The sequence below is a fragment of the Euphorbia lathyris genome, chromosome 6, assembly GCF_963576675.1.
Source record: "Euphorbia lathyris chromosome 6, ddEupLath1.1, whole genome shotgun sequence".
NCBI lineage: Eukaryota > Viridiplantae > Streptophyta > Magnoliopsida > Malpighiales > Euphorbiaceae > Euphorbia > Euphorbia lathyris.
Genome location: NC_088915.1, coordinates 27805995 through 27878083, shown reverse-complemented (window position 1 = coordinate 27878083; position 72089 = coordinate 27805995). Strand labels below are relative to the sequence as shown.

General features: G+C 37.6%; 5 protein-coding genes and 1 non-coding gene across 10 annotated transcripts in view; 3 read left to right on the top strand and 3 right to left on the bottom strand.

Moving 5' to 3' along the window:
- Window positions 1-8565: 8565 nt before the first annotated feature.
- On the bottom strand, window positions 8566-12207 carry LOC136233572 (uncharacterized). Of its 5 annotated transcripts, XM_066023276.1 has the most exons (6): window positions 12069-12207; window positions 11184-11271; window positions 10509-10680; window positions 10135-10367; window positions 9498-9536; window positions 8566-9191 (listed from the first exon to the last, which is right to left on the bottom strand). In XM_066023276.1, exons 1-4 carry the CDS (start codon window positions 12168-12170, stop codon window positions 10337-10339), a joined length of 393 nt encoding a protein of 130 aa, XP_065879348.1. In that variant the 5' UTR covers window positions 12171-12207; the 3' UTR covers window positions 8566-9191; window positions 9498-9536; window positions 10135-10336. The 5 variants fall into 5 exon arrangements, with proteins under 5 accessions (XP_065879348.1, XP_065879349.1, XP_065879347.1 ...); XM_066023277.1 differs by having other exon boundaries at window positions 9498-10367; window positions 11184-11285; XM_066023275.1 differs by having other exon boundaries at window positions 9498-10367.
- Window positions 12208-21564: 9357 nt separating this feature from the next.
- Window positions 21565-28054, top strand: LOC136232227 (MND1-interacting protein 1-like). The gene is made up of 3 exons (XM_066021268.1): window positions 21565-21733; window positions 21847-23579; window positions 27320-28054. The coding sequence occupies exons 2-3, from the start codon at window positions 21888-21890 to the stop codon at window positions 27815-27817; spliced, it is 2190 nt and encodes a 729-aa protein (XP_065877340.1). The 5' UTR covers window positions 21565-21733; window positions 21847-21887; the 3' UTR covers window positions 27818-28054.
- An 18443-nt stretch (window positions 28055-46497) lies between these two features.
- LOC136233063 (aluminum-activated malate transporter 12-like) lies at window positions 46498-49852 on the top strand. Its single transcript, XM_066022607.1, has 5 exons — window positions 46498-46856; window positions 47009-47149; window positions 47240-47512; window positions 48650-48915; window positions 49049-49852. Exons 1-5 carry the CDS (start codon window positions 46598-46600, stop codon window positions 49685-49687), a joined length of 1578 nt encoding a protein of 525 aa, XP_065878679.1. The 5' UTR covers window positions 46498-46597; the 3' UTR covers window positions 49688-49852.
- Window positions 49853-68627: 18775 nt separating this feature from the next.
- TRNAC-GCA (transfer RNA cysteine (anticodon GCA)) lies at window positions 68628-68699 on the bottom strand. The gene has a single exon. It is a non-coding gene; the product is annotated as a tRNA-Cys (tRNA).
- An 87-nt stretch (window positions 68700-68786) lies between these two features.
- Window positions 68787-69708, top strand: LOC136233342 (uncharacterized). Its single transcript, XM_066022975.1, has 2 exons — window positions 68787-68982; window positions 69048-69708. Exons 1-2 carry the CDS (start codon window positions 68811-68813, stop codon window positions 69566-69568), a joined length of 693 nt encoding a protein of 230 aa, XP_065879047.1. The 5' UTR covers window positions 68787-68810; the 3' UTR covers window positions 69569-69708.
- Window positions 69709-70350: 642 nt separating this feature from the next.
- Window positions 70351-72089, bottom strand: part of LOC136233123 (NAC domain-containing protein 71-like) — a 2386-nt gene continuing 647 nt past the window's right edge. Inside the window, exons 1-5 of the mRNA XM_066022703.1 lie at window positions 72081-72089; window positions 71715-71989; window positions 71352-71642; window positions 70886-71066; window positions 70351-70760 (exon numbers count right to left, since the gene is read on the bottom strand). The exon at window positions 72081-72089 is cut by the window's right edge and continues 647 nt beyond it. Coding sequence (XP_065878775.1) covers window positions 70699-70760; window positions 70886-71066; window positions 71352-71642; window positions 71715-71989; window positions 72081-72089 — 818 coding nt within the window. The 3' untranslated portion in view covers window positions 70351-70698. The remainder of the gene's footprint in view (window positions 70761-70885; window positions 71067-71351; window positions 71643-71714; window positions 71990-72080) is intronic.

Below are 72089 nucleotides of genomic sequence, written 5' to 3'. Positions count from 1 at the left end.
GAGGAAGAGCAAGTTAAGAATATTTTTAGGAGTCTTCCTAAAAGCTGGCAAGCAAAGAAAACTGTTGTTGAGGAAGCTCAAGACTTAACCACCTACAAGTATGATGAACTCATTGGCTCGCTGCTGACCCACGAGATATCAATGAAGAACTTCGAGGTGAAGGAGAAGTCTGAAGACAAGAAGCAAAAGTCTCTTGTCATGAAAGTTGACTCCACTAATGGAAGCTCAACAAACGATGAAGAAATGGCTATGTTCACTAGAAAGATGAAGAGGCTGTTCAGAAAGAATGACAAATATTCTAAGAAGCCTTACAAGAAGTTTGATAAGTACAAAGCTGAGTCCAGCGACAGCAAGTACAAGAAGGACAGCTCAAAGCCTATTACATGCTTTGAATGTCATCAAACTGGCCATATCAAGTCAAGCTGTCCCACACTGAGGAAAGAAAGAAAGAAGGCAATGGTGGCAACTTGGAGCGACAGTGATGAGTCTTCATCATCAGAAGCTGATGCCACTGAGTCAGCAAAGATTTGTTTCATGGCTGACAAACTTGCTGAGCCATGTGTTTCTGAGCATGTTGATCCCTCCATTGCATCTGACGATGAGGAACACTCAACTGAGGTAATATCACTACCCTTGCTCAGAAATGAAATGGTTAATGCCCTGAGTGATCTCTATACACTTGTCAAAAAGTGTAATAAAAAGGTTAGAGCACTCAGCAGGCGATGTGACAAGGTTGAGGAGGTCAAACTGAGTGACCTTCGATATCTTCTCCAGGACAACTCAACTTTGCATAGTAATGTAGAAATTATGCAAAAGTTTGTCTCTGAGGTCCAATCAGATTCTAAGAAACTGAGAAAGGATGTCACATCAATTCAGAACCAACTTAAGGTTCCCAATAAAAGAAATATTCCTCTGAAAACTGAGTACCGAAGTACTAGTCAGCAGAGATGGAATCCTCAGCGAAATGTCCAGTGTGACTTCTGTGGGAAGAAAGGACACACCACAAAGGTGTGCTGGCACGCTCAGCACTGGGGTGCTGACCAGTCAGTGAGACATACTAAACGGAAGGTCAGCTGTGACTTCTGTGGAAAGAATGGACACACTATCCAAGTATGTCATCATAAAATGAAATATGATGTTTTACCTGTTGAACCTAACAAGCAAGGACCCAAAAAGAATTGGGTACCTAAAAGCAACTAGCTATATTGCAGGTAAGCCTGAGGTGTCCTGAGAAATCAAAGATGTGGTAGATTGACAGCGCATGCTCGAGGCATATGACTGGTGATGAAACTCAGTTCATCACGTTTGTGCGTAAACGAGGAGGAAGTGTAAGTTTTGGAGACAACAAGAAGGGTAAGATAGTAGGGTCAGGAACCATTGGTGGTAATCTTACTATTGAGTCAGTCTCCCTAGTCAGCGGACTCAAATATAACTTACTCAGCGTAGCTCAGCTATGTGACAATGGGAGAAAAGTTATATTTGATGACACTGGATGTAAAATATTCGAGGGTAAAACAAATGAGTTAATTTTAACTGCCCCTCGTATTGATAATGTCTTTATGCTGAACTTAGAAAAGAAGTTTTCAAAAACTGTATGCTTAGTGTCAAAGGAAGAAAATTCCTGGCTATGGCACAGGAGACTTGGTCATGTAAGCATGGACCTCCTGGCCAAATTAGCAAGAAAGCAATTGGTTGAGGGACTTCCAGAACTTAAATTTGAAAAAGATCAATTATGCCACGCTTGCCAAGCTGGAAAACAAACCAAACAATCTTTTCATAGTAAAAACATTGTCTCAACTAAGCGTCCATTAGAGTTACTACACTTGGATCTCTTCGGTCCAGTCCAGCCGCTGAGCTTGGGTGGAAGAAGATTTTTCTTGGTCATTATAGATGACTTTTCTCGGTACACTTGGATCATCTTGCTGAGTAGCAAGGATGAAACTTTTGAGACGTTTTCAAATTTAGTAAGAAAACTTGAAAATGATAAAGACCTTAAGTTAGCTCACATCCGAAGTGATAATGGTGGAGAATTCAAGAACCAACAGTTTGTTGAATTCTGTGAAACCAACGGCATTGACCATAATTTCTCTGCTCCTAGAACGCCTCAACAAAATGGGATTATTGAAAGGAAAAACAGAACCTTGGTTGAAATAGCCAGGACAATGCTGAGTGAGCATAGGCTTCCAAAGTACTTTTGGGGAGAAGCTGTTAACACAGCGTGCTATATTCTTAATAGGGCTCTAGTTAGACCTATACTAAAGAAAACCCCCTACGAACTTTGGAAAGGACGAAAGCCCAACATTGGATACTTTCGTGCCTTTGGGTGTAAATGTTTTATCTTAAATACCAAAGACAGCCTAGCTAAGTTTGACTCAAAAGCTGATGAAGCTATCTTTTTAAGCTACTTAACAAACATCAAAGCATACAGAGTTTTCAATAAACGAACTCAAGTCTGAGAAGAGTCAGTGCATGTTGAGTTCGATGAAACTAACCCTGCAGGAAGATACCAGCCGCTGACCGAGGATGATCCACACTCAGCACCCGCTAACCAAGAAACTTCCGCTGAGTCATTCCCTCAAGGGCTGACCAAAGGTAAAAGTGAAACTAAAATTACTTTCACTGACCAATCTACACCTGCGGAGATTGTTGAAACACAACCAGCGCAAGACATCAATCTACCAAAGGAGATTAAGGTACCAAGAGGTCACTCAAAGAGTGCCATTCTTGATGCCGCTGAGAATACCCTAATGATGAGGAATCAACTCAAGAGATACCTCAGCAACGTAGCATTCATCTCTATCCAGGAGCCAAAGAATTTCGCTGAAGCTGAGTATGATGAATTCTGGATGAATGCAATGCAAGAAGAACTTGATCAGTTCAGACGAAATGAAGTATGGGATCTAGTGCCAAAACCAAGAAGCCAGAAGACTATAGGAACAAGATGGGTCTCCGCAACAAGCTGGATGAATAAAGGAACGTGGTCAGAAACAAAGCAAGACTTGTAGCTCAGGGCTACAGTCAGCAAGAAGGTATTGACTACGGTGAGACCTTTTCCCCAGTGGCAAGGCTAGAGGCTATTAGAATTTTATGTGCATATGCAAGCTATATGAACTTTAAACTGTTTCAAATGGATGTTAAGAGTGCATTCCTTAATGGAGTTATAAACGAGGAAGTTTATGTTAATCAGCCTCCAGGGTTTGAGGATCCTAAATTCCCAAACCACGTTTATAAGCTCAAAAAGGCTCTGTATGGCCTCAAGCAAGCACCACATGCTTGGTATGAGAGGCTGACCAGTTTCTTGCTGACTAGAAATTATATCAGAGGTAAAGCTGATACAACCTTATGCATTAAGAGGAAGGGTAAAGATACCCTGCTGGCTCAAATATATGTTGATGACATTATTTTTGGTGCCACTAACGAGTCAATGTGCAAGGAATTTAGTAAGCAGATGCAGATTGAGTTTGAAATGCCAATGATGGGAGAACTCAATTTCTTCCTTGGACTTCAAATCAAACAAGGAAAAAATGGCATCTTCATCAGTCAAACTAAGTATGCCAAGGAGATATTGAAGAAGTATGAACTTGAGAATTGTAAGTCAATATCTACCCCAATGGGCACTGACACTGTCCTCTGCGCTGATGAGAATGGTAAGTCAGTAGACAGTAGATTGTACCGAGGTATGATTGGTTCTCTACTTACTTAACTGCCAGTAGGCCGGACATTCAGTTCTCGGTATGTTATTGTGCTAGATATCAATCTAACCCTAAGGAATCTCATTACATAGCTGTAAAAAGAATCCTTAGATATTTGCAAGGCTCGGTGAATGCAGGTTTGTGGTATCCCAATACTCATGATTTCACACTTATTGGATACACTGACGCTGACTACGGACGAGACAAGCTTGAACGAAAAAGCACCTCAGGAGGAGGTCACTTCCTTGGGAGCTGTCTTGTGTCCTGGTTCAGCAAGAAGCAGGCGTCGGTAGCCCTGTCAACCACTGAAGCTGAGTACATTGCTGCTGGAAGCTGTGTTGCTCAAGTCCTATGGATTAAGCAACAACTTGAAGATTATGGCGTTCAGACTAAAACAATTGAAGTCAAATGTGACAATAAAAGTGCAATTGATCTATCAAAGAACCCAATCCAGCACAGCAGGATGAAGCATGTCAGCATCAGACATCACTTCATTAGAGACCATGTACTCAAGGGTGAGATTAAGCTGACCTATGTCCCAACGAATGAGCAGCTTGCTGATATCTTCACAAAACCACTGGCTCGTGAGCAATTCAACATACTTAGAGAAGCCATTGGTATGTTTAATCCTCTTCAATAAATTTCAAGTATAGTATGCATGCTGAGTGAATTACCATGCTGAATGATTTATGCTAAATCAATTACTATCACATGCTGAGTAGATTTACATGCTGAGTGTTTATCTTAAGCTGAGCAACTAAGCATAAAAATTATTCCTTTGCATAACACTGACTACTCAGAATTTTAAACGCTTGAAATTCTTAACACTGAGTGAAGAGCCGTTGCAAATTTAATGCAAAGCACGTGAATTAAATAGCCACCTAGGATGATGTATAGGCTATAATTAGAAAATACATGCGCCGTATGTGTCATAAATGCCAGAATCTTTGTCGATTGAGAATCTCGAGGTAAAACGGACAACCCAACGCCTTGGATTAACTCAACATCTCTATAAATAGTGGATGAATTCCCACTTTTAATTCTTTACGCTTAGAAATCCTTGGCATTCATACTCTCTCTCTAAAAATTCCCAAACTTCCCAAAACTTCTCTGAGAATATGACGAACGGTTCTCTAAACATCTCCGATGCCGGTCTCTCCCATAACCGCTCCGATGAAAATCCCACTTCTCCTACTCAGCGTGACCACGCTGGAGTTACTACGCTGAGCAAGAAAGCTCAAGCTGCCCAAGCCACCTCTTCCAAGGGAAAACAACAGGCAAAGGATAAGGGCAAGAAAGTTGTCGAACGCACCTACTCTCAGGTTTTCGAGAGTGTGAAAGGGTGTAAAATTGACCACTCGAGATGGGTTTCAAAAGGATTCGTGGATGCCGAGCAACCTTTTTGTGAGTGGATCAAGAATAATGGTTGGACTGAGCTGTTTTCAGTTCGCGATGCTACTTACCCTGAGCTGGTAAGAGAATTCTATGCCAACCTAAAGGTCGTCGATGATGACCGGAACTACCTAGCTTCCCATGTTCGAGGAAAGGACATCTTCATCAACCCAGCATATCTTGCCTCACTGTTCAAACTGAAAAACGAAGGAGCTATACTTCGTAAATCAGGTGACCATGAGAAAACCGACTACGTTCAGACCTTCTGTAAACCTGAGGGTCATGTAGGTGAAATTTCGAGCACTTCCATGGGTCAGCATCAAAAGATGGCCCATTACATACTGACAAATTTCCTTTACCCTAAAATCAACTGCACCAACTCAGCAACCAATTTTGAGCAGTGTTTTATATGGCACATGCTGACCTACACACCGATAAACATGCCTGTCTTCATAATCGGTGGGTTTCTACGAAGTACAGGAACCCTTAGGCTGGGCTCCTTCATCACTCGAATCCTCCAGGATCACAAGGTGGACATGATTGCGTAAATCCAAGTTTGGGGAACCGAGATTACAGCTGCTGCCCTATTCGGTTTGGCTTATGATCTACCTATTTTGCCGAAGAAAGGAAAAGGAGAAGCTGTCCAGAACGCTGAGGGGACGAACGCTGAGGGGGTGGTGACTCGAAAGGGCAGAGCATAAAGAAAGAGGAAAGCTATGCAAAGCACCTCTAAAGGAGCTGCCTCTACCCCAAAGAAGCTCAAATTTGTATGTAAAGGAACAAAGCCTCAAACTCAGCAAAGTCAGGGTGGATCTAGGTCAGCTGTGAAAAGACCTAGGCAAGCTGAACCTGAGACAGAAGAAAGAGAGGTTGATGACCAACCATTAAGGAAGAGGAAGAAGCAGCTCAATTTTGAGTTGAGACCTATCAATGCAGTACCAACTGATGTCGTCGTTCCTCCTAACTCACACTATGTACAAAGTCAAGACGTTGACGCTGAGCAACAGTTAGATGCTCAGGAAGAACAAGACCAACTGGGTGGTCAGTTTGTCGAGGAAGAACTTGAGGAACAGTTTGAGGAAGAAGAACTGGATGATGAGTTTGAAAAAGAAGAAAGTGGTCAGGATGACACTGAAGAAACAGCCGATGATGAGCACCTTGAACCAATCAACACTGAGTTGGTTGTCGAAGAAGAAACTGAGCACATAGTAAGTGCTCCCGCTGTTCAAAGGGAAGCCTCACCCACTGACTCCATTGAGTCCATTCCCTGTGACACTACACCTCCAAAGCTTAAGAGACTGAGAAAGAAGAAAGCTTTTAGAGCACCCGTTATTGATCTCATGGGTGATTCACCGCTGAGAGATGAGATCACTGACCTTACCGAGGTACATCTTAAATACTTCTCCAACCCACCTGTGTCTCAACCAGAGCAACAAGAAAATCAAGCCTCTATTTCTCAGCCGAAGGAACATACCGACTTAAATGCTTCTGCCAACCAAAGCAATGTCGAGCAAGTGCTTGATGATTCCGCTCCTCAACACGTTGAGCAAGCCAAGGAATTATCTGCTCAGGTAAACAATGAACTTCCTCAACTTCCAACACCTAGTCAGCTTCTGCCTGACCCTGAGCAAGCAACACTTTCTGCTGATCCTCCACTTCCCCCACTCAATGAGCAGAATCAGATTCAATCCGTTTCTACTGACAATCCTAATTCCAGGCCAGCCGCTGATAATGCTTGGCCTTCTAATGTTGAGCAGAACCAAACAACGCCTCTATTCGGTTCTACTCCTCCTCCGGCATCTGGGTCAACAAATGATGGATCCTTAAGCTATTTGAATGCCTCTGAGTCTGGTCGAAGAATCGTTGACTCAGTCCAAGCTCTTATCCAGGACCTCCATCAAACCAGTACCAATGCCGCTGGGTCTACTACTGTTGAGACAACTCCACTTTCATCTGTCACTCAGCTTCTTACTGAGATCAAAGGTCTGAAGGATCTTTTGAGTGTCATGACATCCCTACAATCTCAACAGCCCAGGCAGGACTCTATAACAAAGTTGGCCGAACTCCAGCTGACCATAGTAAACCATATGAACTCACTGCAAGGGCAGATTCATCAATTGTCAGCTGCGAACTCAGCATATGCCACTTCTACCGAAGTACATCATCTCTTCAGCCAGCTTCATACTGAGCAAGAGAAAACAAATCACCAGCTTTCCACCTCCTCCCAATGCTCCATTGAGCAAATTAGCGAGGTTGTGCGTCTGCTGAACTTAAACAGGCAAGAGATGGCAACTGACGAGCTTAAAACCAACGAGATTCTAAAGTATTCTCGAGTGACTTTTAACCATGTGCGCCAAATCAACGGTCAGCGTGAGTATTTTGATTCATCGTTGCTAAAGATGTTTCATCAAGCTTTCGCAATGCTCACTGAAACCATGCACTGGGTTGGCAAGTCTCAAGTCGCTGTTTTGAGTATGCTGAGTGCTGCATCTATCGGTATTCCTCGAGCTATTGTGGATGACGGCGTTCCAATCTTTGACGGAATGAATGAAAGCACAAGAAAGCTAAAGGCATTCTCTAAACGCCTAACTCAAGCTGCCATTGAAGAAACCTTCATTCCCAAACGTGATGATGGCAAAACGGGGGAGAAAGAACAAGCCCCAAGAACTCAGCAAGCTCCAGCTAGTCAGCCGCAACACAAGGGCAAAGGCAAAAAGCTATAGATCATCCTGTTCAAATTAATTTAAGGATAGATGCATCAAGGTTTTGTATTCAGGTCAGCACAAAAATACACAAGGAAAGGACTACAAGTTTTAGCAGAAATTAATCTAGACAGTAAAGCTAAAGCTATTTCTTCTTGTAGTTTTAGCAGAAATTAGTCTAGTCAGTTGCTCAACCCTTATGGGGGAGTTATTTGATAAAATAAGGTCAACTATCATGGGGGAGCTCAACACTGAGTTCTTCGACTGAATATTTTTGCCAACATCAAAATGGGGGAGTTTGTTGAAACACCTTTCCACATGATTTTGATTTGACAAAATTATTTAAGTAATGATAAAAATATTCTAACACATTAAATTTAAATGCTTTGATTTATTACACTAATATGTTTGTTCAATGTTGAGCACTAATACAGAAATGCTTACTTGTGTCGCACTTTTTCATGTTGTTGTGTCGCACTTTTATGCGACACAACAGGGGTGAGACACAAGAACTTTGCATCGCTCTTGAGAGCGACACAAGCTACTCATCTGTTGTGTCGCACTTGTCAAGCGCGTGATACAATAGAGCAATAACTCTTGTGACGCGCTTCTAGAGTGTGTGACACAACATATGATATTCTTGTGACGCGCTCCAAGGGTGCGCGACACAAGCTCCCTGATTAATCTGGTACACTTTGTATCGCTCCTTCCTCACGCGCGACACAAAATATTGATATTTTTTAAAAAAAATATATATTTTTTTTGGATTGAATGGAGCTCTAATATTGAACTATAATCAAGCATAAATATCACTAGTAATTACACGTACATTGTATTAACAATCATGGCTAGCTAGCATTTTTACTTTATTAGTCTCTTTTATATTCATTGAAAATTATTTAACAGTAATTACACACTCATAAGGGATAAGGTACCAAAATAGGCCTATGGTTTTTGTAGAAATAAATTTAGACCCATGTACAAAATAGTACCAATATAGGCTTAACGTTTAAAAAAGTATCAATCTAGGCCTCAAGAACGGATTGGACACGTCATTCCTATTACTCCGTTAAGTTTTGACTTTCCCTCCACGTATAATTGACAAAACTTAACAGAGTAATATCAACATCGTGTCTCGTTCCGTTATCGAGGTCTAAATTGGTACCTTTTTTAAACGTTAAACCTATATGTGTGCTATTTTGTTTTCAATTAAATGGACCGTTAATACATTGTAGAGAAAAGGAAATGAACACTAATAAGATAACAGACAACCTGGTAAAATTACATCATGTTGATTCTTTGAGCTTAAGATATCAACTTCCGGAGCAATTGATTCTTGTTGAATCCTCCATGTCCTTTCAACACCTTCAGGCTCGAGATAGCCTCCAGGAATTGGCGGAAGCCACTGATTAGAATATCACATATTAGAAAAGGAAAGAAAAAAGAATTCTACTTTTTATTTTATGGGAAGGATCAACAGTGTGGAGAGAAAAAATCTAGCAGTTACAGTACAATAATATGCCAGGATCTAAGAACAGAAAAACTAACCATCCTTCAAGAAAGAAACTATTTTGATATATTAACTAACGTTAATGAAACAAATTGAGAATCACTTTACAACACTCACCCTTTATACCTTCCAAAACCAAAGATAAAAGAGAAGATACAAAATTAGAACAAACTATAAGATATAAAGTAGCAAGTAATTCACCTTCTCAGCCTTGGCAGCAGCTTGTGCAGATTCACCACCCTGAAATGAGGAAATATATATCAATCATAAGAATCAAAACATTAAAACCCAATACTGCAAAGGGGCAAGCCCCACAAGTAATTTAAAACTTGATGACCCCTTTTCGTTGCACACATCACCAGAGATGTTTGTTTTCTCGTACATTTGAGACTTGCAATAGAAATAACCACAATTTTCAATCTCATTCTGGTCATATATAAAAATTATTCCTCTGTATATATGCTTAACAATTCCTTGTAGATCCTGCAAAGGATAGAAACATGTAAGACCGACTCAGTCAATGATACAGCAATTTCACCACCATGTCCACAACACATAACCAAATAGATATACATACAAATAGCTGCCAAGAATTGAGGACTAAAAAATTGCAGCTCACAAAGACAATTACAATAAACACTGCCACACTGCTAGCAGTAATCCTGACATGATTAAGGACCTTATAATGCTTTTTAGCAGTTATGAATACACAAGTTAGAAATAAAACGAAAATGCTAGATGATACAAAGAAATTTTATACTAGAAGAGGAAGAGTATAATAAAAAATCAAACCCAACATTGGAAGCAGCAGTTTGAGGAAAAAGATATGATATTTTACACATACAGACAAGTCCAGCTGCATGGCTGAGACCGGAGAAATGAAGAGGCAACCCAGGAGAGAGCATCAGAGCAACGACGATCTTCCCTTTCCATGAGGATCTAGGATCTAGGATCTAGGGGTCTTCATCAAAGCTAAAGGAAGTATCCATTAATAGTCTGCTCCCTGGAACCACCATCGATTCTCAAAAGAACGAAGGAAACTAAAGGGCCATATCGCCTTTTCCTGTCAAACTGGTTCAAAAAACCCAAAAATCGAGTGGAACGGTGAGAACTGATGGTTCTCATCACAAAAACAGAGAAAATAGGAAGAACCATCCCCATTCTCCAAAATCAATACAACACTAAAAGAACCATCCCCATTCTCCAACTTACAAGTTTTGAAGCTCCATGATGACTTCCTCCATTACATCAGAGATGATCCCCAAGATCTCTTTTAAAAGCTTATGATAATGTTCCTTCATTGAGATGTCTGCAAGTTTACTCAAGACAATAAAGTTCCAATCAGCTTTTACCTCTATGATAAGGATGAATTCGCTCAAATTACCTGTCACGGGTAAAATTTGAAATTCAAAGATCACAAAGAAATCGTAAATGCCTTGGAACCATTGTACTGTATTTACATCAAAATCTATGCCCATATACATGACCCAAAAAGAAAATGGAAGTTAAAAAAAAGAACAAAATGGAAGCATGATGCTCTGTATCTCAAAGAAAAGTTATCCAAATAAGAGCATGATGCTCTGTATCAAAAATTTCTATATGATTGAAAAATTTCAAACAACTCAAGTTTTCACATAATCAATAAGAGAATTATTACATTTGAACTTCACAGCTTTCCCGTTTTCATCTCACCAACAAAATATCTCTTTCATGCTCAAGCTAGAAAAGTACGAATTTCCCTAATTAACTAAACGTGTTTAGCATTTTCATACTTTTAAGTTACCTTATAAACAAGAAACGACCAAAAAATGCATATATTAACCAAAGAATGCATTACATTGTCTGCTGAAACTCGGAAAATTTAAATTATATGATTTAGAAGTTTACCCTTTCTAATCTTTGGAGTAAGGATGTCTTGAACTGTTAATGAGTTGGGATAACTCCTTGATTGAATTGGATTTGATTCCCCAGTTTTCTGTTTCAATAACACTATAGAAATTAAGTGTAGAAGTAACTCTCTATTATAGAAATCATTCAAGAGAGTTCAAGAATGGGTCATGAAATTGGAAACAACAATTACAGATGAAACTAGAAATAACAATTACCAGTTAATACAAAAATCGGATACCTATACCATGAAACTACAGGGGAATATCCTCTAAGATATAAATAAATCTAAAAGATTATATTATACTTTGGAAAAATAAGGCAGAAATTCAATGTGGAAGCCTTTTGTGTTTGTTGAAGTTGAAATTACAAAACCTTATGCTTAGCTATAATTCTAAATAGAAAAATTAGTCAACCCAAACAACATAGGATCAATAGAATAATCATAAACACAGTTTTATACTCAAATGTCATAAATTGCCAAAAAATATAAGACGAAGAGAATAATCCCAAACAATAACCCTAATAATTAAGCCTGTAATCTTAATTGCTTTATTTTACTCTTCCACCTGTAGAAAAGTTAAATATAAAGCCATGAAAGAGCTAAACATGATGTTACTGAACCAGCAGTTGAAATTTTCTCTCCTTTGAACAAAACATGAGGAAGATAAATTCTTTTCTTAGGTTTAGTAGCAACAAAAACACATTCAAACTCATCATCTACCACAATATAAAATTTCATTCTCTCTTGAATTTACCTAATCTAAATGAAAAACATCGACACTAGGTTTCCACTCGGAACTTTACCATGTAATGTGAGATAAATACTTCCATAGTAAGCGGATGAAAATTTGACAGTCATAGATAAAAGCCATATTTCCTTACAATAGTTGTCGCAGACATAAAGGTGGATGTCCATTTGAATGACGGTGGAAACCGGATGTGGATAGGCGGTAATTGGAAAGTGGGGCGGCGATGCTGGTACATTTAGGAAACTAGGGATTCATCTCTTTTGTATTTTCTATTTTTCTCTATGTGATAAAAGAGTTCTGGTTTTATTAATTAGGTAAAATTCTTATATTTAAACGTTTTATATTTTTTATAATTAGTAAATGCTTGACAAGAAATACAAATATTTTAGATGGTTAAGACATTAGATAATAGTTTGATAGGTTAGAGGTTCGAACCTTTGTATTTACATTTTAGTTCATTTTATTTTTAATTAATTTATTGGGATAAGTTTATAATCAGTGAGTGGTTGACAAGAAATGCAATGGCTCAGATGGTTAAGATATTAGCTAATGTTTTGATAGGTTAGAGGTTCGAACCTTCGTATTTACATTTTAGTTCATTTTATTTTTAATTACGTTCGATCCTCCATTTGTACACTTTAAGTATATATTTTTCAGTTCATTTTATTTTTAATTAATTTATATGGGATAAGTTTTTAAGTTTATATATATATGTACATGATATTTAATTTTCATCATTTTTGTAATTTTTTAGTTTTTTAAGAAATATGTAGAAACTAAGAAAAAAAAATATGAAGAAAAAATATTTATATTCAAATAGTAGTTCGTATTAGTTGTGTCGTACTTTAGAAAGGAGCGACACAAAGATAACACACTACTTGTGTCGCTTTTATAAAAGCGTGTCACAAAGATAAAACTCTCCTTGTGTCGTTTTAGTAAAAGCGCGTCACAAGCTTACTCTTGTGTCGCACTAAAAGACAGACGATACAAGAAGTAACTCATTTGTGACGCACGCTCTTCAAGTGTGACACAAGTGATGACATAGAATACTTAGTTGTGTCGCGTTTAAAGAACGCGCGACACTAGTTGCTTTGTTGTGTCGCCTTCTCTTCAGGCGCGACACAAGAGGTGAGACACAAGTGAGCATTTCTGTACTAGTGGAGTTTAATTGTTTATAAGACATTAAGATTAAAAAGTCCAAAGGCCCATAAAGTGGAAGTCAAGCCCAAATCAACACATTAAGACCATTCGGCCCAAGAGTTCAAAACGAAGCCGTATCAACTAAAACGATGACTCAGCAAGAGAAGGATCGAGAAGCCTTCGTGGCAAAAGCTTCAAGTAGAAGCTGCTGAGTTGGACGACAAAGCAGTCTGGATAGCAACATACAATGTTTAACTTCTAGACAAAGTATTTCTACTTTGGGAAAAGTTCAGAAGGCGCAGAAAGCTGTCTCGTGGACTTTTTCTTAAATGTCGAAACATTCTGCCGAAGACTGACGAAGACAGAAGATGCGTGAATCCTATTGGCCAACGACGCTGAGCACGCCCAGAGTGACAATGACAGGAAGCTGTTTCCCTCCAACGGTTATTTCGAAATTCGAAATGACCAGGTGCCTCAAGTGTCACTATATAAAGGCCATCTATTTGCTTCAATCGATGCAGATCTTCAACTAGTCGAAACGCTGACCAAATTCATACTTGAAGTGTCTGTGAGAAAAGCAAAGCAAATACCTTACACCAATTCTTAATCTTTGTGTAAAAGTCTAGAGTGATTTCCAATCATCTAAAGTGTCTTAGCAATCGTTGTTTAGGACAAACACTTTATTATTTCTAGAAGAATAGAAAGGAGAGGCTGAGTACTCGGTTATAGTACTCAGCGTACACATAGGAGTGAGTAGAGGTATAGAGGAAGGTACTCTTGTTATACTCAGCTTCTATTTGTAAAAGGTTTCGTGCTCTACCTTTAAAGAGCTCAGTAGAGAATTCAAAAAGCTCGGAACGAGTTCCGCGGACTGGACGTAGGCGGAGAGGCCGAACCAGGATAAGTCTACTGAGTAACATCTTTCTAACCCTTAAACTCCTTTAATATATATTGCTTGCTATAAAACTGACTAAGTAAAGAACTCACGCTGAGTTAAGTTTACTAAGAAGCCGAGTTCAGGAATAGACTCTAAGTGCTATTTCCTGACTCAAGTAAAGAAGCAGACTTAGTCACGAGTTGACTAAGCTTGTGTCTTGAATCTACTTAGTGACGCTGTGTAAACCTTTTCATAAGAAAAGAAGTCAGCCTCAACGGACAAATTTTTTAAATAATTCCTATCCCCCCCTTGGAACTAACTTGTCACGTTATAAGGGACCAACATCTTAGACATCTCTAGATCCAAATTTCTAATTTTTTTGGCCTGTTAGGCCTCTATAAATCCAAATCATTAATTTTTTTGGTCTGATAGGTCATCTAAAATCAATTTTTTTAAATTTTTTTTTACATGTTCAGCCCTCCCTAAATCCAATTTTTTTATTACATATTAGGACTATAAACGAAATCTAGCTTAATTTTGAAAAATTGTACATTAATACTTAAAAGTGGTTCTTGACAATTCAAATTATAACACTCATATATATAAAAAATTAAGCAAATTCGATTTAGCAAAAAAAATATTTCCCGAACGCACGTGTAAAATCGCCCCCCCCCATCGAGTAATCCTGTATTCGCCACTGGCTAATTGTGAAGTAGATAAACAAGAATTATGCAACAAAAAATGATTATAGGGACAAGTATAAAGAAGAAGTTAATAAGTTGGTCTAGAAGCTATAAGAGCAAGCCACTCGACGAGAAATAGTGAATATTGGGAGAGACCAAAATGTAAAAGCAAATATATTGGCCAAATCTACGGTGCGGACATCATTTTGACGGATGGAAAATCCTAGCATGTGCCTTCAAGGTTCAAAACACTCCCATCATACATATCCAACTATTAGCCACTCAAGAAGTGGAAGAATATTAGTGAATCCATATCCGTGTGTACCTATCCAAAGGCGCCTTACCTAAGGATGCGACGAAGGTTGGCCAAATAATACGAAGGGCTTCCCAATATTCCATCCTGTCTAGGGAATTATATTAAAGACCATTTAGTCCCCTGTTTGAAATGCATCTCAGCTAAGTTGGAAGATACATGTCGAAGGATCTCCATGCGGAGATATGTAGATCACATGAAGGGGCTCAATCCTTAGTGTGGAAGGCTCACCTCTCCAAATATTACTCATATACACGAACACTGATGTTAAAGAACTCATATAATAGTGTCATAACTATCATATTCATGTTAGTATATCTTATTTCCCTGCTGTTCAAAAGCCCATCTACATCGGATAACCTTTCTTCACATGTGGAATAGATTTGGTAGGACCTACCTGTTGAAACACCTTTCCACATAATTTTGATTTGACAAAATTGTTTAAGTATAAATTAAAATACATATTCTAAACACACTAAGTTTAAATGCTTTGATTTATTCTACTAATGTGTTTGTTCAATGTTGAGTATAAATGTTATAAGTCATAAGGATTGGAAGGCCCAAGCCCAATACGGAAGCCAAGGCCCAAGTCAAACAACTCAGTACACTCGGCCCGCGTATGTCAAGACGTTGCCGTTTTGAACAAAACGCAACTCAGCAAACGGAAGGATCTAGAAGACCTTCGGGAACAACTTCACAATGAAGCTGCTGAGTAGTCTCGACAAAGCGTACAAGACAGCAGCTGGCAAAGGAAAACTTCCAGACAAAGTGTTTCCTCTTTTGGCAAAGTTCAGACGACACAGTATGCTGTCCAGTTGACTTTACCATAAAAGGAGAGACCATCTGCTGAGCTGACCGAGGACAGAAGATACACGATTGTGATTGGCCGAGAGCTCTGTACAAGTCAGGATGACAACGACACATAGCCGTTTCCCTCCAACGGTTATTTCGAAATTCGAAATGACCGATGACCCAGACGTCTCTATAAATAGTGTCATCACAAGCTTCACAACAGACAGAACTTGATCAAGCCATTACGCTGACCAAATCTCTACAAGTTCTGCAAGCAAGAAGCAAAGCAAAATTCTTACACTACATTTCTCATATCTGTGTACAAGTCTAGAGTGATTGTAAATCGTCTAAAGTGTCTTAGCACATCTTTGTATTAGGACAAAACACTTATCATTTCTAGAGATAGAAAGGAGAGGCTGAGTACTCGGTTTTAAGTACTCAGTGGAGAGATTAGGATTGAGTAGAAGTATAGAGGAAGGTACTCTTGTCATACTCAATTGCTGATATTGTAAAAGGTTTGAGGCTCTACCTTTAAAGAGCTCAGTAGAGTATTTGAAATCTCGGAACGTGTTCCGGGGATAGGACGTAGGCTTAGAAGAAGCCGAACCTGGATAAATCTGCTGAGTGAAGTATTTCTTACCTTAACTCCTTAGTTATATTGCTTGCTTTAAATAATCAAAACTGACCAAGTAAAGAGGTCAAGTTGAGTTGTGCGCGTTGAACGTCTGAGCTCAGGAATAGACTCTAAGTGCTATTTCCTGACTCAAGCTAAGAAACTGACCTAGTCACCTGTTGACTAAGCCAGTATCTTATTGTTTACTCAGTGCCGCTGTTCAAATCTTTTTCTTTAGAAAAAGAAGTCTGCCTAAATTGCAAAAAAGTTTAAATAGTTCCTAACCCCCCCCTTGGAACTATACTTGCAACTAAACAAGGGACCAACACTACCTATGGCCATAAGGTAGCATAAGTTCCTGATTATGGAAGTAGACGATTCCACTAAATGGGTAGAAGTCGAGCCGTTGACAAAAATAACTCCCGAAAGGGCAATAGAATTTGTGTGAAAAAACATCATCACTAGATTCAATGTTCCTAACATGATAATGATTCATAATGGCACACAATTCAACTATGTTGAATTCAAAGCTTATTATTAGGGTTTTAACATAACTAATAGGGTTCTATTTAGTAGCGCATCCTTAGAAAAATAACATGACAGAAGTTACTAATCGTACTATAGTCGTCGGGTTGAAAATGAGGTTGAAAAAACACAAGAAAAGTTGGGTGGAAGAGTTATACAATGTGTTATGGGCTTACAAAATCACTCTTAGACTTTCCACATCGAAACTCCTTTCACACGCGCATATGGTGTGGAAGTGGTAATCCTGGTCGAAATAAGGGCTTCAAGTGATAGAGCCACATATTACAATGAAGCACAAAATGTGCTTAATATATGACATCACATTGATAGTCCAGAGAGAATGAGGTGCAAATAATACATGGCAATGGAGGCATATAAGCAAAGAATAGCCACATACCTTATGCGCCTTGAGCTAACGCAACAGAAAATGGCTTGTACCTGATGTGCCTCGAGACAACGCAACAGAAAATTACTTGTACAAGTTTATAAAAGATGTTAAACAACAGAAAATGGCTTATATGCGACGTATTGAAATAAAAAATATGATATCATCAAATATGATATCAAATGAGTGTTAATGTAAAAAGAATGTCATCTTCAAACGTGTAGAACAATAATAATTTTTATGTAATAATGTCATGCAAATACGTTAGAATGACAGAATTATAAACAACATCTGCCATCCGATAATCTAAGTACTTATATTTGATTAATTGTTTTGACAACTTATTTAATAAAAGTGTCACGTGACATTCTCTCACATGACACATATCACTAAATTTATTGTCATCTCAGTATTCATACTTTGATAGAAATAAATAAATAAACTATTGTCGTACCTATATTATACATATTCAAACACAAAAATTGACATACCAGCTATATAAAAGCCAAATTTTCACTCAACATAGTGACATATTAAATAAAGGAACTGTCATTACAACATCTATGAAGTGGCGGGTCGTATTAAATGTTTCATCATTGTATCACAAGGAAGATGATAGAATGAAAATATGTGTGTGTCATGTGAGGCTATTAGAGATGATAGAATGCGACGGTCATTTGAAGTACCATTAGACGACAGCAAGCCCTATAACAGTTTTATTTTTTTTGGAACAACGATTTTGAACCATCGTTTGAAGGGGTTATTAGCGTAGTGAAGTACTATTACAACTCAATTAAGATTAATAATGATGTTTATAAATTCTGTTGGCAAAGATAATGTAAGCTCACCTATTCTCTTTACCAATAGTATTTATGATCTTAATGTAGTATTTATTATGACAGAGATAATTTAGTATTTATGATACTAATATAGTATTTATGATGATATAATGTAAACTCATATATTCTCTTTACTTATAGTATTTATGATAACAAAGATAATGTAAACTCATATACTCTATTTACTCTTGCGGTGCCAACTAAGCGAAAACACCTCTAAAACACTTCTTGTAAATTCTATATGCTTCCACAATTATATATAACTAGGCGCATCATAAATAATATTTTATCAAATACTCTAAATATGTTAATGAATTTGAAAATATGTATTAATTAACGTTTTGAAATTTTATTTATTTATGATAGAAGTATAAAAGTTAATTATATAAAAAATATTAAAAATTAAAATCCGTTCAAAATAATCTTACATTCAGATATGTGGTCTTAAATCTTAATGCATATTTAACTTCAATTCAACAATTGATATTAGCATATATATTTGGATTTAATATTAATATTTTGCAATTAAATTCACAAATTTATTCAGTTTTATAGTATATGACAAAAAAAATTAATTTGATTTGATTTTCGACGAAGTTCCTCTCTCGTATTTGATTTTTTACTTAAAAAATTGTCCCATATAAAATAAATAAAAAAACCCAAGTTCATTAATAACGTACTAACAGAAAGTAGTAATATTGTCATATATATTTCATTTGATTTTGATAGCTATAACATCTTTTTTTTTTTGTTAATATAATAGTAAATAATTTTATTTAATTTTTTTGCACTAAAATTTCATTTTCAATTTTAATAACCATAAAGTCAAAAACTTTGTTAGTCAAATCATTCAAAAAAGTTGATTTTTTTCTATAATTTTATATTATGAGTATCAAGATGGTCAATTTAGTGAAGGTGGTAGTTGAAACTTGAAAATAAACTCATAAAATTAAATAGCATTAAGTGAAGCACTGATATGATCTCTATTAATCTCTTATCTTGCTCTGTCGTCATTGTTAGTATTACTTGCAATGCTATTTTTAGTTTGCCATAAATCTTTTTGCTATTTCAAATTATTATATGAGTTCAAATTTGAAACAAGTTTTGCAAAGTAACTAATATGCATATAATCTAGCCATTTCGTTTTGCCAAATCATTTGGATTTGCATGCTTTTTTGAACCTCCAATCTAGCCATTTATTTATTTGTTTTTTTATTGTTTGTCTTTTTATCTGATTATCCACGTCATTTGTATGTCAATCCACACTTTCTCTTCTCTCATTTCAAAATATATTTAGTCTAACGTATTAATGATGAAGCAATGTATAATGTAAATTTACCCGCAAACATATTATCAAAAACTTTAAAATTGATGGATTGTACTTTCATAATAATTTTTATTAAACAATTATAGAAGAAAACAATAAATTAAATAAACAATAAAAATAAAGTTTGAAGCAAGAATAGAACAAAAAATTTAAAGAAAGCACAAAAAATCATCAGACAAAAAAAAGTTAGACGTTTAAGGTTTGAACACAAACTCCATAATTCCTATATGAGAATCGACTTCAATCAAAATGTAGCAGATAACTTATCCTGGCAAGATGAACACATGATATCATGGAGATTGATATTATAATTGTCAATGGTTTGAATAAAAAAGGACTTAACTATAGGTAACACCACTAAATAGAAAGGGAAGAAAGATATAAATCAAAATTGTTAAAGAAGAAAAAAAGAAGTACTAACCTTCAATTTATATTCGTAACAACTCTTTGTGTATGGATCAAATTGGAGATAAGAAGAAGCTGAATGGAAAATTAATGTCTTAGAGATAATGAAGCTTGTCATGTATTTCATGGGAAAAATGCATCTACCAAAATTAAATATCTAAGGAAAATATTTTATTCAATTGCTACTATGAAATGAATATAATTCAATTCAATAAAAAGTTGTAATATTTTGGTGAATGAAAATAATGAATGGATAATTACATCTGACTAATGATTTGTATGAATATATATCATTGTAATTCAATTTCAGCAAGATTTGATTTTGATTGCAAATAATTATCTAACACTTGTTTTCTCACAAATTTTCATTACAAACACATATTCCACCTAATCAACTCTCACTTTCGAAACCCACTCAATGTTACCTCTTAATCATTTCTTTCTCTTTCAGTATCCCATTTATAGTTGTTTGAAGGATGATATACCTTTTCAAAATCAGAAACTTTTAAATAAAATAAAAGGTTAGAAAAAAATATTGCATAAATTCTTAATTATAATGAAATAGGCCAGCATGAGAGAAGACAAATCTTAGAAAAAAAAAGGAATAACACATCAATTTATTCATGAAATCCAAAAGAACTAAAAGAACTTACCAAAATTAATAGGAAGACAATAGACAATGTTTTTTTTATGAATGAAAAGGATAATGGAAAGTAGAATATAAAATGTGAAGAAACTGGTACAGGGAGATTAAAGGTTATGTAGAAGGATTGTTACAACTCAATTAATGATTAATGATGACGTTTATAAAGTCTGTTGACAGAGATAATATAAACTCATTTATTATCTTTACTCCTAGTATTTATGATATTAATATAGTATTTATGGGGACAAATATAATGTAGTATTTATGATATTAATATAGTATTTATAATGACAAAAATGATGTAAACTTATCTATTCTCTTTACTTATAGTATTTATGATACTAATATGGTATTTATTATGATAGAGATAATATAAACTTATTTATTCTCTTTACTCATGAATCTATTAATGTAATAATTATAATGATATTGATAATGGAGACTCAACCATTATCTTTACTACTAGTATTTATGATATTAATATAATATTTATGGTAACAAATATAATGTAGTATTTATGATATTAATATAGTATTTATAATGACAAAGATAATGTAAACTCATCTATTATCTTTACTCCTATTATTTATGATATTAATATAGTATTTATATCATAAATATAGTATTTATAGTGATAAATATAATGTAGTATTCATGATATTAATATATTATTTATAACGACAGAGATAATATAAATTCAACTATTCTCTTTATTTGTAGTATTTATTATATAAATATACTAGTATTTATTATGATATTAGTTTAATATTTATGATAATGTAAATTCATTTATTATTTTTAGATTCATGGTTATAACTTCTATATGGTATAGATATAGATATTATTGCTTTTAAAAAAATATTGATATTATTGATAGATTGATTGGTATCAATTTAATTGGAAATAAATTTATTTTATATATATATTATGATGTTATCCGATTTCATTTATTAGAACATTGCTACATTAATTTCATTTTTTTGAAGGCATATGAAGGAATTACTTGTATTTGGGCCTTATAAAAGAAGGCGAGAAGAAGAGCTAAATTGTAGTTGTGGGTCCGACAGCAAAGAGAGAATTGCATTGTGTTTGGGATGGTGAGGCGTGTGCATGTGTGTCCCCTACTAGGCTTGGCTTGGCTTGGCTTGGGTAGCCAAATATTTATAAGGTTCATCATGTCTTCCTCTTGTCGCCATTCCCTCTTTCTCCTCTTCCACTGAACTCATCAGATACCCAATTTCTTCTCATGCCTTGTAAGTTTCTCTTCTCTCTAATCGCTTCTTCATCTTTATTTTTCGTTTGCTTTCAATTGTTCTCTATCTGTCTATATATCATAATATATATATAATTTCTCAATCTTAAAAAGGTTCTTGATCTTTTCCTCTTCCATTCCCGGAATATATTTGCATGGGCTGCACGATGAGAGAAAAGCATCTCCGCACTAATCGAAGGTCACGATCAGCCAAGACCGAATTCGATCCTTGCTGTTACGCTTCATCCATTTCCAAATCCTTACTCGAACCGGGTCTCAAACCCCTGGCTTACCATTTGGGCCTCAACGATCCAACCCACACCAATCCGATCCCTAACTCTAATGATGATAATGGCTGGGGTTATTGCACCGAAGAACAATTAGAAGAAATCTTGTTAAAAAACCTTGAATTCTTGTATAAAGAAGCCATTTCTAAGCTTGTTTCCTTGGGCTATGATGAGGATACTTCTTTAAAAGCGATCTTGCGCAATGGTCATTGCTATGGTGGTATGGATGTTTTAACTAATATTTTGCATAACTCCTTGGCTTATTTGAATAGCAATTGTGGGAGTAGTTGTAGTAGTAGTAATGGAAATTTAGATGAATCTGAGCCTGTTTTTACTGATTTGAGGCAGTTGGAGGAGTATTCTCTTGCTGGTATGGTTTGTTTGTTGCAGCAAGTTAGACCACATTTGAGTAAAGGTGATGCAATGTGGTGTTTGTTGATGAGTGATCTTCATGTTGGTAGAGCAAGTACCATTGAAATTCCTATTGCTAATTCATCTGCTAATGGAAATACTTCAGTGCAGAGCAATGTAGAGACAGTTACTAGCAATTGTGTTGACAATGGGGTTGGTGTGGTGGCTCCAGCTCTATGCAGGTTTCATGGAGGCTGGGGGTTTGGGAATGGGGTGGGATCAGATTTTGCAGTTAATGGGTTTTTCTCATATAGTGCAGAAATGACTTTGCAGAAGGATATTGATTGTCCTAAGAGATTTAACCTTTCACCGTGCATGAAGTCTTTGTTGAAGAGGAATGTCGCTATGTTTGCTGCTGGGTTTAGGGCTAATTCAAAACAGATGCAGCCACAGTCTCAGCCACAACCTTTGTCATGTATTGGTGTTGCATCTGGTGGGGATATGATCCCAGCTGCAACTGGGTGCGAGCTTCCAGTTGAAAAGGGTGGGGAGCCTCAGAAATTAAAGACCCAAGATGGGGTTAGTTCTATGACGAGTAAGCCTGAGGATGGGATCAGTTCTGTGTTGAGTAAGAAGTTCAGTGATTTGAATCTTGACGAGAATTTGGAGCTTGTTGGAGAAGATAAAAAGGATGAGATGATAGTGACTCTGCTTCATCAGATTAAGGATTTGGAGAAGAAACTAAAGGAAAGAAAGGAGTGGGCACATCAGAAGGCAATGCAAGCTGCAAGAAAGCTTAGTAGTGACTTAACTGAGCTTAAGCTGTTGAGAATGGAGAGAGAAGAGACACAAAGACTGAAGAAAGGGAAGCAGACTCTTGAGGATTCAACAATGAAGATGCTGTCAGAGATGGAGAATGCTCTGAGGAAGGCAAGTGGTCAAGTGGACAGGGCAAATGCAGCTGTGAGACGTCTTGAGAATGAGAATGCTGAAATCAGAGCAGAGATGGAGGCTTCTAAGTTGAGTGCATCAGAGTCGGTGACAACATGTTTGGAGGTTGCAAAAAGAGAAAAGAAGTGCCTGAAGAAACTTTTGGCTTGGGAAAAACAGAAAGCTAAGTTGCAGGATGAGATTGCAGATGAGAAAGAGAAGATCAAGGAGTTGCGAAGGTGTTTGGCTATGGTTGAGCAGGCTCAGAAGGAAGCTGAGGTGTGTAACATCTAACTCCTCTTTACTTGCATACAGGGACGGATCTAGTGAGCCCGCCGGCTCCACCCGTAGTAGTGGTTTCGGTACTTGACAACCCTTACGGTTTATGTTGGTGTATTTGTAGTAATATTTCAATATTTTAAGATGGTTGAGTTGGTTAATACGTATGTTTTAATGTAAAAGATCATGCGTTCATCCTGCACACAAAATCATTGATTTGTTATCTTTGATAGATGAGGTGTCATGTGTGTGCTATAGAAAAAATAAAAGTGCGTGAGTTCGTTCTTTATGCCTTATAAGAGTAAAAAAATCCGACTTTTATAAAGGTGTGTATGAGGTTCGAATGAGCCAACTATAAGTGTGTGATAGGTTTTTAAAACAAACTATATGTGTGTGGTGAGTTTTTAAAACCAACTATAGGTGTGTGATAGGTTTTTAAAGCCAACTATAGGTGTGTAATAGGTTATTTTAAAAATTCAGGGTGTCAATAGGTTAACTATGCATTAAGCCTAATTTTTGAGTTGAATTTTAATTTATGAAAATTATAAGAAATTCATTAACTAAAAGTAAAAAGATAAATGTTGTATACTTTTTAAGTAATTAGCTTTGGATTTATAAAACATTAAACAAGTCTAGTCCTTTTAAGCTGCGCACACCAAAATGACGAAATTTTAAGGTGCTAGAGGTAAAAAAAAAAAAAAAATTGCTCAGCCTTGACGGGCTAGACTTTAGAAAATTCCCCCACACTCCATAAAGCCGACTCTGACAATGGCCACAAGTTTATGATTAGCCCCCAAATATAAATTACTGCTTGCATGTGTGTAATTCTTGTAGCTTCTTGCCAATCCACCTATACATTAGAGCATCTCCAACAGCCTCTTAGTTGGGTTCTTAAGTTAAAATTTGAGGGGAGAGAGTTAAATACCAACTCTAACAGTCTCTTAATGACTCCTCAAATCACTAAGAGCCTCTCTCTCCACTCCTAGTCCCTCCTTATTTCATTTTTTATTAATAATTTATTATTGAAGTGTCTCTCTCCCATCACTATTAGTAAATATAACAATACGATAAACTAATAATACGATAAAATAATAAATAAGGAGTGAATATGAGGAGTATTGTTACAGATAATATGTATTAATCACTCCTCAAATAACTAATCACTAAGAGTCAATTATTTATATTATTTTTAGAGAGTGAACTAAGAGAGATGCTCTTATATATCTCCTTTGAAGGACACCATGTTCTGGACTTGTTTTAGGTCTATTAATTTGTCTTGGTTCATTTTGCACCATTCTATAAATCATTCTTCTAAGAAGAGAAGTTGGTTTTTACTATGGGCAAAGTAGCTAGTATGTAGAGTTAAAGAAGCAATAAGATGATGATTTAAATTTTATGACCAGTGTATAACTTATGATTATTTTCGTCTTGATACCAAGATTGTCAAACACTGATTTTGTATTAAGAAAATATGGTAAATATGCTGTTATGAACACGGGTTTGGGATCTTGTTATGGGACCTTGTACCCTAAAATCCTCTAGGAAAGAATACTTAAAAGTCTTCCTTCCCTTACCTATCTTGTTGAAAATGGTTAGGAGCTCGTTAAGAGAACCCCACGATCTCAAAATTGTTAGGAGCTTGTTAAGAGAGAACTCTGCGATCTCTTAAGGTTTTAATTGGATTTTCAACTGATGCTATTTTATTAACAATCTCCCCTTTAAATAGAAGACAGAATTACAAAATAGGAATGATGCTAGCTAGGGCTGCATAGGCAGCAATTGATTAGGAATAGGAAACAACAACTAATTAGGAGTAGAGAATAAACACTAATTGCGGAAATCAAGACCTATCCTATATGGTAACTAACTATTGCGGAAATCAAATTAATGCATGAATCCTAAATAGACAGAAACTACATAACTGAAACAAATCCTAGATGGAAAATAATTAATGCATGACTCCTAATTTAAATATTCCTAATACAAATAAAACTATTAAAGGAATAATTTAAAATAATCTATTAATTAGAACTTTATAACAGCAACAGCTCATTCATGACATATACATTGCTTTTTTGGATGAAAAACTTTGTTAGAGCATTGAACCATCATTATCATATTAAACATACCATTCACATATGGTTAGTTATACTGTTATAGAGGGTAGATTAATCTAACAAAATGAAGCGAATGTGAAATGCATAGTTAACATTGTATCCAATCCAAGTGAAATAATGCAATGTGGATTTTGGGTTCTCATTTCTCAAACATGTAGGTACAAGGTTAAGTATTGAACTTTTTTATTTTTTATTTTTAAGTTGGGGGTAGGGTTTATGTTTAATCTATAGAAAAGCACATTTGGGATGTTATGCCTTCTATTCTAAGACTGGTTTAAATCCATTTGATCTATATACAATTTGCATTAGTAGGCTTCAATATTTGTTTCTTAAATGGATGATGTGTCAGGAATCTTTTCATGCCTTTCAATGTAGGTCTTATTTAGAACAGTTAAATATGCAGATTAATTTACTCGACTTCATTCTAATATGAGGAGAAGTTGATTACACTATTTGCTGGTACCCTGCAAAGGAATTGATTGTTCGGTCGAAATTGTAGGTCAATTGATGGTCCTTTTGAAGTTTGGGGGTTGGTTAAAGTTTAAAGGAGTGAGTTATTCGTAGAAAGATTTGTTATCTGTCTTCACATTTGTTATTTGTAAGTATTACTGGCGGGAGAGGAAACAAACTGTTTAGGACTGAGGACAGATATAGGGAGATGATGGCAATTATTAGGATGTGAAAATAATGTTGTAAGAAAGGTAAGTTGTAGAACTTTTTAATTATTTTGAACTCTGAGATCACAAAAGTGAATCAAATTGTAAGTTTTGAATTCGAATAATGTATTTGTTAATGTTTTTGACCAATTTGAATCTTCTCACTTGTTTTAAATGATTTTAGACTTGATTTCATTCAGTTCAAATAAAATAGTTCAGTTTGTATGTTACCTTTTCTGTTCTCCTTAAATATGGTAGGGCTTCAATGTTACAAATGTGAGATAGCTTAATGCTCATTGAAGTGCAAAGTATGCTTGATGACGATTGAAGTTTGTTACCATTATGTAGAGTAGAGACTAGAAAAGGGAAAGGTAGGAGCTCTTTTAGCTCCTGTCACTTCTTAAATCAAGTAATTAGTTTTTCATTAGATTCCAGAAATTAGCTAATTATGTCTTCCCCATATGCATAGTTTGACTGTGTGATGTATTTGTAAAATATCACACTTTTTATTATTTTATGTTTTCTCTTTTCATTACATCAGTCTAATATTTGAAGTTGGTTTCCCTTGCAGTTAAGTCCTTTCCATCTTTATTATTCTCGAGTGCTATTGATATTATTGCACATTCTATCTTTACCTGAAACTTAATTTAGTTGTGATTTGAACTCGGTTAAAATTTAATCCAGTGTCTTCATATATTTGATGTTCAGCTCTCTTATTTGTTGTTTTAGATATAGCGATCTGAAAGCTGCAAGTTTATTATGACCTTAAATCGTAGATTTCCTTGAATTTATGTGGTTTCAGTTTGTTTCCTCTCCTGCCAATAATCCTTTTGATTGTCCTGTATGCCTTATTTGAACTTGCAAATAAAATACCTTTTGGGCAACTTCAAAATTTTTCAGGATTTCCATTCAGATGATAGTTGCCTATCCATCTCTAAGTTAGTAACCAGTTGTGCTGTTATTGTAGGGAAAGTGGAGGCAGGGAGTGAAGGCAAAGGAGCAGGCTCTTTTGGAGGTAGAGGAAGAGAGACGTAACAAGGATGCAGCTGAGGTTAGTAATAAAAGGAAACATGAGGCATTGCGGCTGAAAATAGAGATAGACTTCCAGCGGCACAAGGATGATCTCCAGAGACTGGAGCAGGAGCTTTCACGTCTGAAATCATCAGCTGAGATGGACCTAAACCAGCAGTTGAATAGTGGGCCCGTAGGAAAGGCTGAAAAGACAAAACCCCAAGGAGAAACAATTGCTAAGCTGCTTCATGAATTGGATAAACTGGAGGTATCATCTGATAGAGATTGCATAATTTGTATGAAGGACGAAGTGTCGGTTGTTTTTCTTCCATGCAGACACCAAGTTATGTGTTCGAGTTGCAGCGACAATTATGGGAAGAAGGGGAAAGTTACATGCCCTTGCTGTCGGGTTCCAGTTGAACAGAGAATTCGTCTTTTTGGTGCAAGTTCATAGACATGGTTTGATTTGACCAGAGAAAGATGCTGCTTGAATGGTTTATAGTATACATTCTATATTTGGCTGCCAGTGCCTGCTATTAGATATTACCTAATCGTTGAAATACAGATGGAAAAATGCTTGTACTTAAATAAGTAAGAAGTGAGCCTTGTGTTTTTTCTTGCATATACTTGCCTTCAAAACTTAATGCAAATAAGAGAGCCAATCTCCTTTCAAGGGCTCATCTTTCTTTTATCCTAAAACTGTTCTGTTCCCATTTGCTTGAAGTCGTATTAATGCTTTGCTACTAATTACAAAATGGGAAAGTTGCAGAGTGGAGTCTAATGAGGGCATGTTTTTATTCAACTTTGCTAATTGGTCGGATATCAATAATTTCTTTATTGAATAAATATGTACTTTTGCCAAATGTCTGAGAGTTCGTTTAGTTTGGGATTGACAAGCTACAAAAGAGAATCAATTAAAGTCAGAGACGAGTCCATTATATAATTCCTATGAAATGATTATATATTCGTTTTGAAATGTTCTTTTGTTCTGCAAACCTCCTCTTGATTTTTCTTTTGTTCTTTCCATCTCTACTCTACGTGGATTGTGATGTACCAATTATATCATTTAGCAATAGCACGAGTAGGATATTACCTGCAAGAAAATTTGCAAAACCAGCAAATTATGGGGCTTGGAAAAAAGTCAAACGCCATCGATTTTGTCTTGAAGGTACGACTCTTTTATTCACTCGAGATGTTGTAGAGTCCAAGAATGTCCAAGAGGCTCTCTCATATCCTACAGAAGATAAGTGGATTAAAACAAGGGTAAATTATATACGTGGTGTACAACATTTAACTGTTATCACATTTTGGTGTACAACCTTTAATTTTGCACACTAAAGTCATTTGCACACTAAAGTGTACAACCTTCTGGAATTACTAAAATACCTTCATCCCTTCTCTCTATCTTTCCCTTTCTCTCTCTAGATTTTCTCTCTCTCTAAAATTAAATCAAAATGGTCTGGCTAAGTTTGGTTATTGCTGTGGTTGGTTTGATATTAGTGAAGATGATGGTGCTACTAAGCCTGACTGGTAATAAAGAATCCATGTCTATGTCTATCTCTCCACCTGGAAATAGAGGACTACCTTTAATTGGAGAAACCTTCAGCTTTATGGCTGCCATCGGTAGTGCCCAAGGTTTCTACGATTTTGTCAGCTTTATGGCTGTCGAACTTTTATCTACCTACAAGACGATTCTGTTTATTATTTTTTTTATTTCGACGATTCTGTTTGTTTTGATTTTGATTGATTGAGTTTTTTTATCCTTTATTTTAGATTAGTGATTATTATTTTGGTATGGGTTAAATCCAGATATGGAAGTTGCTTCAAGACGAGAATATTTGGTGAAACACATGTATTTATATCTGAGTAAGGATTCAGCAAAGGCAATATTAAATAATGAATCTGGCATTTTTTATAAAGAGATACATCAAATCTATAGCACAATTTATAGGAGAACGAAGCCTTCTCTGCGCTTCACATCAACACCATTGTTGTAAAAATCAGATAGATAGAGAGAAAAATTAGTGAGAGAAATGGAAAGGAAGAGAGATTGAAAGCTTTTAGAGAGAAAGAACAGTTAGAGAGAGAAATGGAAAGAGAGAGATTGAAAGCTTTTAAAGAGAGAGAACATTTAGAGAGAGAAGGGAAAGATAGAGAGACTGAAAGCTTTTAGAGAGAGAGGAATGGAAGGGAGAGAGAGAGTGGGTTCTATTTTTTTCAATTTGGAAGGGATTAGGGTATTTTAGTAATTATATATTAGGGAGGTGAATTTTTTACTTTTAAAGTGGTCATAATGATGACGTGGCAACGTTGACTTGTGTTGACCGGTCACAAATACCGGCTGTACATTTTAGTGGGAGGTCACCAAAAGATTGTACATTTTAGTGTGCAAAATTAAAGGTTGTACACCAAAATGTGATAACAGGTAAAGGTTGTACACCACGTATGTAATTTACCCATTAAAACAATGAAGGAAGAAATATGATGAATATATGTAATACATCACGCTGCACTAAAAGGAAAAATGTCAAACACCGTCGATTTTGTATCGAAGGTACGTATGACTTTTTTACTCACTCAAGATGATGCAGAGTCCAAGAATGTCCAAGAGGCTCTATCATGTCCTACAAAAGATAAGTGGATTAAAATAATGAAGGAAGAAATTTCTTCTATAAAATCAAACTTTGTTTGACAGTTGGTTAGTCTAACAGAAGGACGTAGAACTATTGGGAACAAATTGATTCTCAAAGTTAAATGAAAGGCGTATGGAAGTATCAAAATATACAAAGCCCGTATGGCCGTTAAGAGCTATACTCAATAAGAAAGGATATACTTTGAGGAGACTTTCTCACTTTTTTTTGTAAGGTTTAAGCATAATGGATCTCAATTTTTCCTAGTGTGAGACTCAAATTATGAAACTATGACTTTCTTGATTAAATTATCCTCAAGACCCTTAACTTATTCTGGAAGTATGATCTAATTTAACTTATCTTGGAAGGAAGTTCCGAAGGACGTGAGATAATCCAGACCGTAAAAGAACCCAACCGTTTAAGTGGACTAGATCATGATACAAAAAAACAGCAGAAGGGAAATAATTCCATTTGATCACATTTAGATGTTTCTGTTTATCACTTTCTAGACATTCATGCATTTGTACATATTTGTGAAAATAGAAAATTGTAATTGAGATAAAAGTTTTACATATGGCCGTGAGATGGATTCTGGGATAAGGCATACCTCCTGTCATTATACATGTTAGAATCAAAAGACTATATATCTCCAACAAGTATATGACACTCGATTTGAAACATGCCCATCGAGACGATATATATCTCCAACGAGTATATAACATTAGTGCTTACAAGTGTATGCTGGTCGCACGAACTATTTGCAAGTATGAAATGAAATTGAGAAAGAACTTGGATTACGTTCCATTACGTGCGAGTAGGAGATGTTAGACTTATTCGGGTTTGGACCGAATAAATTGGCAGCCCGTAGATGGGATGGGCCTAACCCAAAAGAGTGAAAATGAGGATAGGTTTGCCCTAACCTCTCCCTATAAATAGACAATTAGTTGTCTAACCCTAATACAAAGAAATACGGCGAAAGATTGCCTCTCTCTCTCTCACAACTACAATCGCTCTTAGTTCGTGGATCGGTCGTTTCCTCTCTCGATTAATCGCAGCATAGTTGAACCGTAAAGATCGTGATGATACATACTTTCGTTGCAAATCACATTAGAAATTATATGCATTACAAGAGGTAATTCTATACAAAATATGTGATATTTTATACTTCATTTTGTTAGATCAGAAATTACCTAAACGAATCGAATTGTGTGGTTGGCATTCATTTTGAAAATGATAAAATCAAAACAAAGTGATGGGGAAATTACAAAGTTAAAAATGAAGAAAGTATAATTGAATTGAAGCTGCCCAAGTCTAAACCCTATATATTCCATGTGAACCACTACCCATCCATCCCTTTCTGTTCTGTTCTGCAACCTTTTCTTTTTGTAAGTAATAATAATACTAAGGGTTGAAATCTATTAGCTATACCTGGATTTCTCGTGACTACACCAACTCAATTTGGTCAAACAGACGGTGAATGGTTCACCCAACTCACAACTTATATTTTGCTGGGATTGCTGTCATTTTGCTACTATGACAAGGGTATATTTACCTTTAATAAAATGAAGTGTATATTTACTTTTAAGATATAAAATTATGTAAACTTTATTTCTAACCTTGTGAAACAAGAATCACTTTTACTAATGGAAAATTTAAACAGACTAATTTATTATTATTTGACTCGTTATTTTATTGTTACATCAATCTTTTTAAATATTAATTATGTCTAAAATATTTATTTTATATTATTAACACAATTACAAATAATACGTTGAAATGTCAATGGTTAAACATCTAAGATACAAGTTTCATACAAAAGCTGCCTAAAATGTTTGTTATGTATTAAAATATATATAAATTATCTACTAAAATATATATAATTACTTTAGTTTATTGACAAACTTATTTAGAAAATTTGATTTGACATTTGAATAACTATCAAATTAGACCATTTAAATTTTCTTTTGGCTAGAAGAAAATTGATATTATTGTATCATTATTTTATAATGGTAAATTATAATAATTTTTCCACATAATTTAATAAAATACAGTTGTCAACAAAGTCAATGGAAGATCAGTCAACTCTACGTCATATATAGAGGCAAATTTATCTACTGCGATCAATAAGAGATTCAATAGAATTCTTATTCAAAATTATCTTATATGTTATGTAATTTATCATGCTATACAAGAGAAGTAATTCTTCTGCTTTGTTTTCTTACTCAGTTTTTCCTTCTTCTGATCAGTGGCGGAGCCAGGACTCAAACCTCAGGGGGCTCCATTCTATGTAGAATTTTTTTTCCGTATAACGATCAAGCATTTGATTCCTACTAAAAATGTATTTATATATAAAAGTTGTTCTTGAATTTTTACCCCTAATGTCTAAAATGGTGCACTTTTATCCCTAATGTCTAAAATTGTGCAATTTTACCCCTAACATTGCCATCCAAGAACAATTTTACCCAAACGAAATATTTGATTTTTTTTTGTCCAACTCATACAAAATACGGTATATTTTTAAATTTTTTAATTTTACGTCTAATCATATGTTTGTGATTTGTTACTAAATAGTGATAAAATGACGCACATATGAAGTGTAAATGAGGAGATTCATGACCGAGAAGACAATTTAATGAATTATTTTTCAAATTGATCTAATTTATCAATGTTAGGAGTAAAATTGCTCTTAGCTGCCAACGTTATGAGTAAAATTGCACAATTTTAAACTTTAGGAGTAAAATTGCTGCTGACTGTGAAAGTTATTTTTGCACCTTATCCCTTAATTTTATATCATTTGGTTATAATATGATTTTATTTAGTTAAATTTAAAAACCTCTAAAATTAAAAATCCCTAAATTAAAAATTTCTAAATTAACCCCTGGATTAGAAATTCTTCAACATAATCCTAATTTTTTTTGGGAGAAAGGAAGGCTTAAAAGCCCAGGAAACAAAAGAAAAGAGAAAAAATAAACTAGTTAAATCTGAGCAAGGTTCGATTGAACCCTAACTATCCTCGGTGAAGCCCTGCCAGTCCGGTCTTCAAGAAGGATAAACTGGAGGCCTGCAGGAGGCACATCACACACGTGATGACCCAAGGCTAAATTGCCTATGAAATTTGCCATCCAGTCCGCTGCCTGGTTCCCTTCCCTGTAAACATGCTTGAAGAGAACCTCCCAACTTCTATCCCGTATTTTCCAACATTCCCGAATTAGCCAACACATCGGGTGTCGGATATTCACATCTTTCTGCATAAAAAGGAGAGTTGTGGTAGAGTCCATTTCCAAAATTATTTTCCTGTGACCACTTTCCCATGCTAAACAGAGTCCGAAGTAAAGTCCCCAAATCTCTGCTAAAAGTGCCGTGCAAACCCCTAAATTGACCGTGAAGCCCCTTATCCAAAGGCCATTTGAGTCCCTTAACAGTCCCCCAGCTGAAGCAAGGCCCGGGTTACCTTTGCTTGCCCCGTCGGTGTTGACCTTCAACCAGTCGGGCTCAGGCAGGATCCATCTGATCCATCTTTCAATTGTCTGATTGCTGTGCAACGAGGGAGATGCGCAGGCTGCAACATGACCGATTTCCTTAGCTCGTAATAAAATTCCCTCGGCTGTTATATTGAGGCTTTGACCATCATTGAAGACTCTGGTATTTCGATCCCGCCAAAGCCACCATATCCCCACGCTAAAAATAGTTGACCACGGACTGCCCCGTTTCAAAGAATCAACGTTGATGCTACTATCAATCCATGCCTCTCTATTCAGTAGGAAGAATTGTCGTCGAGCCTCCGTCCCGGGGATAAGCTGCTCCCAAATCCGACGGACCCGAGGGCAATCTCGTAGGGCGTGAGTAACATCTTCTATAAGGCCACATTCTCTACAGTTTGCATCAGTCGTCATGTGGCGTTTGAGCCTCCTTTCATTCACCAAAATTGCGTTCATACGAACAAGCCACACAAACATTCAGACTCTCTCTGGAACCTGCAGACACCAAATGTATGACCAGCAAGAAGGGTCAGTAGTTAGTGCAGAATTATTCATTGATTGACTCAGTTCGTAGCCGGTTCGCACAGGAATAAACTCTTGTCCTAGAAGATCTCCAAAACCAATCATCTTTACCATATTCAGTGAAGATTGAGTAAGAAGCAAGATCTAACACAACCGCTTTAGTGAGCACGGGCATCAATTTCGGCCAGTCCCACCCCCTATCCACTATCCAGTAATCCCGTACAGGTTGGTTCCTCCAATCGGGTGGTATGGATTGATTTGTCCGGAAGATTAGGGCCGACGAGCCGCACCAAACATCAAGCCAAAACAGCGTTGATCGACCATCGTCCAGCAGTCTGTTGATACCCTGTTTCATGATTTTAGCCCCTTTCACAATCCCTTTCCACACTAAGGATTGACCCGCCTTCTCACTGAAGAGGTTCAGACCACTACGGCTCCCACCATATTTAGCCGTTACCAACTATACCCACAAGGCCGAATTATCAGTGATAACACGCCAGGATAATTTACCTAGCATGGCTATATTAAAACCATGAGTGTTTCTAATGTCGAGGCCCCCCTCTGCTTTCTTCCTGCAGACTTTATCCCATTTTAAAAGATGAGGTTTCCGATTTCTGTCAGAGGACCCCCAAAGGAAGCTGCGGTTACAAGCATCAAGTTTTTTTACAGACACTCATGGGCAGCATCGCCGTTTGCAGCACATAGGTTAGGATCTAGGCGGTGATAGATTTGACAAGTGTGAGTCTACCTACAAGAGATAAACAGTTGGCTTTCCAACCTGCGAGCTTTGACTGAACCCGGTCTACCACATACTTGAAAGTGTCCTTGGAAACTCTTTCATGTAATAGTGGCATGCCAAGGTAAGTTCCCAAATTTTCAGTACTTTCAATCCCCAAAATATCACAGATACCGCTTCTAACCACAGTGGAAACATTGGCTGCGAAAAAAACCCGGGATTTGCACAAGCTCACCTTCTGACCCGAACATTCACAAAATTGATTAATTATGTTTTTGATCACCACCGCCTGGTTGATATCTGCCCTAGCCATCAGAACAATATCGTCGGCGAAAAATACGTGAGAGATGCGAGGTCCAGTTCTTGACAGTTTGATTGGACTCCAATTGTTACATATGATAGCATCGTTGATTAAGTGACTAAGGCGTTCCAGACATAGAACAAAGAGGTAAGGAGATAGGGGATCTCCCTGGCAGAGGCCTCTGGTAGGCGTGAATCCCTCAAGTTTCTCCCCATTCCAAAGCACCTGCATTGCAGAAGCCGCCACACAGTTCAGAATAAGTTCGATCCAGTGCTGATCCAGGCCAACATTCTGCAGGGTTTCTTTCAAAAACTGCCAGCTAACACGGTCATAAGCCTTTTCAAGGTCCAACTTTAGAATCATATCTCCAACACGACCCTTTCGACGCCTCATTGAGTGAATAGCTTCTTGGATAAGAATGACATTATTTGAAATACTTCTCCCCGGAATAAAACTGTTCTGAGCTGGGCTAATGAGGTCATTCAATAAAGGTTTCAACCGATTCACAATGCACTTTGTTGCAATTTTATAGATGACATTGCAGAGGCTTATAGGTCTGAATTGAGAGATATATTCCGGCCCCTGAACTTTAGGGATGACAGTAAGAAGTGTTTCCGAGAGCTGAGTAGGGCTAACCCCATTCTTTAAGATGTTTAGAATAAAAGAGCTAACATGCGGACCAATAACATTCCAGAGGTTCTGGAAGAAAAAAGCTTGAAACCCATCCGGACCCGGGGCTTTGAACGGCTTCATTTGAAACAAAGCCTTATGCACTTCCCTACTGTCAAAATCCTGACTGAGAGCCCTCTTTGTCGAGTCCTTCATGGTGGGAAACCCCATTAGAGTGAACATTTGTGCCCTGGATACGACCTCCTCAGTATACAGTTTCATGAAATAATCACGCACTAGGGAGCGAACTTGTGCTTTGTCCCATTGCCAAATGCCATTCTCATCCCCGAGCCCTTCAACCTGATTCACCCGCCGTCTGATTAGAGTGGAAAGATGAAAAAAGGATGTATTTCGGTCCCCCAAGTTGAGCCAGTTAACTCTAGATTTCTGAAACCACGTTAATTTTTCTTGTTCAAGGATCTCATTCAACTCAACATGGAGCTTTGATTCCAGACGCAGGAGGTCAGACGTAACCCGAGTCGCTAGATCACGCTGAACACCAGCAAGGCGGTTGTAAGTTCTCCTTTTCCTTTTCAGAAGGCTACCAAAAACATCCGTATTCCATTGATGCAGCATTGGGACTAAGTCGGTGAGGTTAGTCGTTACATTAATCTGCGGGCTCCAGTGCTCATTAAAAAAATGATGAAAATCCTTGTGCCTGAGCTAGGCTGCCTGAAACCGGAAGGGACGGGGGACCGTACTATGATCACAGCCATCAGAGTTGAGAAGTATCAGTGCATGATCAGAGCCATTCCTAGGCAAGTGACGGACCAGAGCATCCGGAAAAGCCATTCTCCAAGTCGTATTACAAAGGGCACGATCCAGCCTGCAGGCAATTCTAGTTCTTCTCGTCAGACCATGGTACCAAGTAAAAGCCGGTCCTTGGTAGCCAAGATCAACAAGACTCATATCATTTATCTAGTTGGCAAACTGAAAGCAACAATCTAGAGTTCGGTGTGAGACGCCTTGTTTTACCTCAGGAGACTTTATGCTATTGAAATCTCCAATTAGAAGCCATGGCGCATTAACAGCATCTTTAAGGGTCATTAACTCTCCCATAACAAGCCTTTTGAACCGCATCTGCGGTCTAACATAGAGAAAAGTTACATTCGTACATACATTATCATTACCAATACCCACAGCTCTCACCTTAGTGTGAAGAAATTGCGTGTTTGTGATCAAAACTTCTAATTGTACTCTATCCGGGTTCCAAAAAGCCCAAATGCCACCACTGAACCCTTCTGTTTCCATAATCTCAACTTTCTTGAATCCCCATTTACGACCCAGCTCAGTTGCCTTGGTTCCCTGGAGTCTTGGTTCTAGAAAAACAAAAATGTCTGGGTTCTGTACAGAGAGAAGATGTTTCGTAGCTCGAAAGAAAACAGCGCCGCACCAAAATAGTTCCATGAAATAATTCTCATCATAAAAAAGATTTAGAGGTAACCAAAGGCAAACACCCAAACAAGCTCAGAGATTTCCAACCTGTCCGGCAGCACCGGATCCACCGCTCCCAGAAAGAGCTCGATTAGTAATGTCAATCAAAACCAGACTCAAACTCGGACTGCTCTTTGCTGACCCACCCGTGCTAGTGATTTTAGGTGCAGTAGGATCTTCCTTAGCCGCACCATCAAGTCTGCTCCTCCTACTACGGGTTCGGATATTCTCCTGATCCCCTATGTCCACCAAGATGTCACTGTGCTCGTTACTGAGAATGTTGAACGCATTATTATTGCTCTTTCCCTTGAGTTTTGCTTTGCTTTGGTTGCCCCCTCCAGTTCTATTTGGGTTAGTTGCCGAGAAAATAATTCCCTTACTAGCAGCTGAGGTTGATGCTCCTGTAGTGAAAGCTTGGTTGTTTATCTTAGTGGCTGGTGGCTTGGGCTTTTGCTGCAAAAGGGGTTATCCCCCGGGAGTCTGGTCTGCTCCATGTGCAGAAATAACCTTATCCTTTGTTGGCCATCGCCTCCACGCCACCATCATCCAAAGGCCGTATTCTCTTGGGGCAGGTTCTTCAGTACTAGTCAGTGGCTGTTGCAAAGGGACCTCAGTGTTGTTCGCTTGGTTCTCCGCTGTATCCATTCTGGTTTCCCCTGTGTCCAGTCTTTGTTGGCCAATCATGATGCTTGGGCTAATACAGGTTAGTTTGGTGTGCCCGTATTTACCACAATTCGTACAAGCTACGTGTAAGCCTTCATACTCAATTCTATACTAGGTTCCGTTCACTTCAAACTCAGTAATTAACGGCTTTTGAAGATCAAGTTCCACACAAACCCTGGCAAATTTCCCACGAGATGCCTTGCTTGTATTTCTGTCAACTTTTGCAGCTTTCCCTAGTGAGCTAGCAATAGTCATTATGAAATCTTCATTGTAGAATTGGATAGGTAAGTCCGGGAACCTTACCCAAACCAGCGTGGAGGAGATGGTAGCCGAGGCTGCAACGAAGTCGTCTGACCATGTTCGAACAGTGAGGTAGTGCCCTTGTACACTCCAGGGACCATCATAAATCACCCTTGTCCTATCATCTGGATTGTCAAAAGTTACAATGAAGAACCCATGCCCAATGTCTATGATATCCACTTTCCCACAGGTTTCCAGATTTCAAGAGCCCGACGTTGAAGAGCTATGAAGCCGACACTCCTTCCCAAGAGTTTCACAATTATGGCATCTTCCCATGGTTTTCCCCATTCTTCCATTAAATCTGGTGCCACCGTGAAACACGGTTTTAGCGGGTTTTCCAGAGAGACGTTTACTCGTCCATCTGCAGTGAGATCAACGGGTTGTCGAGGCGCTGTTCTACGGTCTTCTCCAATCACTGAGTCTCGATAAGATTTGGGCTTCGATGATTCGGACATCCTGACTGAGATCACTGATCACAGGCGCTCTGGCAGATCCCCAAAACATCAGGCTCACGAAGGTTGTACCTAGGAGGGCGGATCCCCAGGACAAGCCAGCGGGGCGAATCTAGGAGTGCGCAAGGAGGCGTATCAACATCTACCTTGGACGGATCTCTCGGACTACTTGCTCCCGAAGTAATTCACCAACAACCCTGACAATCCGTACATGTACCATTGTACCGATTGTCGGGGCGTATCACCCATTTTACCCTTCAGTCGATAACCTGAATGTAACCCTAGTAGGGGTAATCTTTGTCTTTTGTCATTATTAGAGGGGAGTATTTAAACCCTCATTTTGTAAGAATGACGACAACTTTTATCAATCAAACATCATTTCTCTTTGAGAACTTAAGGTTTATACCTTGTTATTGGGATTCACTCCTTCTAGTTTAGCTAGAGAAGAACCTCTTTGTTGGTTTATGATTAAAACCTTCATTGATCGCTTTCAATCTGTATCGGTTGGTATAAGAGCCAATCGTTTCCTGACCCGAAACTTCTTTTGGCAATGGTTCAACCCCGACAGCCGTAAGATTCCATGGAAACCAGTGACCGGAGGTATGAGGAGCTGAGGGAGCACCTCGCGGAGCAGATCCAAGCCAGCCATGAGCGGTAGAGGCAAACCGACCAACGATTCCTGAAGCTAACCACCTCCTTCGAAAACTTCAAGCTAGAGGTTCTGGCGATAATCCGACCCACTGTGGGAGGACTGACCCATAGAAATGAAGGAGTCCGTGAACAACCGCTTCCACAAATGGATCCTAGGGATCCTGAGGTAAGAAGACCCAACTTTGTCATTGTGCATAACGCTGATAGTGATAGTGATGACTTTGAGGGTATCGGAAAAAATGATACCGTTAGAACTATGAGGGATGTTGGGCTCGTTGACAACCGACGTGTGGAGGTTGCTAGGGGATATCCAGGTCTAGGGAACTTTGATAGAGATGATGCTTTTAAGCTAAAAATAGACTTACCATCTTTTGGAGGCGAACTGGATATAGAGGTGTTCTTAGACTGGTTATCGGAAGTTGAACGTTTCTTTGAGTATGCTGGGATTCCTGATGAGAGGAAAGTAAGGCTGGTGGCGTATCGCATGAAGGGTGGCGCATCAGTTTGGTGGGATCAAATGAGGGAAGAAAGAAGAAGAGGGGGCAGAGATCCGATTCGATCTTGGCTACGGATGAAGGCGATGTTGAGGGAGCGGTTCTTACCGCCGGATTATGAGCAGTATATTTACAGCTCCTACAGGGGATGCTCTCAAGGGACCCGAAGTGTCCATGAGTATACCTCAGAGTTCTTGAGGCTATCAGCAAGGGCCAACTTGTCTGAAACTGAAAGCCAAAAGACCTCTAGGTATCTAGAAGGGTTGAGATACAACATCCAGGATCGTATTGGCACACAGATGGTGGTTCGAGTACAAGATGCTAGGAATTTAGCCCTAAAGGCTGAATCCCAACTGACCGGGAGATCCAGGAAATCCGCCACTACTGAGTATACGCCTGGAGGAAGAGATAACATGAGGTCTTATGACAAAGGCAAGCAGGTGGCGAGTGCCAGTGGGGCCAAGGTTAACAGTGTGGGAAGGGGATCTGTTGGAGATACTAGGCCATACAAGGAAGCACCTATACCACCTAAGAGCAACAATCCGTATGTGAGGCCAACACCTTTCAAATGTTTTCGGTGCAATGAGCCAGGCCATAGATCCAACGAATGTCCTAGGAGGAAGAGCGCCAACATGGTGGAGAGATATGAGGATGACTATGACGAAGCGGATGAAGTATTTTGCGAACCCTTAGGAGAAGATGACGATGAGGCGGATGAAGAGAGATACGCCATTCATGTGGTACGGCGTTTGTTAGTCTCCAGCAGGGTAGAGGGAGATCAGAGGCACCGCCTATTCAGGACCCGCTGTCTTGTGAAAGGTGGGCGATGCAATGTGATAATAGATAGTGGGAGCCAAGAGAACATTGTGAGCAGCAGCGCCGTTCAGAAGTTTGGGTTGTTGGCGGAGGCGCATCCCAACCCTTATAGAGTGGGATGGATAAAAAACGTGGGTGAGCTTAGGGTGACCCAGAGATGCAGGGTACCTATTGTTATTGGTGATTACAGTGATGAAGTCTGTTGTGATGTGGTCGATATGGATGCCTGCCACCTATTGTTGGGTCGACCCTGGCAGTTTGATAACGATGCCACCCATGCAGGAAGAGAGAACACTTACAGATTTGTGAAGAATGGGGTGAAGTTCATCCTTACGCCAATGATGAGAGAGCCAAAGGCCGACGAGAAATCTACTTTGGTAGTTTGTCCTACACACAAATCGTTTGTCAGCGAATGTGAAGAGAGCCAAATGGTGTATGTGGTAATGGTTAAGGCGAATCACGAATCCGCCCAAAGGGACGAAAGGGAGACGCCGAATGAAGTGACCCGCCTACTTGGCGAATATCAGGATCTGTTCCCTAACGAACTGCCAAGTGGGTTACCACCTTTGAGGGACCTCCAACATCACATCGATCTTGTGCCTGGGGCTAGTTTACCAAGCCTCCCACATTATCGAATGAGCCCAAAGGAGAATGACATCATGAGGCAGAAGGTGGAGGAACTCATCGAGATGGGATACGTTAGGGAGAGTATGAGTCCTTGCGCCGTTCCAGCTTTACTTACACCGAAGAAGGATGGGTCTTGGCGGATGTGTGTTGACAGTAGGGCTATTAACAAGATCACCATCAAGTACAAGTTCCCGATTCCAAGGTTGGATGACATGCTGGACCAACTTGGCGGATCTCGAGTCTTCTCCAAGATTGATCTCAGGAGTGGTTATCATCAGATACGAATCCGATCTGGGGATGAGTGGAAGACCGCCTTCAAGACGAAAGATGGATTGTATGAATGGTTAGTTATGCCATTTGGGATGACCAACGCCCCCAGTACTTTTATGAGGCTGATGAATCAAGTGCTTCGCCCAGTGATTGGAAAATTTGTAGTTGTGTATTTTGATGACATCCTGATTCATAGCGAGACCTTGGTGGAACATGTGGAGCACTTGCGGACAATATTTGACCTATTAAGGAAACACCAGCTATACGCCAACACTAAGAAATGTGATTTTGTCATGGAGAGCCTGGTTTTCCTTGGGTTCGTGGTTAGTGGCGATGGGGTCCAAGTTGATGGAGAGAAGGTAAGAGCCATCCGAGAATGGCCTACTCCGAGGAATGTGGGGGACATCAGGAGTTTTCATGGGCTAGCAACCTTTTATCGGCGATTCATTAAAAACTTCAGTTCTATAGTCGCCCCATTGACGGAATGTTTGAAGAAGGGAAAGGGGTTCGAGTGGGCGAACGCCCAAGAAGAGAGCTTCGCCTTGATCAAGGAAAAGCTGAGTACAGCGCCAGTACTGGCGTATCCCAATTTTGATAAGCTGTTCGAAGTTGAGTGTGATGCCAGTGGGGTTGGGATTGGTGGTGTCTTGATGCAAGAACAGAGGCCCATTGCATACTTCAGTGAGAAGCTCTGTGAGGCACGGCAAAAATGGGCAACTTATGATCAAGAGTTTTATGCTGTAGTGAGGGCATTGAAAGTATGGGAGCATTACTTGGTGGGAAAAGAATTCATCCTCTACACTGACCATCAAGCTCTCAAGTACCTGGGAAGTCAGAAGCAACTTCGAAGCTCCATGTATGCCCGGTGGTCCGCCTTTATAGATAAGTTCCCCTATAAGCTTATCCATAAGGCTGGAAAACAGAACAAGGTGGCGGACGCCTTGAGTCGGAGGGTGTCGCTAATCAAGACAGTAAACCTGGAGACCAATTGTTTTGAACACATCCGAGGAGAATACTTGGCGGGTCCTGATTTTGGGAGTATTTGGGAAAAATGTAAGAACCAGCATGGAGATGGAGCGTATCACCTGATGGATGAGTATCTCATGAGGGGCAACCATCTTTGCTTACCTTGCACCTCCATTCACGAGAAGGTTGTTCGGGATCTACATGGCGGATCCCTTGGAGGGCATTTTGGGCGAGACAAGACTTATGAAGCAGTGAGTTCCCGTTATTTCTGGCCTAAGATGAGGAGAGATGTTGCCTATTTAGTAGAACGATGCTATATCTGCCAGTCCGCCAAGGGACGCACTACAAATGCTGGCTTGCTGCTACCTTTGCCTGTGCCAGAAACCATCTGGGAGGATCTATCCATGGACTTTGTCCTAGGGTTACCCAAAACTCAGAGGGGCATGGATTCCATCTTTGTCGTGGTTGATCGGTTTTCAAAGATGGCTCACTTCATACCATGTCACAAGACTAATGATGCTTCGGCAACAGCGAAGCTATTCTTCAAAGAGATTGTAAGGCTACATGGTGTACCTAAGAGCATTGTCTCGGATCGTGATACGAAGTTCCTCAGTCATTTCTGGCGGACGTTGTGGGCTCTGTTTGATACGTCTCTGAAATTTAACACCACCGCCCACCCTCAAACAGACGGACAGACAGAAGTGGTCAATAGAACTTTGGGAAACTTACTGCGCAGCAAATGTAAGGATAAGCCCAGGATGTGGTTTTAGCCCAAGCTGAGTTCGCCTACAACGGCTCTGTCCATTCGGGAACCGGGAGATCTCCATTTGAAGTGGTATACACAAAGACCCCGAATCACGTCCTTGATATAGCCCATCTTCCCAAAGGAAATGTGACCGCCAACCAGTTGGCCAAGGATTATATACAGATGCACCAAGAGGTGAAAGAGACTCTTGAGGAGAGAAATTAGAAGTTAAAGACCAAGGCGGATGAACACCGCAGGGACCTACAGTTTGAAGTCGGGGATGAGGTTATGGTATACTTGGGCAAAGAGAGACTCGCCAACGCCGCCAGTAGCAAGCTTCGGCCTAGGAAATACGGGCCATATAAGATCACCAAGAAGGTCAATGCCAATGCCTATCATATAGCATTGCCGAACTGGCTTGGTAAAATCTCACCAGCATTCAACATCCGTGACCTTAGCCCATGGAAGTCGGATGGTCCTTTGGAGTTCAAAAAGGGCGAATCAGTGCCGAGTTCTTTTAAAGAAGGAGAGAATGATGCGGACATCCTAACTGAGATCACTGATCACAGGCGCTCTGGCGGATCCCCAAAACATCAGGCTCACGAAGGTTGTACCTAGGAGGGCGGATCCCCAGGACAAGCCAGCGGGGCGAATCTAGGAGTGCGCAAGGAGGCGTATCAACATCTACCTTGGGCGGATCTCTCGGACTACTTGCTCCCGAAGTAATTCACCAACAACCCTGACAATCCGTACCTGTACCATTGTACCGATTGTCGGGACGTATCACCCATTTTACCCTTCAGTCGATAACCTGAATGTAACCCTAGTAGGGGTAATCTTTGTCTTTTGTCATTATTAGAGAGGAGTATTTAAACCCTCATTTTGTAAGAATGACGGCAACTTTTATCAATCAAACATCATTTCTCTTTGAGAACTTAAGGTTTATACCTTGTTATTGGGATTCACTCCTTCTAGTTTAGTTAGAGAAGAACCTCTTTATTGGTTTACGATTAAAACCTTCATTTATCGCTTTCAATCTATATCATTCGATCTCTCCATATCTGCTGGTGCAGTTCCGCCGTCCGGCGCCGGTGGTGATGAGGTCTCGCTCATGCGGGCGAGGGTTTTTGCGAGGGTTTTTTTTCTCCAGGGCCAAGTAAGTAATTCCTTTTGTTAATTAATTATACATAATCCTAATTTGAAAATATCTAATTTAATTGAGAAATTATAAAATAAATAACAAAAAGAAAAATAAAAAACTTACTTAAAATAAAAAAGAAAAGAGTTGGGTGAGAATGGAGGTTTTAAAGAACTTTCTTAAAATTATTTTGGATTTTATGCCTTATAGGTCGAATGAGCAAAGAGTGGAAGAGAAGATTAAAAAAAAAAGAAAAAGGTTATTTAGCCCATCAGCTTTCTTGTGGATGGAAATGGCATTTTTGCCCTTTCCATCCCTTATATTTTTAACCTATAACAGCACAAAACGAAGTCGTTTTGTGCTGTTATAAGTTAAAAATATAAGCAGAAGATGGGATACAAAATCCCATCTTCTGCAAATATGTTGCAGCCGCCATGGCTGGAGGGGCTCCAGCCATGGCGCCCCCCTGGCTCTGCCAGGAAGGAAAACCCCTATCTGGGGGTTTTCCGACGGGGCCGGAGGGTCGGCCGACCCTCTCCGCCCCTGCTTCTGATTCAATAAATTTGGATTTTTCGATGGATCCGTTAATTATTTAGATCATCCAATATATTCTATATGGCAAAGATGTAATAATATAGTTAGTCACCGCTCTAGTATTTTAAACATCCAAAGTAGTTTTTAACTCCATTTTTTATAAATCTAAAAGTAATAAAATTTTATTAATTCTTGATTGGACCAACAACAGTTAAATAAAGATAAAAAAAATTGTGCAGAACGTATATTATTATCGGATAACATATTAACTCTATATTTATTAAGAAGAAAACATCTTGTTTGATAACTCACTTAATCACCTATATTAAAATGTTTTTTTTTTGAAACAACCTATATTAAAATGTTAAAAACTTATTTAATTTAATTGTGTTTGATAACGGTTGTTTCTCCATCACTTAAATTAGTTAATTAAGTTAAAAATCACTTACTTTGATAAGTCAATTTTGACTTAACATTTTAAGTTAAACACTATCAATTAATATTTTTTTATAAATGTTATATCATTCAATACTTTCAACACTTATAATATTCAACACTTAAAATTCAGTACTTATTCTTTCAGCACTTAATTTTTACTTTTATCAAATAACACCTTAGTCTCCATGTACAAAATAAAGCAATCTTTTCCTACCAAAAAAAAAAAAAAACAAAATAAAGCAATCTTTAAGGATAACATTTAACAGATGGTGCAATTTCAAACCTTATTAATGAAATATTATTTTTTTATATGTAATTACATGTTCCGGCTACCCTTGCCTCTAGCAATTTGACCACACAATAAGGCTCAAAATTTCACATCTTGTAAGAATGAAAAAAACTCGTCTTCCTTTAACGAGGTTTGAAATTGCACCACCTTGTAAATATTAGGCTCAATATTGTATTGTTTTGTATATAGAGGCTGAATCCGCTCTCCTCTAAAAATTATAGGACTAAATTTGTAACTTATCCCTATTATTGGTAAGAGAATTGTGAAATAAAATTTGGATCTTGTTGCGCTATTATTGTTAAGAGGCGGTGATTGAAAAAATAATTGACAATGTATACTATAGTTGTCGACTTTATATTCCATTTTAGCAGGTTGTACTCTTACTTTCTATATATAACTACTGTTATATATTTAAATACGGGATAGTAATTATTTATTAGATATTAATATTTAACAATTGAAATCTCAATAATTATTATATTGTAATTAAATTAATTTTTTTTGAATCGGATGCCCTAAATGGAGGCCCTAAACGAGCGTGCCCCTAAACAGACTCCCTTTAAGTCAGCCCTAAACATGGTCCTTTGATGGATATCACACAACTATCTCCCAAAACCAGATTGCTGAGAGTATAATCTATTTTGATTATGTAGCAGAATTGTGGAAAGACCTCACCTATCTCCAATCAACCGAGGAGGCATAGTTTTGAAAACAGAATAAAAGATCCATGCATACTGATCTTGCTGCCCTCAAAGAACAAAATCATGGAAACCTCATTAATTACAATCATCACAGGAAAAAAAAATAAAAAATAAAAAATTTGTGGATGACAATTTTCTCATATTGTTGACTTACTTCCTACTGAAAGCAACCGACCATAAATGTATGAGTACACTTTTAAACGCAAGGCATGTGAAGCTCACACTCTTCCTATAAAGCTGCTATTGTATTGTTCCAGAAAAGTTGGAGTTGTCACATTACAAAATAACAAGAAGAAGAAAGGAAAAACTCCCCCTTTGCACCAAAAATTGTATAGAATCAAATTTTTGGCTGTTTATTGTATTTGTATGCGTGAAGAAGATGGGGTTGGGGAAGGAGAATTTGAAGATCAAAATGAAGAGTTTGGCTGAAAAAATGAAGAAAATTCCTCGTTTTATTTGGCAAACTACATGGAAAGTTGGTCGAGAAGATCCTCGACGAGCTATACATGCTTTCAAAGTTGGGATGTCATTGACATTAGTGTCTTTGCTCTATCTCATTGAGCCTCTCTTTGATTCTATTGGCCAGAATGCTATTTGGGCTGTTATGACTGTTGTTGTTGTCTTAGAATTTACTGCAGGTCTGTTTTAACTATTGTATCCCCTTACATATTTGGGGTTTTGATTCTTGGAGATCATTATTGTTAATTATCTCTTTAGTTAATTATCTCTTTACCTATCATCAGATAATAACATAGTATTATCCTGAAATAAAATAATGTTTTGATTGCAGGAGCAACGTTGTGCAAAGGGCTGAATAGAGGATTGGGGACGTTGCTAGCAGGATCATTAGCTTTTGGGATTGAATATGTTGCAAAGGAAACTGGCCATGTTTTTCGAGCAATTTTCATAGGAACTTCAGTGTTTGTCATAGGTCTGTTCACTGATTCCATGAATATTTTCAAATTGAGAAGAAATTAAATTAAGCTAAACTAAACTTGGTGTTGGACTTGAAAAATGACAGGGGGAGCAGCAACATATGTAAGGTTTTTCCCTTATGTGAAGAAGAATTATGACTATGGTGTAGTCATATTCATGTTGACGTTCAATTTGATAACTCTATCAAGTTTCCGAGTTAGCAATGTTCTGAAAATCGCTCACGAACGCTTTTTAACCATTGCTATTGGTTGTGGGGTTTGCCTGTTAATGAGTCTTCTTGTGTTCCCAAATTGGTCTGGAGAAGATCTCCATAATTCCACTGTCTCCAAGCTGGATTGTATAGCTTCATGCATAGAAGGTATATATATTTATATATTAAGCAATGATTCAAAAGCTTACTTGAGTATTAGTGTAAGTATAGGAGATAAGATAGCCTAAACTCTAAACCTAGCGATGCACAGAAACTCATTGTGACATGCCTTTCACTGTTTTCGTCGGATGTGAGAAATGGAAACTCTCGAAAACTCATACAAAATGTTTCTGGGCACGTTTAAGTAATTACTCAAAATATGAAATGTCTCTCTTAATTTATAAATGGTTTCATATGCGTATTTCAATTAAATTTCTAGAAATTCAAAGTTTTTATTTTACAATTCCTATTTAGCCTAAAATTAGGAAAATTGAAACTTCTATTTAACTCATAGTTCTTTCATTGTATCCTTCCATTTAAAGAATCTACCTATATTTTTTCTCTTACAAACATTGTCTTTTGAATCTTGATTGAACTTCAACTTTCATTATCTTGTTCTTCGTCCCTTTTCAAAAATATATCATTATCTTTTTAATATTTATAAATATGCCTCTATATTTTTAATATTTACACTTTTCCCCACGCCTTCCATGCAACATAGCTCTAAAGTTGTGGTGTCTGATCAAACCTAAAACTAGAACTGATAAATCGAAAATAAAATAAGGCTTAATACATAATTTGTACCCATGAACTTGTCTAAAAAGTTGATTCACACTCTCAACTTTTAAAATGTTCTAATAGCTCCTCAACTTATATAAAGTGTAATCAATTAATTAATGGGTTGCAAAAAAAGGAAGTTGCATGTAGAAAGTGTGTTGCATGCTCCATGGAATGTTATTACATAATTCATTCTTTCCTAATATTAGAATTTCATGGTAGTGTTCACCTGGACCTGAATTCAGTGTTGGATTTTAAGGTTTAGATTTAATAAGTTTAAATTCATTTGATCAAGGTCTACATGAACTTTGCTTCAGAACCTTATACTTGACTTTAGTACGTTTTAAGTTTTACTTTTTTTTAATGGACATGCAACACTTTTTCGGTGTACAGTTTAATTTTTTGAAACCCAAATTATATTTTAAGCAAGTTTCAAGATATTTTAAGCTAGTTGAAGGAGCAATTGGATGTGAAATGAAGTAATCATAGGATGAATTGGATGTGAAAATATATATTATTGCATTGCAGCTTGTGTAAATGAATATTTCAGCGAGGCCGTGAAAGAAGCTGCAGATGAAGATGAATCATCAGAGGATCCGATTTATAGAGGTTACAAGAATGTTTTGGACTCAAAATCACAAGATGAAACATTGGCCTTACATGCAAGCTGGGAGCCAAGGCATTCAAGACACTGCAAATATCCATGGCAACAGTATGTCAAACTGGGAGCTGTTCTTCGCCGTTTTGGTTACACTGTTGTAGCTCTACATGGATGTCTCCAAACTGAAATTCAGGTACCTTTATTTGCTTCAAATTAAGTCAAGATCACAGAATATCATTAGAATTATTAGAATTATAGTCATTCATTTATAAGATAATTAAGGATAATTTTGCAATGAATAACTGAGATTAAGATTACTTTATCAGACTCCAAAATATTGCCGTGCCCTATTCAAAGATCCATGTGTTCGGCTAGCAAATGAAGTATCAAAAGCACTAAAGGAACTTGCAAATAGTATAAGAAACCACCGGCACTGTTCGCCTGAGATACTCTCGGATCATCTGCACGAAGCTCTGCACGATCTGAACAAAGCAATAAAATCACAGCCGAGGTTATTTCTAGGATCAAACAACAACCAAGCAAAGAACATGCTAGCTATAGCAGCTGCTCATGCTAGACAGAAGCAAGAAAAGGAGAATCATGGAGTGTCATTGTCAAGTGTAAAGACAGACAGTTCTGCATTGCGGGAGTGGAAATCGAAAAGCTTCCAGGATGATCAGCAATATTCGAGAGCAGGGGAACGTAATAAAGTATTAAGGCCACAGTTAAGCAAAATTGCAATAACAAGTCTTGAATTCTCGGAGGCACTTCCTTTTGCTGCATTTGCTGCATTGCTGGTGGAGACAGTAGCAAGGCTTGATAATGTGATTGAAGAAGTTGAAGAATTGGGGAGGATTGCTTGCTTCAAAGAGTTTAAACCTGGTGATGATGAAGTTGTCATCAATTTTGAGACGCCTAAAGTTCATGTTCAAAGTCATTTGCCTTCTGCTGATGGGGCTGACTGATCATGTCCCTTCTTCTATGTTGTTGTTGTATCATCCTCATCCTCATGATTATATCAGATATAAAACAAGTAATTAATAATTCATATCTTTTTCATGCCTCTTAAATGAGATTGTATTTCAGCTGCTTTTTATATATATATATATATATAAATGTCTAAACATGGAGTTACATGGTATATATGAAACATGGATATTTTCGTTTTTTTTTTTTGGTCGAGGATATTTTATTTTGGTAATGATAATTTGTGGAAACTTTAAGTGGTTGAATCACATGTATCTTCATGAATGGTCCAATCTAACCTGCAAAATAGAAAATAGAAAAGGGAGACATCTAAGATTTTTTTATCAGAAGAACTGAGGAAAAAAAACAAACAAACTACGAGTCTATGAAAGAATTATTCTACTGGCCCTACCATCAATGGAAAGAATCTTCTAGAGGTTTGTAGTGATCCAAAGAATATGAACCTGCGAAGTTCGCCAACCAGCCAGTCGCCTTGTTCCCTTACTGATAGGTATGGTTAAAATGGAGATTCAGTCCTGATCCCGAGGAGCAATGCAGCAATGAATGAGCCAGGCAAAAGGATGATGGACCTCTACGAAACTGGTCATGAGTTGCAGCACAACTTGAGAGTCTAATTTGACAATCACTCTTCTATAACCCTCACTAGTACAAAAATGCTTACTTGTGTCGCACTTTTTAAGCTTGTTGCGTCGCACTTTTGTGCGACACAACATGGGTGCGACACAAGAACTTTGCATCGCTCTTGAGAGCGACACAAGCTACTCATCCGTTGTGTCGTTTCTCACACACGCGCGATACAATAGAGCGATACTTCTTGTGACGTGCTCCAAAGGTGCGACACAAGCTCCCGAGTTAATCTGGTACACTTTGTATCGCTCCTTCACCACGCGCGACACAAAATATTGATTTTTTTTAAAAAAAATTACAAAATTTTCCAGCATCCAGCATAAAATTTTATAATCAAAATTTATTCTACATGATATTATAAAACATACACAATAAAACTACAAATACCACATTGCATAAATACATACATATTTAAAATATAATCACAACTTAATTTCTTCAAAAAAAATAGTTGTATATAACAATTAATTCACCTTGTCATATTCAAGTTTGTAACCAAAAAAACTAGGAAGATGAACAAACACTAAAATAGAGAAAGAATCTTAAAATTAATTTGTTTTTATGGCCTTCCATTATTTCAGCATCAACTTCAAAAGTCTTCTATTCATAAAAATGATAGTCACTATCCCCCAAATATACAAATGCATCACTTTCACCCTCTCAGACAAGCAACTATTTTACTTGTCTCATTAGTTGCTAAGCACAAGTTTTCCACCCTATACTATAATGATTAAATGAAATGGCTATGTTTTCTGTAAGGTCATATTCTATATGCCATCTACAATCTCAGACTCTGATTATTCTCCGATTAATCAGAAAACAAAATATTATCTCAGAATTTGTTTTCCTACTTGAGGACAAAAGTCCAGCCCCTTTTATCTTCTGTTAGGCCCATCTGTATATTAGTAAGCTTTGAGGACAGTTTCCAGGGCAGTCCCATGTCCACCTCCCATATACAACAACTTGCATTCAATCCCCCAAAACAAACCAAACTCCATCTTTCAGTCTTTATCATATTTAACAATTAAAATCTAAGATTTGTTATCTTTCCATATCCCATCAGCAATTATTTAACCAACTATACCTTTTTCTTTGGTGTGTTACGCTACCCACCGACAATAGACCAACATCATTTCCAGTGCAAAAAACTTCCTCAGCACTATATAATTCCTCAACTGAAATTATTCTCTCCTCAACCTGTTTGCAAGTAAAAGCAATATGATTTTTCACTAGTACAGAAATGGCCTATGGCCACGCCTTATTAGTTACGGTTGTTTACAAAACCGTGACTACAGGTAATTGGAGTCGGTTATTTAAAAAACCGACTCAAATAATTAGAGCATTGGGGTCGGTTTTTTAAAAAAGCCGACTCTAAATGTGATTTTTAAAAATGACACGCGATTTGGATGGTCATTGGTGTCGGTTCTTCTTAAACCGAGGCCAATGATCTAGTAATCAGTGTCGGTTTAAATGTAAACCGAGGCCAATAATGACGCCTTATTAGCCACGGTTGTTTGAAAAACCGTGGCTAAAGGTCTTTAGGGTCGGTTTTTTCAAACAACCGTCTCTATCTAATATGTTATTATGGGCTACGGTTCATATACAACCCACTCCAAAGACCATTAACTGTATCCTTACCCTAAACCTAAAGAGTTCAATTCTTCTCGGCTTCCATCCTAAACCCTTCAGCTCGATCCCTAACATTTTCTCCTCTATTTGTGGCTCTCCACCTCACGTGAACGCGATTTGCCTCTTTTCGCGTGTCTCCACACATCACCTGAACCACATTTGCAGCTCTCCACCGGTCTCACCTATCGCCTCAGTTCGTGTCGTCGCCACCTCTGCTAGTCGCTGGATTGAGACGCTCATTTGTAATTTCTGATAATCGCGAAGCCTCAGTTTGTGCCTCGGAGTTGTTGGTCAGAACTTTGAGCTTCATATCTTGTTGTTTTGTTTGAGCTCACTGTTAATGAACATATTGCTTTCTCTTCTTATGTTTCATTCTAGGGTTAGGGTGTATTCTCATTCTTACTGTTCTGGTTCCTCTCGATTTGCCAAGTTCAGGTACGCTAGAGCCTTTCTCTGTTTTTTTTTCTTTTGTTTTAGGAAGCTTGATTGGGAGTTAGATGCAAATAGTTGCATATAGCACTTTATATTACTCTTTCCTGAAAATTTCTAATAACTTGCTGGTTTGAAGATTCAGAACTGAATTTGGCATACAAGCCGTGCCTGTTCTTCCTTCTGCTTGGCTAAGCGAATTGTTTCTGTTGAAATTTCTATTTTCTTTCTCAAATGTTCAAGTGCTTGAGTTTGCATATGAGAGCAATTGTAAAGTCAATGCACTGTAAATTTTAAATAAAGAAGGTTGAGAAAAAGTTAAAACCTGATAAAATCAGACATTTGTAGGCTCAAACATGTACATATGGATAACATTTATCCAGGGAAAAGTAAACCTCAAAAGGTTTCGAAGCCTACAACTGTGAATGTCTTTGATAATGGGGAAAATCCTAGTGATGGTTAACTTGTCTATGGTTCAATGTGAGGGCTATTCTTCACCTACTAATTTGATTGTTTGTCATGTGAATGATCAATGGATTACTATTATCAGGGGTAAAAAGGTTAGGGGAGAGGCTAAAGACAAGCATATTGCTTATGATGATGTCCTTGAGACTAGTTCTTCCTTGAGTCTCCTTGTTCAAAAACAGGACCGCTAAGCCCGGTTTAGGTGCTCGAAATCAAGTAAGGAACCCTCAAGGATTGGGGGATTTCAGACCAATATCCTGTTGTACTTTTTTGTACAAAATTATCACAGGGACTTTGGCTGCCAGATTGAGTATTGTGTTGGACATTATTGTTATTCTCGATTAGTCAGCTGTTATTCACGGGAGTAGGATTATTGATAATGTGATTTTTACACATGAGTTGGTTAAGCATTATCATAGAGAAACCAATGGTAAGAATTTTTCTTTAAGTTGACCTTAGCAATGCTCATGACTTCATTGATTGGGAATTTATTAAAGAACTGCTGTTTGGATTAAGGTTTCCAAATCAATTTACTAAATGGATCATGACATGTATAAGGTCTCCTTACTTTTCTATTGTGATTAATGATGGACTTGAAGGGGTTTTTCCTGGTGCTGGAGGACTTAGGCACGGTGATCCCAAATCACCATTGATTTTTATGTTATGTATGGAGTATCTGTCTAGGTCCATATCTTATTCAATCTCTCATGTTTTCATATGTTAAACCATTTGTGCTTTGCAGATGATTTTTCCTATTTTATACCTATTTGCAACTGAGTCCTTGAGTTTGCATATGAGAGCAATTTTGAAACTGAACACCATTTTTCTCTGTTTTAACCTGAGCTCCTATTTAATCATATATGCACTGTCCTATTTAATCATATATGCACTGTCTGAACTGGAACATAGAAGATGAGCCTACTAGAAGTGACGTTTAGTCTCTTTGAGTGGCTAAATCCTTTTCAAATTCTTAAAATACTCTCTTAAGAAACTCCAAGAGTGCAGTGAGCTAAAAATTCTTGAATCCAAACAATGACTAAGAGAAACTTCAAATTCACGTGTTCCTTTACTTTCTACAATTGCTTCTCTGTCAGAAACTAGACATTGCTCGAGTATAGACCATTATCAAACCTTCATTGAACTAATGTGCATGGTGTTAAGTGCATAAGTGGCCAGATGCACTATTGCTTTTCCCTTTACTTTAGAATTGTAAACCATTAGCCCAATTGCTTGTGAACTTTTAGAAATGTTCGGATAATATTGAACTACTTGTCATTTCATTTTGGCTTAATACATCAAGTCCTCTCTGTACTTGGAAAATAATCTGATTGGCTCCTGAACTTGCTTAAATTTAGGCAATGCCATTGTTTCTCTATTGTTTATCATCATATGTCCCTGTAAAGGTCATATTAGCGCTTATGTATTTCCTTGAACAGAGCATAACAATTATGTCCCTGATATATATTGTTTCTCTTACTATTTTTCTTTATAGTGTGGGAATGATGAGTGCTACTCAGAAGTTGCGTGAAATGAGCACTGAGCAGGTTATATATACTTGAATTTCAACTGGATATGTGCAAGTCAACACTTTTTAACTTTTCAATTGTTGGCAGAGGTTTGAATTTCTTGGTGATGTTGTGGTGGACTTGCTTAATACGTGGCATCTATATCAAAGTTACACCAGCATCGATCCTGGTGTGTTGACGGACTTGCGTTCCGCTTGTATGAGCAATGATAACTTTTTCTCAAGTTGTTGTAAGGAGAAAGCTGTACGAGCACCTTCAACATTGTTCAACGTGACTTCTAAGCCACATAACTTTTAATGTATCTGATGAAGTCACCAAATCGACTGGAGGTCCAAATTGTCCCAAGGTAAGTGCTTAAGCAGTTAATCGATTTCTTGGTTTTTAATGGGACAATTAATATGCCTTTAAGATGCTTGAAGTTTTAGACTTTTGAAGAATGCCCTTCTTAGTTAGTTCCTTTTGGTATAGAATATATCATATATGTGTTCTGATAATTCATGTATTTACTTCTTGGAGACCTGCTTAAAAGTATTGACGGGGCCTATGTTAATTGATACAAAGTTTAACCTTGATTAAATGTGGCAAGTATGGAAGCCGCTTTTATCTCCTCTTCCAACCCCTCAAAATCTTGAGCTGGCTCCATGGCGTACACTCAATGAATTATGTGATTCTCTTGGTTATTTTGTAAAAGAGAAGATACGAGTCAAAATGAAGCTGTGCATGTTGAGCTTAGACTACAGCTTAACAATGTCCTTTTGGTTGGAAATGGATATGACCGGAACACAAAAGCTGCAGGAGGAAAAGCAGCATCTCAGTTGTTGAAGGACCTTGAGGTTTGCTTTTTTTTTTTTTTTTACTTGTGTTGTTTCATTTTGTTTCTCTAGGAATTAGGCCTCCTTAAAATTAATCAAAGTTTATACAATCTGAAACCTATATGATATTTTCCTCTAGGAAATACTATACAATCTGAAACCTATAGGATATTTTACTCTAGGAAATATATAGAATAAATAAATTGTTAGGATTTTTTTTCAAAGTTTAGAAGGGTTAGTAGGTAGGTTTGTTAATGGTCAAACTGGTATTACAGTTTTTCTTTTTCTAATGCTTATCATCATGAGTTGATAAGTTGGAAAATTCAATTTCTACTCAAATGTGTGTCTGCCATTTTTTCTTTCGCAATGGCATGCCATATTGTCATTTCCTTGCTTTGTCCAAGATTCAACTTCATTATTTTGAAGGGAGTTCTGCATCTAACAGTAAAACAACAAATTCTATAAAAGGGTCATTGTCTAGTACTGTATATAACTTGTGGAAATATGCATGCTTAATGTTCCTGGGAGACATTAATTATATGTTTACATGTTATGAAAGTTCTTGCAAGTAATCATTTCGCTACCATATTGTTACTCCAATCTATGTTGCATACAAGTGCATGAATAATATATTTACTTATGTTTCCTATTGTTGAGACGAGGACTGGAATCTAACAACTGCTTCAGAAAAGTTAGCAGAGTGCCAAGAGACTATACTGAACCCAGGGAAGTGGTTGAAGGCATTGGTTGCACCGTGTGACACAGCCTTGTTGGACAAAGTCATATCTACCTCCACCGAAACAACTGATGCCTCAGTCGCCGCCACGACCGTTAGCACAACCCCAACTGCACCAAAGACTCTTATGAACCAAAGGTCCTCTCTTCTTGATCAGATGCTAGCAGAGCATAATGTCAAAAATAGGGATTCAGATTCGAAATCAAAGCTTGTATATATATAGCAGGTTATTACATGAAAATACTGTGAAATTGTGAATATTGAATCAAAGCTTGTATATATACAGCAGGTTAATTAATTACACTATATTTGTGTACATTTTTATTGATTTTGTATTTAATTTCAGTAATACAACAGGATCAATTTCGATTACGGTAAACAACTGAGGTAACAAATCTCGTTTGCCGTTAATTACAGTAGGAAAAAAATAGAGCAGGTTTAATTTGAACCGGCTGATATAAAATTGTTAAAAACAATAACATCAGGGTCGGTTGTTTGTACCAACTGACTCTAATATAATTAAGATTAGCCACGGTTGCAAAACATCGGACTCTAATGGTTAGAGCATTGGGGACGATTGTTACAACAACCGATTCTAATGCTCTTATCATTAGCCATGGTTCTTCTACAACAGACTCTAATGGTCAGAGCATTAGAGTCGATTGTTACGAAAGACCGTGGCAAAAGACCCCTATAGCCACGGTTTTTCGTAACAACCGTGGTCAAAACATAGGGCATTAGAGTTGGTTATTCGTAAAAAGCGACTCTAATGCCCTTTTGGCCACAGTTAATAAACCGTGGCTAAAGACGTAAAGCATTTGCCATGCCCCCCTTTGGCCACGGCCATACAACCGTGGCTAATGACGGTAAACGACCGTGGCCATAGGCCATTTCTGTACTAGTGTTTGCCGTCTAATTATATGAATTAGTTAACAATGTTGAGATCAATTGGCAGAAGACAACAAGACTATACAAGTAAGAGTTCCAATTGAAGAATGTATGCACGGATTCTCTCCTCATAATATCTAATCTCTTAGCTACCTAATATGCTACATTGTCATCAGCAGAACAGTCTAGCGTTTGCCAGAAGAAAAACTCAAGCATTTAATTAAAGTAAGTAAATATATGGAACCTATATTAACGGAGGAGTGAAGTTCTAGTCACATACACTAGGATAACAATCATGCCTTTTAATCACATAGTATAGCAAGCAGCAATTTGAACAATGACCAACACTCATGTGCAAGCTGTTAGGATTAATTTAAATTCAATCCAATCCCTTTAAAAACTTCTAAGGTACCTACAAGATTATCTTGTAGGACAAGCAAATAATAATAATAAAAAAAACTCTAAGATATGAGCAAGACAAATGAAAAAGCATATGCATCAAACATATTAAGAGATATATGTATTAACAAAGGAATGCAGAATGTCCAAATTCCAATGAAAAACTATTAGATGCCAAGTGCCAACATTCTACTTGTGGGTAAAAAAATGCAACTCCAACTATTACCAGCGGCAGGCTAGTAACAGTAAAAAGAAAAAACTACTTGGTTTCTTCAAGTAATGAACAAATGTTTAACAGAAACAAGAATTCATGGTTATTCAATAAGTAAATAAATTATAATTTAAAAAAACAAACTTCAAAAGCCTTTGAAATACTCCCCCCTCCCAAATTGAGAGACCACTTTTCCATTTTCCTCCGTCCCAAATTATAGACAACTTTCCTTTTATAAAAATTTGTTATTTTCTAATCTTCCTAATATACCCCTTATTTATTAACCATAGAGAAATCAATAAAGTGCATCCACTAATACTAAATAGGGGTAAATTAAGGAAATCATGTGTAAAAAATTATCTTTCAACTATCTTAACTTTATTTCTTAAACCACATGTAGGTTGAAAGTGGTCTATCATTTTGGGGCAGAGGATGTATAGCATTTCATCATATATTATTGGCTCAAAAATGAGAAAGACATACCTGAAATCCATGGCTAAGAGCAATGTCTGTTTGTCCTGTGTGATTAGTTCCAAGGGAGGGGGGGTTAGGAACTAATATAACTTTTTCGTTTAATTAATATATGCTGACTTAGTTATTTGGTGAGTTTGTCAATTCAGCTTTTGGTCAGCTTGGTCAGATATGTTACAAGACAGCTTCAGCCAGATATTGACTAAGGCTGTTTTATATGTAAGTTAGATATTGACACTCTTGGAGGTCAGTTTCTAACTCAGCACTTGAAATAACTCAGAATCAACTTTAAAACAATTTTGTATGCTGAATAAACTTAACACACAACACATGCAAATATATGTATTGAGAGAGAGTTTAGAGATTACTCAGTATCACTTATCCTGGTTCGGCCTCTCCGCCTACGTCCAGTCCCCAGAGTCCTCCGGGCTTTTAGAATCCAATACTGAGCTCTTTAAAGGTAGAGCACAAACCGATTACAAGGCAGTTGAATATGCAAGAGTACCTTCCTCTATTCGTCTACTCAACTCCTACTAAGTGCTACAACCCAGCACCTAGATTTCTCTACCACTGAATGTTTACAACCAAACACTCAGCACAACACTCTCAATGTTACAATTGATAAACACTTGTTCCTTTTCAAATAAAGAACACTTTAGAAGATTACAAGTAATCACTCTAGCATTTACACAAGGAATAGAAGATGGGTGTAAGATCTCTTTTTGTATCTAAGTTCTTTTGTATCTTTTCTCTCTTGTATTTTTCTTTTTGTAATTCGGCAATGATCCAAGAAGTTTGATTGTCCTTATATAGGAAAATCTGTGATGGATCATTTTGAAATGATTTAGCCATTGATGTTAAAACGGCTCTTTTAGGGGACAGATTCTGGCCAGCTTCAGACTGTTCCGGCCATTCCCTTCCTCTGCATTCCTTCAGACGTCAAGCTTGTCTTCTTGCGTCTGGCTTGTCTTTTTGTGTCAGTTGTCTTTACCAATAATCCATTGACCCATACATCTCGGAATGTGTCTTCTGCGTATTTCCAAGGATTCAATTATTGGTACAGAGGGGTGGTAATCATTGTCTTTTAGCAAACGACTTTTTCATGCTGTCCTGAAGAATCACTCATCTTCTACTGCGTAAATCATTGTCATTGGCAATTTCCAAGCTGAGTATATTTTTAGTCAGCTCAGCTTCGTGAGACAGTTGTTGTGGGTGTTTATGTCTTTGTCTTTTGATGCTAAGTTTGATTCTACTCAGCTTGATACTTTAGGCTTCTATGCTGACCTCTTCCTGTCTTAGTTTTTATATTTATCTTTATTTATATTTATACTCAACATTGAACAAACGGATTAGTACAATTAAAATAAAGCACTTAAATTTAATTGTCTCTTAATCATGGATGATTTTGTCAAATCAAAATCTTGTGGAAAGGTGTTTCAACAATGTCCACAATACTTTCCCGTGTAATGCCAGGTAGAATTGTCCCTCTCAGATCTGGGGTGCAAATTGTTTTCTCCTAAGAATTCAATCCAGTAAAAAGACTAAAATCAACATTATGCAAATTCAGTAAATCATTAGCTGTCCCATTCAAATATTCTTGCTCATTGCTCACCTACCTAAAGAATAAAGATCTAGGGTTGGATGATGAATATCGTGGACTATAGGTCAACTACCAAATGAATGCAATATTTCTAGTTTGATCAGAACACAAATTTGTTTATTATTTTTGCTTTATGAAGAACAGAATACATTTGTTGTTTTTTTGATGCTTTGGAAAGCAGAACGAATGGTGAAGTGTACAAGGCGGTGCCACATAATTTAACCTCATTCTTCAATCAAAGTAACCTGGTTAAAAGAGATTAGCTTGGATGAAATAGATCTAGACAACCATACCTTCTATAAATGTCATTCTAATCTTATTGACTGAAAATATAACCCAAGAGTTAAAGTATTTTACAGAAGCAAATCAAAGCCTTGTTATCCAGAAAAGATATAACCCGTGCAATGGACTCTGCTGAGGGAGTGCCAAGCAAATCTGTTATGATATCCAATTCATGCACTACATTTTTTCCAGGAAACAACGGTTTCCTAGTTAGCAACTCAGCAAATATACATCCGATGCTCCAGATATCAATAGCAGGGGTGTACTACCAATTAAAAAGTCCACAAAAATGCATTACCATAAAATCTTAAGGGAACTGTAGTTTACTCAGAACAGTCAAACTCAAACAGGACAAAAAGAACTTTTTAAAACATGAAAATGTAATCAAGCTAACATTGATGAATACAGCAAGATGCAAACAACACGTTGGTCATGATTCATGTGCCATGCCACACTATGGACGCATAACAACATGATGGGATAACACGATTTTCCATGTCAAATTCACATAGAAGATAGCAATTTATATAATATAACTGCTGTTAACTTTACTAGTGTTATGGAGCCATTTGAACTAAAAGCTCAAGCTTATAGTTCAAGGCCCAAATATCTACTGTCATTGGTTCCATTTCAAGAACATTTGCTATAAAATAATGTATGACAAGCAATTATACCAAATTGTCACTAGATAGACAACAAATACCTGAATGAAGAGGTCATGTAGACTTTGCTGCTCTGCCCTGTTGAAATTTGAAAATGCTTTGGAGAATTTCTTCACGTTTATACTAAAAAATACAAAATCATTCCTAAACATAAATAAAATCCATGAAATAAATCAAAGAAGATATCACTATTTGATGACAATGACCAGTTCCATCTTCATCATTACTAGCAACTGAACTTGCATAAAATCGATTTAGTCTACCAACCTTGACACTAGATAAAACCTAACTCCCTCCACCTCTCACCTTAAACAATCACAAACACACACATAAAACATCAATGCAGTACTCAATGGACTTGATATTACATTAAACAGAATAGGACAAAGTATAATCTCGATAAAGATCGGCTATCAATATGCTCAATTGTCTATCCACAAGAATTAAAAATAACGTCTATGAGTTCACCAAACTTAAATCAGTAGACACTGCACCTCTTTGGAGATATTTACCTTCAGTGAAATAGAACTGATTGATGGAGGAAGAACTGATCTATGGAGGAAGAACCATCGTCGTTATTTGGTGAAGCATCACCAGCACCGTTGAAACCTCTAGGATTTCGGCATAAAGTAGAGGAGAGAAAAGAGGTGCAGACGACGGGCAGAGGCAGGCGATGGGCAGAGGCGAAGGCAGACGATGGGCGGAGGCGGAGGCAGACGACGAACGCAGGTGGAGGTAGGCGGAGACGGAGGTAGGTGGCGGTAGGCGACTGACACATGCGGAGGTAGGAGACGACCGGCGAGAGAAAGAAGAATCGCCCCTTTTCTTCTTCGTCGTTTGGGTTGGGGGAGATAGATAGATGGGTTCTGATACAAAATTAGGTCTAATTAGATGTTTTTTGACTTTTTATTTTTTTATTAAGTTATTTAGAAGTCGTAAAGCTCATATAGGCCCTTAAACTATACCTTGAAAATCAATTAGGTCCCTAAACTATTAAAATCACCAATCAAGTCCTTAACCTATTTTCAAGTTATAGTTTAGGGGCCAATATGAACTATCTGCCTATTTAGAATTATTAATACAATAAACAAACGATTAAAATCTGGAGTTTTGTTAAAGATAACACACACCTTGTGTCGCTTTTATAAAAGCGTGCCACAAAGATAACACACTCCTTGTGTCGCTTTTATAAAAGCGTGTCACAAAGATGACACACTCCTTATGTCGCTTTGGTAAAGGTGCGTCACAAGTTTGGTCTTGTGTCACACTGTAAGACAGGCAATACAAGAAGTAACATGTTTGTGACGCACGCTCTTAAAGCATGACACAAGTGATGACACAAAATACTTAGTTGTGTCGCGTTTACAGAACGCGCGACACTAGTTACTCTATTGTGTCGCTTTATCTTCAAGTGTAACATAATAGATGCGACACAAGTGAGCATTTCTATACTAGTGCCTGAACCCAAGCAATCTGCAACCCAGAATATAGACCCCAAAGTTCATCCAGTGACGAGGTGTTTGTTGGTCCCTAGTGATTAGTTCCAAGGGGAGGTTAGGAACTAATGTAACTTTTTCGTTTTAATTACGCTGACTTAATTCAATTCTTTGAGTTTCGCAACTCAGCTTGGTCAGCGCGGCCGAGTGAGGCGTAAGACGGCTTTAGTAAGATACTGACTAGAACTGTTTTACCTGTGAGTTGGGAAATAACACTTTTTGTGGTCAGCTTCCAACTCAGCACTCTTATTTACTCAGTGTCAGCTTAAACAATTTATATACTGAGTAAATATAGCAAGCAACACATACAGATATATATTGAAAGAGAGTTAGAGATTACTCAGCACGACTTATCCTGGTTCGGCCTCTCCGCCTACGTCCAGTCCCCAGAATCCCTCCGGACTTTTTAAATCCAATACTGAGCTCTTTAAAGGTAGAGCGCAAACCGTTTACAAGGCAGTTGAATATGCAAGAGTACCGTCCTCTATTCGTCTACTCAACTCCTACTAAGTGCAATAACCCAACACTTAGATTTCTCTACCGCTGAGTACTTAAAACCGAGTACTCAGCACCACTCTCTCAACTATTACAATTGATACAAAAAATTTCTTGAGCCGTTTGAATCTCTTAGCCTTTGGAGGAGAGGGGTCAGCAGGAATAGAGTCAAGAGATTCAGACGATGAGTTTACCCCTATGTCAGCGTGATCCTTCGCAGTTGGCTCAGTTTGTTCTTCAACCTGCTCAGTGTTAACTGTCTCATGTTGCTTAACTTCTGTTGTTTCCTCAGCATTAAACTGACCTCCGAAATTATCCAACTCTTCTTCATCTTGGTCAGTGGTTGGTTTCTCGAGATCAATACCTTGACTCCTCATAAAGTGTGAGTCTTCAGAGATCATTGTGGCAAGAGGAGGTGCTTCGATAGGGTTCAACCTAGAGGAAATCTTCTTCTTCTTTCGCAGAGGCTGCTCGGGTGTGTCTTCTTTCTCTACTTCCTCAGGCTCAATTTGCCTTTTGAGGTTTTTTGCTAACTTGGGTCCATCCCGACCTTGCTCAGCATCAGTTTTCTTCCCCCTTGACACAATTCTGAGCTTTTTCGGCGCTGAGTTAATGTCCTTAGCTTCCAGGTCAGCTTTCCTCTTTTTATCCTGCCGAGTACGGTCAGTAGGTTTCTTTCCCTTTTTAGCTAGCTCATCCTGACCTTCTTCAATTGCGGCCGCCTTTCCTTTCTTGGGCACTATCGGTTGGTCAAAGGCCAAACCGAATAGTATGGCAGCTGTAATCTCCGTACCCCAGATGTTGATCTCCTCCACTAAGCTTACTTGGTGGTCTTTTAGGATTCTAGTGATTAGTGAGCCTAATCTAAGGGTACCAGTACTATGTTGGAAGGCACCAATAAGAAAAACTGGCATGTTGATCGGCTGGTAGGTCAGCATGTGCCAAATGAAGCATTGCTCGAAGTTAGACGCTGAGGATATGGCGTTGATTTTTGGGAAGAGGAAGTTGGTCAGTATGTAGTGGGCCATCTTCTGATTCTGACCCATACAGGTACTCGCAATTTCGCCTTTATGGGTCTTGGGTTAGAAAAATTCAACAGGGTAATCAATTTTTCCGTGGTCACTTGTGGTTCTTAGTTTGGCTCCGCTATTGGTCAGTTTGAGCAGCTTAGCGAGGTAAGGAGGATTGGCAAAGATATCTTTCCCTTGAACCTTGGTGACCATGTAATCCATGTTATCATCAGCGGCTCTCAGATTGGCGTAGAATTCCTTTACCAATTCTGGGTAGGTAGCTTCTCGAATAGAGAATAGCTCGGTCCAGCCATTCTTAGAAATCCATTCGCAGAACGGTTTTTCCGCTTTTACGAACCCATTAGAGAACCAGCGTGAATGGTCAACCTTGAATCCCCTAACACTTCTGTATACCAGTGAGTAAGTTCTTTCCATCGGTTTCTTCCCTTTATCCTTTTTCTGTTTCTTTTTCGACGAAGTTGCAAGGTCAGCGTGGGGGCTCTTGCTCGGAGTTTGGTCATGCTGACCGCGTTCTTGGGACTTGGTGGGAGTCTCGCTATATTCCTGCTGAGCAGGAGATTTATGGTTTTCATCGGAGCGGTTGTCGTCGTAACCGGCACCGGAGATATTCTGAGAATCCGACATGATTTTCAGAGATTTTTGAGAGGTTTGGGATTTTTAGATAGAGAGAGATTGATTGCCAGAAATTCTAAGTGTAAAGAGGTAGAAGTGGGAATTCATCCACTATTTATAGGGGTGTCGAATTGATCTGAATCGTTGAGGTGGCGGTATTGACCTCGAGATAATCAACCGACAATGATTCTGGCATTTATCATACAATCGGCGCATGCGTTTTCTAATTATTACGCTTACGTCATCCTAGGTGGCTATTTAATTCGCGTGCTAGCATTAATTGTGCAACGGATCTTTACTCAGCGTTAGGAATTTTAAACGTTTGGTATTCTGAGTAGTCAGTTTTACGTAGAAACTTATTCGTGTGCTTAGTAACTCAGCTTCAGATAATCACTCAGTATGTAAGTTTAGTCAGCATAAAGTGATTTTATGATATTCGTATTAGCTCAGTTTGAGTAAGTTACTTAGCATACAATAGTTACTAATTTAGCACAAATTACCCAGCATGGTAATCACTCATCATTCAATAACACCTGAGACCAAGTAGCTCGATACTTGCAGGAATAAATCCTGTGGATTCGATACCTGGACTTTCCAGATTTTATTACTTGATAACAACGGAGTACACTTATCCCTTAGTCAGCCTCAGATCCCCGATACCAAGTGAAGCACAGACCAGTGAAACCTATGTCTACAAAACTCATCTTATTAATCCATTCAGCAAAAAAAAAAAGCACGTCGGTTCAGAATGTTCATGGAACCACCATATTTCTCTTCCATAGACCTGATACAGTTGAAATCGCCTAAGATAAGTTAAGGCCCCAGGACATGAGCTTTTAACAACTTCAAATCAGCCATGAATTTCTATTTTAATCGGAGATGCGGCCTGACATAAACAAACATAGAAAAAAAACCATTTGACATAACCCCAACCAAAGAGACTTGAGTGTGCAAGAACTGACAGTTTCTAGAGATAACATTAATCTAAAACTTGGCAGAGTTCCAAAAGAGCCAAATACCACCACCAAATCCCTCAGTATTCAATAACTTCAACATGTGTAAAGCTAAACTTCTTCCTAATCTTATCAGCGAAATCGGCAAACGGGGTTCCAAGAGAGCCTAAATGTCAAGTTTATAAACCGATAACAAGTGTCTGAGAACTCGATGAAACTCATTACCACCGGCTCCAAAACAATTCCAAGAAACAATCATTAATTCAAAGGAAAGTAAAGAAGCATCTAGTGTGCTAGTGACTGCTCCGGGAAGAAGTCCGCCCTTCCTCCATAGCTGCTAAGTTAATTGCGGGCTCGAAGCGGAGTAACCACTGCAGATCCCTCCCTACTTCGTTTGTTGCATCCTGGCGATGCCGCATCAACTCCCAAATTCTCTTTATTACCTGACGCATGGTTCATATCAAAGGAGACATCGACCACATTATCGGAAAGGTTTCCAAAGGTGTCATATGAGCTAAAGTCAGAGAACGTAGCTCTAGGTATGGGGCTTTTGCAGTCCTGTAATAAAACAATGAATATGTTAAAGGAGGGTCGGAATCTGGCGCGTACACTCAGATGTCTATGTTAGTAGAGGTTGTTTGAGAAGATAATATAATAGAGAAAATAGGATTCTTAGAAAGTGGGAATAAGATACATTAACTACACCATACCACTTCTATTTATACTGCATATGACATTTATGGAAACGTGAATTTTCTTGTGCTAGTTGATATTCTAGACATGTGTAAGAGTGAGATTGGGGGTGCCCATTCTGACAGGACAATATAGATTTAGCGTGTGTTGATGTTATGAAAATTAAGCAAATTGACTACTTTTGCATGTGGCGTGCTATTAGTCTATGTGGCACATTGAATTATTTCCTTATTATCATATATGGAAACATAATAAAAAAAATATCAAATAAATCATATCAAGCAAACTGGGAGAAAAGATAATATCCTTAAAAAATCCTTAGGTGATTATTAATAAGCTTAATACATTATTTAGCTCCTCATCTATCTAAAATTTTGGATGGAGTAGATAACGGTTTTGTCAACCTTTCAATTTAATTAGGTGAAAATTCACCAACTAGGATAGGCACGAGGACAAATGTCACTCAATACTTGACAAAATCATTATTATATATCAAGTAGATAACGGTTTTGTCAACTTTTTAACTTAATTGAGTGAAAATTCACCAACTAGAATAGGCACGAGGACAAATGTCACTCAATAAATTAAAAGGGTTAATTGTAATAAATATTAAAAAGGTAATTAAACATTACCTTATTACCCTCTTGCAATTAATGTTTAAATTTCTCTGCAAATTTCTTTTCTCTCATTACAGTCAAATTATTAGAAGCACCGGGTTCTCCAGGTCAAATGGAGGACCTTCCATATATATTTTGACACGTGTAATATGAGCCCACGTATATTGTAAGAGAACCCACTATTTTAATTATTACGTGGGGTCACAATACACGTGTCCAAATATGAATTGGAGGTCCTTCGAGTGACATGGAAGACCCGATGGAAGACCCAGTCCTTAATATGGCTTTGTTCTTTATTGCTGAAAAAAACTGAACTGAACTGAACTGAATTAAATTGAATTGAACTGAACTGAATTGAATTGAACTGAACTGAACTGAATACTGCTGAATACTGAACTGAATTTAACTGAATACTACTGAACTTAACTGAATACTACCGAACTGAATCGAACTAAACAATAATGATGATATTAGACTTTAAAATAATTTTAATGATAATATTGGACATTAATAAACTTATAATAATAATGACAGTTCTAATAAATTTAATAATATCAATAATAATTAAATAAATATATTATTAAAGATAAAACTAAATTGAATATCAAATAAAAGCTCGGCTTGATAAAATCTTGGCTCGATAAAAGCCTATAAAATTAAATAAAAATGAGTCTAATTTAAATTCAAAATACAAATTACATACAAACACAAATTTACATATAATTTAAAGCCTATGAAATCAAATACAAATTTTCATATAAATACAAACTCTTAACTTTTTATTCTAATTAAGGGTTAAAGTGTAAAAATACCCCTAACATTTTGGGTCATGGGTAATTTTACCCATAATGTCTAAAATTATGCAATTTTATCCCTTATATTGATAAATTCGGTAAATTTGAGTGCAATTCCTAATTTTTAAATATGGATGCATACTTTAGTGTTAATTTTTTTATTAAACGATATATACTTTAATAAATTATCATTTTTTAACTTTTATCTAATTTATAGATAGTGATAAGGACAGACACTGCTGGGCCTTGACTAATAATGGTTCTTATTCTTGCAAATCGGCCTATGAAGCTTTTACCCCTAATAGGGCTGATCCTCCCTTGGAAATTTGGAAGTCCATTTGGGCCCTCAAAGTCCCCTACCGCATTAGGAGTTTCCTATGGCTGGGAGTCAAAGACAGGCTCCTCACGAATGCAGATAGACACAGAAGACACTTGGCTGTATCTGGTGCCTGTAGCAGATGCAGCGGCCATGTGGAAACCTTGTGCCATGCTTTGAGGGATTGCCCGAATAGTAGAAAGGTTTGGGAAGGGGTCCTTCCTCACCACATCATTCCTTCCTTTATGGGGTTCTCTGATATTGACTGGTTCTCTGAAGGCGTTAATGGGAATTTGTTGGCCAGTATGGAGCACGGGGCTATTCTCTTCGCTATTATTTGTCACCAAATGTGGAAATGGAGGAATGAAGAGTTATTTGCTGAGAAGACTGTCTTTATTCCTGACATCCGGTTTTACTTCTCGAAAAAACTCTCTGTTATTACAAAGAGTTTTGAAGGAGAGCCCCTGGTTCACCCCTCCCCGGTTAAAGAGGTCCAGTTAGTTGGTTGGAGGAAGCCCAGGGAAGGGGTTGTCAAGTTGAATACGGATGGCTCCTGCCTTAGTAATGGAAGAATTGCTGCTGGTGGAGTTCTTCGGGATGCTGGTGGCGCCTGGCTGGCTGGGTTTACCCATAACTTAGGTACGGGCTCCTCCTTTACTGCGGAGCTCTGGGGGATCTTGTCTGGCATTAAACTCGCCATTCGCATGGGTGTTAAAAGACTTTCGGTGGAGTCTGACAATTTGGAGGCTATCAACAGGATTTCGGATAGACAGACTGTTTGTCTTAAGAGTCAGAATCTCTTTAAAGCCATCTTGAGGCTTCGTCCTGCCTTCGATTCTTTTACCTTCTCCCATATTTATAGGGAGCAAAACCGCGTGGCGGATCGCTTGGCAGCTGCTGGGCATGGGGGGATGTTAGGTGTTTCTACCCTTTCCGTTCCTCCTTCTTTTCTGTTATCTTCTCTTCTTGAGGATAGGATTGGGGTCAGTCTTCCTAGACTGATCCCGGGTTAGGTTTTTGTTTGTTTTTTTTTTCTTCCCTTCTTACCAAAAAAAAATATATAAATGATTATAATATAATAAATTACTGAATACTGAAATAATTGTTACCGAAATTAAGTAATAAAGAACATGGCCTATAAAAACTCCTTATTACACAAGGATAAAGTTGGAAAAGGGCCCTACCGGGTTCGAACCGGTGACCTCTTGATCTGCAGTCAAATGCTCTACCACTGAGCTAAGGACCCATGACTTTCAAACAGCGGATATTATTATATACAACTATTAAATATTCCATAGACAAGATAACATGTATATTTGTGATCCCAATTAATTAGGGAGAAAGTGGAATAAGATAGATGGCATATTGCATCCCAAACTCTCCATTTCTTTGTGGACAGAAGAAAACCACAGAGAGCTTATTTGGATGGAAGTTTGGCAACTCTGATTCTAAAGACAAGCCTCTCCCTAAGTACCATGATATTGATCTTCCCTTCCCTCTTTCTCTTGTTGACTCTACTTTCTTAAGAGGTACATTTTAATTTCTTCCTAATTAATTTGTCTAATTTCTTCCTAAATCCCATCTTCATGGACAGGTAGAGAGCTCAAGTGCTGTTACAGAGCCAGCACAGATGGATTTAGTGCAACAAAATTCCATGAATATTGTGATTTCAAGGGACCATGTGTGATAATAGGTTACACAAACAAGTCCTTCAAATTTGGTGGTTTTAGTACTGAAGGGTATAGAAGCACTGATGATTATTATGATACTTTTGATGCTTTTCTCTTCTATTGGACACTTGATCACAATTCAGATCCTATTCTTTTACCCAAAGTTGGGGGAAGTGGTGCTGCCCTTTTTGACTATGCAAGAGGTGGGCCTCAGTTTGGGGCTGATGGGCTTCTCATTGGGCCTCCATTAGCACCCGTCATGGGCGGGTTTGCTGGACCCGATACTAATTCGGGTGTTGGTGACCTGAGGCAAGCTAAGTCTAGATTGGGTTTATCTTATGCTAAAAGAGCTGATGGAAAAGAGTCCATATTTGGTGATGAGTCCAGGGCTACTCTTGAAGAAGTTCAAGTTTTCTGCAGTCCCCAAATTGCTAGTTTATACTGAATCTAAATCAATCAAATCTAAGTTTCATGCTTTAGTGCTGTAAAATTCAATTTTTGTTTTGCAGAATAAAATTTATTTTTTCCTTTAGTTAAACAATTATAATAATAATAATAATTAAATATTCTAAAATTGCAACTTTACTAATGAGCAAGCATATCCTAGCATAGGTTTCATTGTTTTTTATAAGAAAAGTGGTGCATTTGTTAAAAGAAAACTTGTAAACTATAATATCCAAACTACCACTTTGAGCAGAATCCCACTAGAGTTGCCTCTTTTGTCAAGGATTCTTCTTTAATCAGTCTTTACCAAAGTACATACATAACATTTTGCAAACTTTAGCTCAGTTAATTACCTTTTTTTTCAGTTTGCTGGCTATATATATAATTTAGAAGTGATTCCCTTTAATAGAGAGTGAAATGTTTGAACTAAAATGTACTTTAATTAGTTCAAATGCTTTTGAAATAGATGATAAAACCACTTAACTTAGAAAAAGAATAAATTAGCCATTACTATTACCTTCTACATATTCTTTATACAAATTCCACACTAGCTAATAAAATGTAAAATCTATGTCATAGCTCACTTCAAATTTATTAAGGCGATAAAAACCCTAGGACTGTATCCAATAAACCAGAACTAAATTTGTAAACTTTTTTAAAGCATTTATGTTTTAGCAAATTAGGCAAATCACACTTATTTGTGTATTTTTGCCAAATAAGTAATTGAGTTATATAGCACTTAAGAAATTTGTGTTGATATATATAGATAAAGAGAGGTGGTTATGAAATAGGATGGAAAAAGTTTATAAAATTGGGAAATTAAAGTTACAAGCTGATGCAATCTATAAAAAGTGTTTAGCATCAGGAGATAAGACCCAAACCCAAACCCAAACATACATACATAATGTCAAATAATACAAAACAATACTATACTATATATAGAGTCCCTTCTAACAGCAATGCCAAATAAGGAAGGAGAGTTCGTCATGGAACACTTTGTTTTCTTTATCTTTTTCTTGTATTTTCCTTCCAAGAAGCAACTATAAAAAGCGTTGTCTTGGAGACCCTTTTTTCTTAAAAGAAACATCCATATCCATCTACAAACATCACTTAATTATATTTGTTGTCTTTTTATGACCAAAGCCCGCCGTAATCTGCCATGCTTCCATCTCCACTTGCTCCCTCACATCCTCCTGCAATATTGGAAAAAACAAAACAGCTATAATGATCTTTCCTTTCCTTTCCTTTTCCTTTTCATTTTTTATTTTGATTTTTCACAAGTTATTTCTATAGCTTATTCAACTGTTTTGATTATAACCTTCACTACTCATATTGTAATTTGCATCTTCTGAGTAGGGTGACATGTAACAAATGCGATTCAGATCATCAAACTCTCCTGTAAAATTGGAGTATGATGAACTTGATGACAACTCTCTTTTCTCATATGCTTGCCATGCTGTCATCGACTGCGGAAGATATGCAGAAACTTGTGGGTAATCCTGCAATCAACAAACTCATTTTTAACAACAATAATCTACTTGAAAATGGCAAAATTGAGGCAATGACAGTATAATAATAATGTACATTCAATTGAAATATGTCCTGAATTATTAACGGCAAAGAATATCCTGACAAGCCTATTGGATATTAATAATATAAGATTAGTAATTTGAATTTTTAGTTCAATTGATTCCATAGTATTCCGTGTTGTAAGAAAAGCTACTATTGGATCTTAACTATGAACTTAAACTTTCAGTTCAAATGGTTCGTTGAAAAACTGTTACCTTGGAAGAATCAAGAATTAGATCAGGAGAGACCCAAATGCTGGATGGAAGGTTGTCCATTGAAGGAGGATGAAATTCAGGAATTGGTGTGAATTGACAAGGAGAAGCAACAGGACTTGAATGAAGACTTTCATTATGCAAGTAACTTGCTTCACAAGGAATCTCATTAGGGTTTGAGAATACTTGGGCAGATAAATTCCCAATGCTGCTGCTGCTGCTGCTGCTGCCACCAATAGTCTTTGCTTTGGGCTCACCATTCCTCTTCACCACACGGCACAAAGCAAAAGCTCCCTTCAAACAAACAAAAAAAATCAAAACTTGCATAAATTGAGTGTAAGAGGAATTTGAAAGATTGAAACTTACATGAAAAGGAGATGACCCATTAGAAGAATCATCGGAAAGGCGGTATTCATGCATAACCCAATCAGTTCTATTGCCTGAAGGAGCCCGTCCGCGGTAGAACACCAAAGTCTTTCTAAAACCAGTAGCAGCTTGGCATACAATTTTCTTGTCTTTACCAGTAGCCTTCCAGTATCCAGCTTTTGTGGCCCTATTTGTTCTTGATCCATTTGGGTACTTTCTATCCCTTGGGCAGAAAAAGAACCACTCCATGTCTCTTTTTGGAAGGAATGACTTCTCTGTTTCCATAATCAAAAAGTAAATGTTTATTGTTGCTATTCATAAAAAGTGCTTTCTTTCTTTTAAAAAAGGTAATGTTGATATTAGTACCTGGCAACT

Coding starts and splice junctions, on each gene's coding strand:
- LOC136233572 (XM_066023275.1), bottom strand. CDS start 12,170: ATGTACCAGCATCGCCGCCCCACTTTCCAATTACCGCCTATCCACATC. Junction 11,272..12,068: donor TTATGTCTGCGACAACTATT/GTAAGGAAATAT, acceptor TTATTGAAACAG/AAAACTGGGGAATCAAATCC. Junction 10,368..10,508: donor ATCATGGAGCTTCAAAACTT/GTAAGTTGGAGA, acceptor TTTTTGAACCAG/TTTGACAGGAAAAGGCGATA.
- LOC136232227 (XM_066021268.1), top strand. CDS start 21,888: ATGGGCTGCACGATGAGAGAAAAGCATCTCCGCACTAATCGAAGGTCA. Junction 23,580..27,319: donor AGGCTCAGAAGGAAGCTGAG/GTGTGTAACATC, acceptor CTGTTATTGTAG/GGAAAGTGGAGGCAGGGAGT.
- LOC136233342 (XM_066022975.1), top strand. CDS start 68,811: ATGGCATATTGCATCCCAAACTCTCCATTTCTTTGTGGACAGAAGAAA. Junction 68,983..69,047: donor TGACTCTACTTTCTTAAGAG/GTACATTTTAAT, acceptor CTTCATGGACAG/GTAGAGAGCTCAAGTGCTGT.
- LOC136233063 (XM_066022607.1), top strand. CDS start 46,598: ATGGGGTTGGGGAAGGAGAATTTGAAGATCAAAATGAAGAGTTTGGCT. Junction 46,857..47,008: donor TGTCTTAGAATTTACTGCAG/GTCTGTTTTAAC, acceptor TTTTGATTGCAG/GAGCAACGTTGTGCAAAGGG. Junction 47,150..47,239: donor AACTTCAGTGTTTGTCATAG/GTCTGTTCACTG, acceptor GAAAAATGACAG/GGGGAGCAGCAACATATGTA.